Genomic DNA, 64,028 nt, shown 5'->3' on the forward strand with positions numbered 1-64,028 from the left:
TAATGAATAAATCACTCAATTTTTCATTTTCTGAAAATTTATAAAGAAATAAATGGCTAAAGTGAGATAAAGGAATTCTTTAAAGTGAATTTGATTTTATTGTCGCCTACACATGAATGTTAAATGGCAAATGTGGCCAGAGATCGATTTCTGTACTTCAATAGAAAGTATCATGTATGTCATTTATGTTCTTTTCCCATTTTGTCCTTTCTTTCTGTCCATGAAGTGTATGCGGTGAAATCACATTTTAAAATCAGAACTCCAGATAGAATTCTATAATATGTGAATACAATCGAGTTGTTATTTGGAGTCTCAGTTTTACAGAGTAGCACCACATCACTGAAACACACACAGCCTTTCAACATCAATTCTGTATCTTCACTAAAAGACACACAAGAGGATTTACAGCAGGACCGTGTCTTACTACAAGCACTAAAACCACCACATTGTGTTCATTAAGGATGGAAATAAAGCAGAAATATTTCACTGTCATCTGCACTTCAGTGTCATTTGTTCTGCTGAAATATTTTCCTCAGTCTGTCAGTTTGGAATTTAGTGAGGAGTGAAAATGAATCGAAATAAATGACTCTTTATTCCCACAAGGGGAGTCAAAACCTGATTTGATTTATTTTGCATTGTTTATTGCTAATAGAAGTCCCACTTTCTCATGTACAGATTGTTGAGATGGAAATGAAGTTGGTAGATGAATATGTGTGAGATCAGAGATCCTGAGTCGCCTCAATCAGTCATTATATGTGTCTTTGAGAAGTAGGAGAACACTGGAGAACCAGGAGGAAACCCACACTGACACGGGTCATTCTACCTTAGGGTCATTTTAACATTGTTAACAGACTGAAATGAATCTCCTGAAAGGCAGAAGAAAGAAATCTGCGAGTAGTGTTAACACAAGACTTTATCTAATCCCAGTCAGTGCAGGGTTCAAACCCCATCCACCAGAAATATCATTAAAATCAAAGGGAAAGGCAGAAATGAGGCGAGATCATCAACAGGAGATCTATCCAGAACAAACACGGCTCACAACTGAGGAGATTTAATAACACACTGGAAGGGTTCAAGTTACTGTAGGATCATTGTGCATTTTATAACAACAGACAGGAAATGAGCGGAGGAAGTTATGTTATTCAAAAAGTGTAAATGCGCCCTCTGGTGGTATGGAGGAGAAATGTCCAGGTTAAATATTCCAGTGTTCATCCACGTTTCTTTTATTTTTATTTGTGAACACACAGGTCTAAAATAATTTCACTTCAATGAGCTGTTACTATAGAAACAAGGACGTATTAGAGCAAGCCCATTAATATAAACCTGCACTACTGTCAGAGCTGCTGTTATAGAAAATTAATCAACACCTTCTGACCAATCAGAATAGTCAACTGGAACAGATTTTTTTTTTTTTGCTTCATTTGATTGAAAATGAAAAGGATTAAAAAAAAAAAGTTTTTCCAACAATCATGTTCAGGATCTAAATCAGGAGTCAGAGCACAGACAGATCCAGTTCACAGAGACAGATTTATCATCATTATTCACACAATATATGACAACATTAAAAGAGATGTTTTTTGGAGGAAAGTCACTTGTATGTTTACAGTGATTTTCACAAACATATTTAAGACACTGTAGTTATTTCCCACAGATTAAATAATCTAAAAATATCCATCCAAAGTGGAGAAAAACCCCGTTGCGTATCAATCCAGCAGCTTGCTGACATCCTGACCTCAGTATTAAAAGCTTCTGTCTGAAAATGAGTTCAGCACAGAAACTCCATCACTGGGGGAAACTTTATTCTCCTGTGCTCTTATCTTTTATTCTGCAAAGCTTTGATTGTAATATTTGAATAAAAATCCCAAACTCACAGATAAACCTGGATTTATAAGGTTCTATCTGCGGGCCAATCATCATCCAGGCTGAATATGGGATGAACACGACATCGGCATATTTTATAATTTAAATATTAAAATGAGTGTTTTTGTGCAGCTGGATTGTGTTCTAGTGAAACAGACGACTGAGCAACAACGTGGCAACGTGCAGGAATTTTACAGAAAACACTACACACTTTTATTCTGGATCACACAATCTCACTGTAGAACCAGGAGACCAGAACCCAAACCCAGTGTATACCCAGATAGCAGAGGGACGTTGAAACGGCGCCGATTCTTGGTCAGAATGGTCGGTTTCCGTCGTAAGTCAGAAAATCAACACTGAAACGGCGCTGTGAAACGTCGATTTCTCCGCTGTCGGAGAAGGTCGATTTATCACTGTTGAATCACCGTGGGTAAAGGTTGATCTGTCGATCGTCAGAGAAGGTCGAATATACGATGTTGAACCATCGTCACTTTTGCCGGCCAGTTTTCAACATTGGTAGGATGTCCCATAATGCAGTGCGATTACCACTGCTGTTTACTGGATGACGTCATTTTCGTTATATACCTGGGTGCACGTGAAACTCCCACACCACTCGGTTGGATCGCGACTCTCTTGTGGATCGGCCTGCTGTTACGCTTGGACCATTGAAACAACATTGAGAAAAACACTGGACCACGCTACATTTTCATTCATCCCTGGACATCTGGTACGTACCATTATTCAGTCACTATTAATAAAGGGAATTTCGAATACAATTTCAAGCAGTTTAAGAAGTTATGATGAACTTCAGTCATATCATGTGTTGGAGAAATTTCCCTCAACTAGTATCCATTTGAAACAACAACAATGCAGATGCATTATTCAATCGAAAAACGAGTCGAAGTAGTTGTCTTGTTGGAGTGAAAACTTAGCGTTTAAATCGAGCATGTAGGCCTAGGTCGCATGTCGTTTTGAGCTGACCTGTTCTTTTGTGTAGCCATGGGTCGTGCCTCGCGGCCATGAACTTTAAAGATTATCCAGGCTACCAGAAACCCATAGCCTACTGCTGACTTTCTTTATCAATGCTGCATCAAATTAATTTTGGTTATGTTTTTCTGTTTCCATGTACAGGTGTCTGTGCCGCAGGAGGAATAGGCCACAATTATAAATTATAAATAAATCATAAAATGTTTCTAAGAACTTGTTCAAGTGTGTTCTGTTCCTTATAAATGTTAAAAGTTATGCCTCATTAGATAGTTTGACAAACATTAGGAGAGGTGCATTGTTGCATGCATTTTTATATCCTGTTGTACATAAAACAGGACGTAGCCTACGCACATTGATATAAATTAAGTTTCACTTTCATGGTTGAAGTATGCATGTGTGTGTTCATCCTAGGCAAGAGCCCCGATGCTTTATTGTTAGCTAGTTTAATTTAGCCTGTTTTGCTTAATTTGTAGCCTTCCTGTTGTACATAAAACAGGAAGTAAAGTTGGATGAATCATCGCCGAAAATTAAACTATAAATCGACCGAAATCCGTAGTTGAATAAAGGGTGAAAGGGGGTCTATTCTCTGTCAGCCACCATCCACTTTTCAACGTCGTTTCAACGCAAACTCGTATGAGCAAAGCGGTGTTGAATCAACGCCGGTGATCCACGATGATTCGACGGCGTATGGTCGAAGAACATGCCGGTGATTCCCCGTCGAATCAACCTCCCTCTGCTATCTGGGTAGAGTCTGAGTGAATGTGGTGTGGACTCTGTGGAGGAGCTTCATCGTGTCAGAGACGCTGTAGAAGGACAGAGTTCCTGCACTGTGATCCACATACACTCCTATTCTGGAGGGGGATGGAACTCTGAGATCAGTCTCAATGCTGTTGTGATAGAAAGAGAGAGAAGAAGAAGAACACCGCAGACTCCAGGACTGATTGTTGCATCCAAACCCACACTCATAACCCCGTCCTTTCCTGCTGATGTCTTTATATGAGACTGATATGAACACAACACCAGCAGCACCGCTCCGCTCCACCTCCCAGTAACAGCGTCCACACACACTCTCCTTACACAACACCTGATCCCAGTAATCAAATCTCTCTGGATGATCAGAGTAACGCTGCTCTCTCTCACTGCCTCTCACCGCTCTGTTCTTCTCAGACAGAATGAGGCGACGATGTGCCGTGTTGGGATCCAGAGTCAGATAACAGAAATCTAAAATAAAAGAGAAAAACAAACTGAACAATGTGAACATGAATATCCGCGCTGGGGGCGTGGTCACGAAAACAGCAGTTCGGTTGCAGTGAAAACTTTTCTCTGTAGAACCCTGTCACTCCCCCCTCCCCCCACTCTGGGCTCAAGAACACAGCAAAAGGGCAATAATATAACAACCAATCAGAATTCAGATACAACAACCAATCAGAATTCAGATACATTCTGTTGCCAAGTAAAATTGTAACCTGTCAAAGTTCTCGAGCCCTCGTGCTGTTTTACCGTTAGATCAATCACATATCAGCTTAAACTAGCATTCTAAACCTAGTTAAAGATCCCACAGAAGAGAGCGACTCCCCCTGCCAGCCTCATGGAACTGAACAAGTTGACTTAATTAAAAAGTTGACTGTTCTATGAAAGGGTGTATTTGCATGATCATTATTATTTTACTAGTGGCATAAAATTGTCTTGAAAAGACGTCAACAATAATATCGTTTATCGCAATAATTTCTGAGACAATATGTCATCCAACAAAATGTATCATCATGACAAGCCTAGCAGTGTGTGTGTGTGTGTGTGTTTTAGATGTACATTTCAGAAAGTCTTCTCTGCTCTGTGGTTCTGGCTCTGAAATGATCTGAACTGCTGCAGCTGTGGAGAGAAAAATGGAAACATGAGTTTGTGTAAAAGATGGAAAGAGTTTAAAGTGATCCAGTCAGTTTATTCATTTTAAATCAGTGTTTTAGTTCAAAGTGTCGGGTGAATAAAGTGTCTGCAGAAAAGAAAGCAGGAGCATCGCTAAGAAATAACACATCACTGTGTTTCTCCAGCAGGAACAGCTCCTCTTACCATGTGGAGGGATTTTGTTGAATTCCTCCTCACAGAATTCCTCGAGTCTCTTTTTCAGATCTGAGAGAGAATTCCTCACTCCATCAAATGAGAGATGTTGATGGACAGTGACGCTGGATGTGTGAAAATCTGGTCTTTGGAAGAGAGGAGACTGACGTCCAGAAGCTAAAACCTACAGAAAGCAAATGAAATGTAAAACCCACTTGTGATGTCAGACAGGGACATTTATTGTTCCCTTAATGAGAGGTGTTTTAGAGAGTGTGTGAGGAACAGCTGGCTCTGTAGATCAGACAGTGAGTGTTACCTGGAGGAAATGGATGTGATCATGTGTGTGTGAAAGCTGCTCCAGCTCAGTGACTCTCCTCTGAAGATCAGCAATCTCCTGCTCCAGTTGCTCCAGGAGTCGTTCAGCTCGACTCAGTTCAGCCTTCTCCTGATCTCTGATCAGCTCCGTCACCTCCCAGCGCTTTTTCTCCATGGAGCTGATCAGCTCAGTAAAGATCCTCTCACTGTCCTCCACTGCTGTCTGTGCACTGAGCTGTTAGGACACACACACACACACACACACACACACACACACACACACACACAAGATTTAAAGCTCATCTATCATTCCCTCTCTTACTGGGACTGTAAATGACTCGTTGTCCATGTTGTGTGTGTTTCTAGGAGCAGCTCTGTCTCTGCTCACTGCTCACCTTTATAGTGTTCACAGCCTGTTTCAGCTCCTGCACCTTCTTCTGCTTCTCCTGGATTCTCTGCTGGGATTTCATCTGCTCCTCCTTTAACTCACTCTGAGGACAAATAAAATACATTCAGCTTTTTATACAGTACGAGCAAACTGGTTCCATATTAATGTCAGTTCAAAGTACATTCATGTTTCGCTCTGAAGGTTATGTACTCTCTGTGTGTGTGTGTGTGTGTGTGTGTGTGTGTGAGAGAGAGAGAAATGTTCACTAACTGATCTGGGCTGGGTTTCCCGAAAGCCTCTTCAGGCCAAGAGAGTTTTAAATGACCTCTTAAGATCCATCATCAAGCTAACGTGGTTTTCCCGAACAACATCGTAGCACAAGTCGTCCTTTAGTTTGCTCGGAATTTACGAGAGACCCGGAGCACTCGTTCAAAACAAAGAGCGACTCGCTCGCTGCCGAATCCACAGAATGCGCATGCGGCTCTGAGGGACTCTCACAGTCAGCGGGGGAAACTGGGGTTGAATCTGCTGGTGGTGTTCAATTAGTTTTCTTCTACATTGCAAATACATCGAGTTAATTATCAGAGGTGGACAGTAACGAAGTACATTTACTTGAGTTCTGTACTTAAGTACACTTTGAGTATCTGTACTTTACTTGAGTATTTTTTTGGAAACTTATGACTTTAGGGCGGCACGGTGGTGTAGTGGTTAGCGCTGTCGCCTCACAGCAAGAAGGTCCGGGTTCGAGCCCCGGGGCCGGCGAGGGCCTTTCTGTACGGAGTTTGCATGTTCTCCCCGTGTCCGCGTGGGTTTCCTCCGGGTGCTCCGGTTTCCCCCACAGTCCAAAGACATGCAAGTTAGGTTAACTGGTGATTCTAAATTGAGCGTAGGTGTGAATGTGAGTGTGAATGGTTGTCTGTGTCTATGTGTCAGCCCTGTGATGACCTGGCGACTTGTCCAGGGTGTACCCCACCTTTCGCCCGTAGTCAGCTGGGATAGGCTCCAGCTCGCCTGCGACCCTGTAGAACAGGATAAAGCGGCTACAGATAATGAGATGAGATGAGACTTATGACTTTAACTTCACTCCATTTGAAAGACAAATATCGTACTTTTTACTCCACTACATTTCTATCAAGGTCCTCGTTACTCATTACTATGAAGCAGCTTTGAAAGTGGATGTTTTTCTTTTCTAAAACGTGATTGTTTTTTCCGCAGGTGACACTGAGACAGTCTATCAGTAATCACTAGGGTCACGTCACGTCCATAGACTGGATAAAATCAAGATCAATGATTTCTCCGCAGCATTATTTAACACGATCAGTTGATGGCAGAATGGAAGGAGGCGGTTCTTCTGGGGAATGCACACACCCACGGTTCTATAGCTAGAACCCATGATTCAGTTTTCTGAAAGGAATAGAGAGTCATTTTGCTTTAAATGTTTGCTTTGTTTGCCTAAAACGGAGCACATCACAACCTACAAAAACTCGCCATCCCACCTGTGGAAGCATATTGAGGGATATAAATGTTTTATTAGCTTGCAGTGAAGTTGTCTGTGCATTTAGAGTTAGCGATAGTGTTGAAATGGCTACGCAGTCTGATTAGTCAAATGAGTTTCTGTGGATTTGCCTGCCAAGTTGCCATAGTCTTGTCCATGACTAATGTTTACACATAGCTAGTTAACTTGGACACTGTTAGTTATGTCCAATACGATTGCCTTTAGCAGCTACTAATGCCTATATCGGGACGTGAACTGCAAAGACGCTCTTTGTCCTGTTGCTCTTTAGACTCTTCTTACGAGTGAGTTTGGGAAAACCACGTACAGAGACAATGTTCGTTCCTTAAGAGAGTCTCTCAACTCTCTCTTTAGGTCTGAAGGGCAACGTTATCAGGAAACCCACCCCGAACCAGATTACGACCATCACTGAAGATAAATTTAACACTCTGTTCACCAGAACACAGACAATTTTAATCAGCTTTTACAGAATCCTTCTGATTGAGACACACATTGAAATTAAAGTTAAAATCAATCACTGACTAAAGCACCTGTTTCTAGATGGGAAACTATAATTAAGATGATTTAATTCTGGAAAGATTTCTAGTTCTCACCTGTTTCTCAGCTCTTTCTGCTGCGGCTGTGATGGTGTCGTGACCTTTGTGATGATCCATCGTACACAAATAACAAATGCTGGTTTGATCAGTACGACAGTAGATCTCAATCAGCTTGTCATGTTCAGAGCAGATCTTCTCTTGGAGTTTTGCTGAGGCTTCAATTAATGTGTGTTTTTTCAAAGCAGGAACTTCAAGATGAGGTTTCAGATGAATTTCACAAAATGAAGTCAAACAAATCGGACAGGACTTGACGGCTTTATGTTTTCTCCCAGTGCAGAAATCACACTCCACATCTCCAGGTCCAGTGTAACAGTGAGCAGGAGAAGCAGCTTGGACTTCAGTCTTCTTCAGTTTCTCCACCACCTCAGCCAGCATGTTGTTTCTGCGTAGAACAGGCCTTGTCGTGAAAGTGTCTCTGCACTGAGGACAGCTGTAGACGCCCTTCTGATCCTCCTGATCCCAGCAGCCATTAATACACGCCTTACAGAAACTTTGACCACAGGGGATAGTCACCGGATCCTTCAGGAGATCCAGACACACTGGACACATGAACTGGTCCTGAGCTACTGAAATATTGGCCTCGGCCATTTTCCTGAAATCGCAACGAGAGAGAGAGAGAGAGAGAGAGAGAGATCAGTTTTGTTTTCTCTGAAATGACAAGTTACTTCCTGGTTCTGTGTGTGAAAGAGAGAGAGAGAGGAGGAGCACAAACACAGAGAGGTCATGAACACTCCTCTATTAACCATTTCATCTCCCTTCAGTGCAGAAATATAACTCATGTAGCCGCACTGATTAGGATTAATTTCATGAAATACTCACAGAATGGATCTTAATTTTCTGGACTTTTCCACCTACTGACACCTCAAGCACAACTTTCAGCCTTGTTGATAAATTTGTTGATTTGACAATTTATTGATTTCGCATTGTTTATGCAGATTTTGAAATTCACAAGGATTCAGTTCATAGGGGATTTGATCAGCACGAGTTGAATGATTTGGCACGTGGTTTGGGCCAATCAAAAAAAGCTTCAGAAATCCTAGCATCAAGACTGAATGAGAAAAACTTACTTGAACAAGGAGTGAAGGTATCATACTTTTGAACCAAAGAAAGTACATTTCTGCAGTACTTTCGAAGTGATAGCGGCTTTGTGTTTTGCCATAACATTCCTGGTTTACTGAAGGAATTAGGGCTTTCAATCTACAATCCGAATGAATGGCGAATGTTTATTGATAGCTCAAAGCAGAGTTTGAAGTGTGTCCTTCTACACAATGGCAATTTATTCGGTGCAGTCCCTATTGGGCATTCTGTCTGTCTTTGTGAAGAACATGGAGATGTAAAGAGAGTCATTGAGTTATTGCAATATGACAAACACAATTGGATAATCTGTGTTGACCTTAAAATGGTGTGCTTCCTTCTTGGTCAGCAACATGGGTACACAAAGTATCCCTGCTTTCTCTGTATGTGGGATAGCAGAGCTCGAGAGAAGCATTGGGTTGAGACGAATTGGCCTCCAAGATCTGATCTTAAACCTGGAGATCCCAACATTCTACACTTGTTGACAGGAAGAAAATAATATTCCCACCTCGCTTCTACCAGAACTGGACCGTACCACTTCGCAAAAGGGGGAGGGTTAAATGACAATATGTTGAAGAACTCAAGAAATAGACAACCTTGTTCAATTAGCTCATTTTACCAGATGGAATATTGCATTGTTGTTATTTCAAAAGTCTTATTAAAATCATCAAAAGCATATTATCAGCCCCTTTAGGGCCCCATGGCAGTGCTGGGCCCCGAGAATTGTTCTAACCTTTCCCCCCCTGGCGGCGCCCATGAGCAGCACACCTGATTTGGCTTATTCAGTCAACTGACACACCCACCCTTTAATCAAGGGTGGGTGTGGCTGCAAGTATTTGACTGTGTGAAGACAGTTCAGTTGATTGAATGAGCCAAGTCAGGTGTGCTGCTGCATGGCTGGAATGAAAACCTACAGCCACACGGCCCTTTATGGATCAGTTTGGACACCTCTGATGTAGTGCATGCTAGACAAAGAGCATCCTGATTGGGTTACCCAGCAAAATAAGCCAATCAGCTTTCAGTGTGGGCGGGCTTTTATCTCTTTTCTCGAGGACCGAAGTTTTCAGTTCACGTCATGGCAGAGAGAGAGAGCGCATGCCCCAAAAAACGAAAGTACAAAACCCACTTCACCTCAGATTACACAAAAGAATATCCTTGTCAAATAGGGGTCAACAATAATGACAGTTTCACGCGATGTATACTGTTTGCAACAGTGGTTTCAGCATTGCCCATGGTGGCTTAAATGATTTGTAAAAGACATGTTGAGGTGAGGGCGGCACGGTGGTGTAGTGGTTAGCGCTGTCGCCTCACAGCAAGAAGGTCCGGGTTCGAGCCCCGTGGCCGGCGAGGGCCTTTCTGTGTGGAGTTTGCATGTTCTCCCCGTGTCCGCATGGGTTTCCTCCGGGTGCTCCGGTTTCCCCCACAGTCCAAAGACATGCAGGTTAGGTTAACTGGTGACTCTAAATTGAGCGTAGGTGTGAATGTGAGTGTGAATGGTTGTCTGTGTCTATGTGTCAGCCCTGTGATGACCTGGCGACTTGTCCAGGGTGTACCCCGCCTTTCGCCCCTAGTCAGCTGGGATAGGCTCCAGCTTGCCTGCGACCCTGTAGAACAGGATAAAGCGGCTAGAGATAATGAGATGAGATGAGATATTGAGGTGAGGAGTGTCATTTCATGTGCATTATATTTAGGTCTACAACAGGCGGTCATGAAAAGACCAAACTTATTGAAGATTTCCGTAAAGTAACAATGTATGAATATACATCATATATATATATATCAAATACATGGCATATATGTGTGTATCTTTTATAAATGGGGTTAGCTTATCTAATGTAGCATGTTGGGGAGAATCATAGTATCATATCTATATTTCTGATACAATTTTAGGTATGATACCATGTATAAGTCTCCTACTCATTGCTCATTTCATCGGGGGGATTGTTGGCATGTGCCACAAGGGAGCGTCTGCCCATATTTTTTAGGCTGAGATGAACTTATAGTTTTTGATTAAAAAAAAAAATTCCAATATGTAATGTCAATTGTACATGCCTGTTCTGTAATTCAAAATCGCCATCTTGATCTTCAAATTGACTGTATGGTATATGTATTACATTACACAACATCCTGTCCAGATAAAACCTAGTTATTACACACAACAGTTGAAAGGGAAGCGATGAGTGATGTTGAATGTTGCCTGCTTAATATGCAAGACCTCCTGCTACCATGATAACATCAAAAGAAAGCTTAAGAGAATTCTATGATAGAACTTTTTTCTGGTTTGCACTTCATTGTAAAGGATTCGAGTATTCAAAGACATGAATAGCAAAAATGCAGAAATATAATACTGTAGAGCTCGTTTATATTAAAAGGTGCATTGATTTTTTTTTTTAAATCATCAAATGTGAATTGATTAAAAACAAGTTTCTTGTACCATATTAATCATTTTCACCTGGTAGTCCACCAAGAAGGGGAATTTATTTCCAAATGAATTGCAACTTTTTGCTGATAAAATTAATGGTTTTGGGGTAAAAAAAAAAAATAGCCAAAAATCATTAGCTCCCATGCCCTGGGCCCCCACCGGGGCTCTGCCCCCTGAGCACCGCTGGGTGCCTACGGCCCCCAAACCCCCATCTTTTTTCAGACTTTTAAAATATTTTTCATTCTCATCCCTGGAATCAGATGAAAAAGTTTTGGACAACTCAATGGGGAGGCAATTTTTTTTTTTTTCACATGGTAGAACAAGATCAGTAGGCATTGCAATTTTACTCAATATCTCACTGGGGAAAATAATTGCCACCAAAAGTAGTAACAATGGCCATTGGGTAATATGCGTACTCCAATTAGACAATTCTACACTAATTTTAGGAAATGTTTATGGACACTGTAACATAGCACAAAACAGAAACCTTCTTACAGAGATTAGAGAAGTTATTTTGTAGTTTAAAACTAAATATGTAACTGGAAATATATTGGGAGGGGACTGGAATATGGTTAAGGATGAAGGGCTAGACAGACTTCCTAGTAGATTTACAAACCCTCACCCCAATACTATGCTGGTTGACTATTGTGATTCATTAAAACTTGTAGATGTACGGCGAGAGAAAAATCCAGATGTAAAACAATACTCTTGGTTCAAACCAGATGGCTCATCCAAATCAAGACTTGATTATTGGTTAATTACTGATGCTCTATTCAATCACATTTCACTCTGAGAAATAATGCCCGCACCTCTAACTGACCATTGCTGTGTTGAGTTACTGGTCACACCCCTATCACAGTCCCACAGGAGAAAAGGGTACTGGAAATTTAATTCTAGTTTATTAAAATAGGATAACTTTTCTAAAGGTATCGCAAACCTTATACAAGAAACCTTACATGATGAAGCCTTATTATCATACTCTCAGAAATGGGAATTCCTAAAATATAAAATCCGTCAATTCTCCATGTCCTTTAGTAAACAGGTTAGAAGCCAAAATAATATAGAAGAGGAAAGTATTATAAAAGATATACTCTCAATTACTACTCGCTCACTATTGTCAGAGAGTGATCATATAAGGCTTTTACAATTGCAAACTAAACTAGACAAAATGTATGAACCGAAAGCTCGAGGGGCATACATCAGATCACGAACAAATGGAAGAAGGGGAAAAATACAGCCAACTTCTGCAGGTTAGAAAAAACACGACAAGAACGAAACACAATAAAATCTCTGATTAATGGCTCTGAATGCTCCGATTTGTCTGTTATTGCAAAAGAAATTAGTGTTTTTTATCAAAATCTGTATACCTCTTCCTACTCTTCTGAAAAGTGGATATCTTCCTGAACAAAATTTGAAGAATCTATTCCAAAAATTGACAAACTTAAAGATAAATGTGAAAAAGATATAGAACTGATTGAACTTGACAAAGCTGTAATGTGTTTAAAACTAGATAAATCCCCTGGCCCCGATGGGCTAACTGCTAACTTTTACAGACACTTTTGGGAGCTACTTAGGGAACTCCTCTTTCAGGTGTTTAATGAAGCAATAACTAATCTAATTTTACCCACAAGCATGAAACAAGGCATTATAACATTAATACCAAAACCTGGTAAAGATAAAAGAACACTGGAAAATTATCGCCCAATCTCGCTAATAAATCGTGTGTGTGTGTGTGTGTCCTAACAGCTCAGTGCACAGACAGCAGTGGCGGACAGTGAGAGGATCTTTACTGAGCTGATCAGCTCCATGGAGAAAAAGCGCTGGGAGGTGACGGAGCTGATCAGAGATCAGGAGAAGGCTGAACTGAGTCGAGCTGAACGACTCCTGGAGCAACTGGAGCAGGAGATTGCTGATCTTCAGAGGAGAGTCACTGAGCTGGAGCAGCTTTCACACACACACACACACACACACACACACACACACACACACACACACACACACACACACACGATCACATCCATTTCCTCCAGGTAACAATCACTGTCTGATATCACTTGCACTGTGGTCTGAGACCATTCATCTATCTCGTACACCACTCCGATTCCAGTCTCTCGGTGTCTCTTCTGGACGTGGCGACTCATCCATCATTACTGTCCATCAACATGTTTCATTTAATGGAGTGAGGAATTATCTCTTGGAGATGAAAAAGCAATTCAACAAAATCCCTTCATATGGTGAGAGGAAGTAAAATGTTATAAAACCACGCATATACATAAAAAAAGATTTATTGTACTTATCTGAACTTAACATTGCCGCAGCTACCATCTGAAAGATATTGCACTTATACAGTTCATCAGTCATATTAAGATCATTTATTTTGCCAATATCCATAAATTCAAACATCGTGTCTCCTAAAATCACACTCTGATCATTGTATATTATTCCGCCTCCATTTTCTCTCCATCACAGCAATTTGGATGAATTTACCTTCAGAGCTGAAGACTCGAGAAGATTTTCTACAATGTATGTATACATCTCTCTCTCTCTCTCTCTCTCTCTCTCTCTCACTCACACACACACACACACACACAGTGCTGCCAGATCATTAAGAACACATGATGTTCTTGGAGACGTTTCCTTCCACAATAAAGAGAAGTGAAGAATGGAGGTGTCATGTTGAGTGTCGCTGACAGCACAGCACTGGTGAAGTTCGATATGTTTGATCCATGAATGTATATGAAGGTTAATAACATTCTAGTCATTTTCTTTCCTGAAGTTTATACAAGAATCGAGTCAAGTCAAGTTTATTTGTATTGCACTTTTAACAACAGACATTGCCACAAAGCAGCTTTACAGAAAATTAAAGACTTTGACCATGAGCTAATCCATCCATCCATTATCTGTAGCCGCTTATCCTGTGCAGGGTCGTGGGCAAACTGGAGCCTATCCCAGCTGACTATGGGCGAAAGATTGGGTACACCCTGGACAATTCACCAGATCATTGCAGGAAGTTAATAAGCATCCAGTGTCTAATGTCCTTTACACATTCCTCAATTCTATTAAGCTGATGTGTCTCTTCTGGCTTTGCAGAAACATACAACTGTGTGTCATCAGCATTACAGTGGAAACTAATCCCATGCTTACCGTATACCATACCCAGAGGTAACCTATATAAAGAAAAAAGCAGTGGACCTAAGACAGAACCTTGTGGGCCACCAAACTTTACCTCAGCATGCATAGAAAAATCACCATATACATCAAGAAACTTATAGCGATCAGTTAAATAAGAGCTGAGCCAGGAGAGGGCCATTCCCTTAACTCCCACAACATTTTCTAGTCTATCCAGGAAAATGGAATGATCAATAGTGTCAAAGTCTGCTCTAAGGTCAAGCAACACAAGCAGCGAGACACAGTCCAGATCAGATGCCAACAACAGGTCATTTACTACTTTAACCAGTGCTGTCTCTGTGCTATGATGAGATCTAAATCCTGACTGATACATTTCATGGTTGTTATTCCTTTATTCCAATGTAAATATGAGCATAACTGCTGTGCCACAGCTTTTTCTAGGATCTTGGAGATAAAGGGGAGGTTTGAGAATGGCCTTTCATTGGGCTGACAGGGGTCGAGGTCAGGTTTTTTAATCAGGGGGTTGATAACTGCAAGTTTAAAGGATTTACATATGTAGCCAATTCTAAGGGAAGAATTGATTATTTCTAGAAGAGTTTAAATTGCTTCCAGTATTATCTGTTTGAAGAGTCATGTAGGTAAGGGATCTAGTACACAAGAAGATTTTGATGTGGAAATTAATGAAATTAATTTGATTTCTGAAAGGGGAATAAAACATTCTAATTGCTGATCTGATACAGTTATATTGTTAACGACTGGGTTATTTAAGTTGTCTGGGCTTAAATGAGTAGTTTGAATTTTTTTTGTTGGATGTATTCAATTTTGTTATTGAAAGAATTCATGAAGTTGTTGCTGCTGCATATTGCAGGTGCACGTGTGTCTGTAGTGGTCTTTTTCTTGGTTAATTTTGCTACAGTATTAAATAGGAATCTAGGATTATTTTTATCTTCGATTAGGGTGGAGAGATACATTGATCTTGCAGCACGAAGAGCATTTCTATACTTCAGGAAGCTCTCCTTCCATGCTAATTTGAATATTATCAATTCTACAAGGAATATCATCTAATTGTGTAATCTCTTGCTCTCTCTCTCTCTCTCTCTCTCTGATATAATGTGTAAGAAACTGAGGGTGTGAGAGAGTGTCAATATGAGGCACTAATGAATTACTGGTTTAATTATGACCCATTGTACCACAGTGTTTAATATATGATAAACTTTATTGCGCAACATCTCTTTTCTTTCAGATTTCTGTTATCTGACTCTGGATCCCAAAACGGCACATGGTTCCCTCTGTCTGTGTGAGAAGGACAGAGTGGTGAGATACAGTTATAAAGAGAAGCCGTTCCCTTGTCACCCTGAGAGGTTTACCTCCATCGCTCAGGTGTTGTGTAAGGAGAGTGTGTGTGGACGCAGTTACTGGGAGGTGGAAAGGAGCAGTGAGGGATGTGTGTACATCTCAGTCTCATATAAAGGGACCAATAAAAAAGAGCAGCCCAGACAGACCATATTTGGGTACAACGATCAGTCGTGGAGTCTGGTGTATTCTCGGACTCCTCTTCATTTCTATCACAACAACATTAAGACCGAGTTCGGAGTTCCGTCACCTTCCAGAATAGGAATGTATGTAGATCACAGTGCAGGAACTCTGTCCTTCTACAGCATTTCTGACAGGATGAAGCTCCTCCACAGAGTCCACACCACATTCACTCAGCCTCTATACGCTGGGTTTACTCTGTGGGCTCCTGAATCAGTTGTCAGGTTTTCTGATCCACAATAATGGATCATTAATGTATAGTATCCTGTACTGAGTGCTGCGGAGTTCTGGTCTGAAGGTGTTGATTAATTCCCTATAACAGCAGCTCTGACAGTAGTGCAGCTGCAAATCATTAGTGTTTCTATAGTAACAGCTTGTGTGTGTTTCTCACAAGCATTCCACCTAAAATACTCTCTTACTGCCGCTCGACATGAACATGGTGGTCTCTGAAAGACTATTCAGGCATTTGCCCAGGAGGTTGTGCCAGTTTTAGGGCTTGAGCAGTTTTTCGTCTCTTGTGTCTCTCATCCTCTGATTTCTGTCTATTGGATTCAAAGGTCTTAACTCCATTGCAGACCATACACCTCCAGAGCAGTCTATCAGTTGGTGCTGTAGCCCAATCAATAATCCCACACTCTTTAAAAGTTCTTTTTAGGGCATCCTTGTATCTCTTCTTAGGAGCACCAATGCTTCTCATTCCTGTGGGTTGCTGACTGAAGAAAAGCTGTTTTGGAAGTTGTTTTGCATCCATTTTAACAACATGTCCATACCACCTCAGACTATTTTGCTGAAGCATAGCCTCGATGCTTGTTAAGGAGGCTCTATCAAGAATTGCAGCATTGGTAACACGATCATACCATTGGGCGTTCATGATGGATCGTAGGTATCTTCAGTGAAATTTCTCAAGTAGTTTTACTTGATATTGGTACGTAGTCCATGTTTTTGACCCATACAGGAGCGTTGGTATTACAGTGGCTTTATAGACTCTTATTTTAGTTTTCAACTCAAGTTCATGATGATCAAAATCATGCTTATGTAGCTTGCCAAAAGCTGTTGCTCCAGCACTGATGTTGTTATTAATTTCATGGTCAAGGGAAATATCACTTGACACGTAGCTGATGAGATATTTAAAGTGTGGGACTACCTTAAGAACAGTTCCATCCACAGAAATTTCAGGTTGGGTGGTGATTGGGATGGAGGTGTCAGAGGCAGGTCGACACATAACCTCTGTTTTAGTGCAGTTCAGTGATAGCCTGAGTCTTTTGTAGGCTTCTGCAGAGGCATCTGTGATTCTCTGCAAGCCAGCTTCTGAGTATGAACAGAGCGCAGCATCATCAGCATACTGAAGTTCCACAACTGAGGCTGTAGACACCTTAGTTTTATCTTGCAAATAATGTAGGTTGTACCATTGTATTGATAAACTATCTGAATTCCATGATAAGAAGAACAACTTTATTCATCACTTGTACACTTGTGAAATTCCTCTCTGCATTTAACCCATCTGAAGTAGTGAACGCACACATGAGCAATGAGCACAAACACATACTCAGAGCAGTGGGCAGCCATGCTACAGCACCCAGGGAGCAGTTAGGGGTTAGTTGCCTCGCTCAAGAGCACCTCAGCCTAAGGGCACCCCATTGTGGGTGCAATTGGTCTTTAGTGATCAGTCTCATTAAATCAGTCTCATTAAATCAGTCTCATTGATAATACCATTAATTTTGGTGTTTAATAATAAATTACCAAAAAGCCAAATTATGGTATATTCCAAATTACTATGATCACTACCGATGCAGCAATAATGTATCACTTATCGTATTACATAAACACTACAGCCAATAGCACTCATATACACCTTGGAATTCTTTGAGATTGTGTGACTTCAAAATATAGTAGCAACAACAGACACACAGTTTAACAAAATAATTAAATAATTTAATTTATTATAACAACAATACTAAATAAGTAATAGCAGTTGAATACATTCAAATATGATCAGCAGCAATATATGTGGCAGATCACAGAATCCAGGGACACATGTCGGCCCAGGGGCATTTTGAGTTATTGACAGATTCAGAAAGTACAGTTTCTAAGCTTTCCAATGATGCCTTCCATGTGGAGATCTGACAATATTTGAAGAATGTGTGGCCTTTTGAATGTGTATACTTCTTAAAACAGAAAAGGGAGAAAATCGCCCTCAAAGTTTTCCATCTCAGCTACTCTGGGTGTAGGGCGGGCACATAATGGTGCTCATTTGTATGATATTAAGGAAAGTCCTACCCCCTACGAGCTAGCACGATACTACTTTCATGTAAACAAAGATCACCACGTCAATTTTCCTTCCATGCAAAGTATGCCCAACACAATTATGAAGTACAAAAATAAGTCCTAAAGTATACTTTAACGTTTTGTGGTTGAAAAATTACTCACACCGTAAGAAAGAAAGATAGCACGATGATGACACAACTAATACAATGCTAGTTTCATGTAAAGCCTCGGTCACAACCGGCCGTATGTGCTCCTACAGCCGGTCTGCATGCAAAAAACGCAAGAAACACACGGAGAGCGCGCATGAAACGCACGAGAGCATGCGTGTGAAAAGCACAAGAGCCCGCGTGTGATGTGCTGATTTTCGAGCCGCAGACCGGCCGCAGAGGTTCTTTGTCATGTCAAACAAACTCTACAGGCACTTACGTTTTTTTCAGGTTGCAAGACAAACTTACGGCCAACGCTCGTCTTTCTCCGTGAACAAAAAAAAACGCAGCGATTTGGGAAACGCCAAAAATCACACGGCCAAAAAATTGTACGTCCGGTTGTGACCTAGGCTTAACCAAACCACAACACTCTCCGTTACATGCAAAAATAACCACACAGCCTTAGATTAATAAACTTACCCCATCTGAAAGAGAAACGGCGCCTTGCACACACCAAAGCCTCCGATGGAATGTAATCCTAGAAAGGTCCGTGTATCATCCAATCATTCAAGTATTCCATTCAATCTGGAAAACGAGGTTGCGGTTTTTTTTTTGCGAGAAATGGTGATCTGCAATGTAAATACTGAGTGTCTGTTTGCTTCGCGGTGTTTGCTCCTCTGCGCTCTGTTTAGCTTCCTTATTCCATAGTGAAATCACACGCCTGTATGCAGGTTAAGTAGCCATGCGCTCAGCCCGCATCATACAGCTGATTCGCGGAAAAAAAAAACAAATGACTTAAATCTTCATGTGAATGGCCCATATGGTAATTTACCCACACCCCCCAGCAGGCTACAGTCCTGACAAAAACAAGACAATTTGCAACAAAAAATGTATGGTTTTCCAACCAAACAATCTATTATCTGAAATACTGATTGCATTCTTCAAGATCTCAACTTGCACATGATGGAAAAAAACAAAAATCACAAATTTCGAAAAAAAAATGCTTCTTTTGCGATTATCTCGGATTCGTTTCGGCCGACATGTGTCCCTGGATTCGGTGAGCGGTCACATATGTGCAAGGAATTGTGTGTGCGTGTGTGTGTTTGAGAGAGAGAGAGAGGGGGAGTGTGTGGGTGTTTGTGTGTGCATGTGTTTGTGTGTGTTTCAGGGAGAGAGAGAGAGAGAGAGAGAGAGAGAGAGAGAGAAGTTTGAATATGTGCGCGGACAGAATGTGTTTATGCGTGAAGATGCGCTGTAAAGTCTGGAATGTTATCTAAGGTGTGGGGGAAGGTGATAATCGCCTCGTAGTCCCTCGAGACAAAGGGATTAGCCGTGGTAGCTAACCCACTAGCTTATAACATTACTAAATTCACTGAAATCTTGATGAGGTCAAAATATGTGTAATAATGAAATTAAAGGATGTTAGAAAGGATAGAGAAAGAGCATGCAACACCTATCTATTAAACACAACTGAGAGAACAAAAATAGAACAATGATCAACTCAACACTCTGAGTGTCTACAGTGTGCACAATTAAACCGTTCCTGAGTTTAAATTCACACTACTTCATAAAGCTAATTCCTAAGGCTAATTTGCCCAAATGCCAGCCTTACTTCTAGATATCCTGAAGTTTTGCGGAATTTCACAGAGCTCGTGGAGGCTTCTGTAAAAGCGCAGAGGTTTCCTTGGTCCAAACTTCATCGTCCATGAGGAAAAGTCTCCGATCAATAATGTGCACAGCGATTAAGTCAGAAGGAATCCGGTCGCTTCTAACCTTTAACTAACTGCTTGGGTGGCAGTCGTAACATTATTTATAATAAACAAATAAAAACCGGTTGTAACTCAATCTAGAGAGACAGTGCAACTTAAGTATTTTACCGTGGCCAGTAGTAAATGAAAGCACGCTGATTCTTCTTTCTTGCAAAGCAGACGTCTTGATTTTTAGATGTTCTGATGAGCGGGTGTCTCTTTATGTCTGTATGACGAAGTCCACAGTGCCAAAGAGGGAGAACGGAAGTTGACTGAGTCACTTATGGACTCGGGGGGATGTGACGTAGGTGATCCCACCCAGGCGTGACGTAGGTCATCGCGGAAGTTAGTTGATGGGATTTGTAGTTCTAGACGGGACTATGACTGTCCCTACACCATGTTAACCTAACGACATGCCTTTGGACTCTGGTGGAAACCAGAGCACCCGGAGGAAACCCATGCAGACTCCACACAGAAAGGCCCCCGTCAGCCGCTGGGCTCAAACCCAGAACCTTCTTGCTGTGAGGCGACAGTGCTAACCACTACACCACCGTGCTGCCCAGATTATGCAGATTCGGCTTGGCTTCATGCAGGACAGCACCTGTGAAGAGAGCAAACAATGTAGTGGCTACACAGCTTTGTATTACACTAACTTTCACAGGAAAAGTTTCCAGTTCTTCATCTTCACAGAGAACAGAAACAGTCATCCCATCATGGAGAAGACGAATCATTGTGATCAGTTTATCTGGGGACCAGGAATTCTCCAAAGAACCTCTCTATTCACTGAGAGCAAGAGATACTAAGAAATACTGAATAACGTAGAACTCCAGCATCATGAAGCTGAGAAATTTAATGGACTTATTGTCTTTTTTTTTTAACGAGACTAAAAAGCTGGTGTTCCATTAAACACAGTTACAGTATTACACACAGCAGGGACTGAATAAATCATTCATCTCATCATGAATCAATATTATTGATTATATTTATGATAAGACAAGTTTTCAGTCTGTTCTGATGTGAGTTCAGCAAAAATATTGAAAATGGTTCATTTCTTGTAGCGTCACGTGTCCATGAGCATCCTCTAGTGGTCAGTAATGATAAGACAAGTTTAAATTGCAGTCATTTAAATTTCATGAATAAATCACTCAATTTTTCATTTTCTGAAAATTTATAAAGAAATAAATGGCTAAAGTGAGATAAAGGAATTCTTTAAAGTAAATTTGATTTTATTGTCGCCTACACATGAATGCTAAATGGTAAATGTGGCCAGAAATCGAGTTCTGTACTTCAATAGAAAGTATCATGGATGTCATTTATGTTCTTTTCCCATTTTGTCCTTTCTTTCTGTCCATGAAGTGTATGCGGTGAAATCACATTTTAAAATCAGAACTCCAGATAGAATTCTATAATATGTGAATACAATCGAGTTGTTATTTGGAGTCTCAGTTTTACAGAGTAGCACCACATCACTGAAACACACACAGCCTTGAAACATCAATTCTGTATCTTCACTAAAAGACACACAAGAGGATTTACAGCAGGACCGTGTCTTACTACAAGCACTAAAAACTACCACATTGTGTTCATTAAGATGGAAATAAAGCAGAAATATTTCACTGTCATCTGCACTTCAGTGTCATTTGTTCTGCTGAAATATTTTCCTTAGTCTGCCAGTTTGGAATTTAGTGAGGAGTGAAAATGAATCGAAATAAATGACTCTTTATTCCCACAAGGGGAGTCAAAACCTGATTTGATTTATTTTGCATTGTTTATTGCTAATAGAAGTCCCACTTTCTCATGGACAGATTGTTGAGATGGAAATGAAGTTGGTAGATGAATATGTTGGAGATCAGAGATCCTGAGTCACCTCAATCAGTCATTAGATGTGTCTTTGAGAAGTAGGAGAACACTGGAGAACCAGGAGGAAACCCACACTGACACGGGTCATTCTACCTTTGGGTCATTTTAACATTGTTAACAGACTGAAATGAATCTCCTGAAAGGCAGAAGAAAGAAATCTGCGAGTAGTGTTAACACAAGACTTTATCTAATCCCAGTCAGTGCAGGGTTCAAACCCCATCCACCAGAAATATCATTAAAATCAAAGGGAAAGGCAGAGACGAGGCGAGATCATCAACAGGAGATCTATCCAGAATAAACACGGCTCACAACTGAGGAGATTTACTAACACACTGGAAGGGTTCAAGTTACTGTAGGATCATTGTGCATTTTATAACAGACAGGAAATGAGCGGAGGAAGTGAAGTTATTCAAAAAGTGTAAAGGCGCTCTCTGGTGGTCTGGAGGAGAAATGTCCAGGTTAAATATTCCAGTGTTCATCCACGTTTCTTTTATTTTTATTTGTGAACAAACAGGTCTAAAATAATTTCACTTCAATGAGCTGTTACTATAGAAACAAGGACATATTAGTGCAAGCCCATTAATATAAACCTGCACTACTGTCAGAGCTGCTGTTATAGAAAAATAATCAACAACTTCTGACCAATCAGAATAGTCAACTGGAACAGATTTTTTTTTTTTTTTTTTGCTCTATTTGATTGAAAATGAAAAGGATTAAAAAAAAAAAGTTTTTCCAACAATCATGTTCAGAATCTAAATCAGGAGTCAGAGCACAGACAGATCCAGTTCACAGAGACAGATTTATCATCATTATTCACACACACAATATATGACAACATTAAAAGAGATGTTTTTTGGAGGAAAGTCAGTTGTAGGTTTACAGTGATTTTCACAAACACATATTTAAGACACTGTGGTTATTTCCCACAGATTAAATCTAAAAATATCCATCCAAAGTGGAGAAAAACCCCGTTGCGTATCAATACAGCGGCTTGCTGACATCCTGACCTCAGTATTAAAAGCTTCTGTCTGAAAATGAGTTCAGCACAGAAACTCCATCACTGGGGGAAACTTTATTCTCCTGTGCTCTTATCTTTTATTCTGCAAAGCTTTGATTGTAATATTTGAATAAAAATCCCAAACTCACAGATAAACCTGGATTTATAAGGTTCTATCTGCGGGCCAATCATCATCCAGGTTGAATATGGGATGAACACGACATCGGCATATTTTATAATTTAAATATTAAAATGAGTGTTTTTGTGCAGCTGGATTGTGTTCTAGTGAAACAGACGACTGAGCAACAACGTGGCAACGTGCAGGAATTTTACAGAAAACACTCCACACTTTTATTCTGGGTCACACAATCTCACTGTAGAATCCAAGTTGAGCCCAAACCCAGCGTATAGAGTCTGAGTGAATGTGGTGTGGACTCTGTGGAGGAGCTTCATCGTGTCAGAGACGCTGTAGAAGGACAGAGTTCCTGCACTGTGATCCACATACACTCCTATTCTGGAGGCTGATGGAACTCTGAGATCAGTCTCAATGCTGTTGTGATAGAAAGAGAGAGAAGAAGAAGAACACCGCAGACTCCAGGACTGATTGTGGAATCCAAACCGACACTCATCACCCCGTCCTTTCCTGCTGATGTCTCTATATGAGACTGATATGGACACAACACCAGCACCGCTCCGCTCCACCTCCCAGTAACAGCGTCCACACACACTCTCCTTACACAACACCTGAGTCCAGGAATCAAATCTCTCTGGATGATCAGAGTAACGCTGCTCTCTCTCACTCCATCTCACCGCTCTGTTCTTCTCAGACAGAATGAGGCGACGATGTGCCGTGTTGGGATCCAGAGTCAGATAACAGAAATCTAAAATAAAAGAGAAAAACAAACTGAACAATGTGAACATGAATATCCGCGCTGGGGGCGTGGTCACGAAAACAACAGTTCGGTTGCAGTGAAAACTTTTCTCTGTAGAACCCTGTCACTCCCCCCTCCCCCCACTCTGGGCTCAAGAACACAGCAAAAGGGCAATAATATAACAACCAATCAGAATTCAGATACAACAACCAATCAGAATTCAGATACATTCTGTTGCCAAGTAAAATTGTAACCTGTCAAAGTTCTCGAGCCCTCGTGCTGTTTTACCGTTAGATCAATCACATATCAGCTTAAACTAGCATTCTAAACCTAGTTAAAGATCCCACAGAAGAGAGCGACTCCCCCTGCCAGCCTCATGGAACTGAATAAGTTGACTTAATTAAAAAGTTGACTGTTCTATGAAAGGGTGTATTTGCATGATCATTATTATTTTACTCGTGGCATAAAATTGTCTTGAAAAGACGTCAACAATAATATCGTTTATCGCAATAATTTCTGAGACAATATATCGTCCAACAAAATTTATCATCATGACAAGCCTAGCAGTGTGTGTGTGTGTGTGTGTGTGTGTGTGTGTGTGTGTGTGTGTTTTAGATGTACATTTCAGAAAGTCTTCTCTGCTCTGTGGTTCTGGTTCTGAAATGATCTGAACTGCTGCAGCTGTGGAGAGAAAAATGGAAACATGAGTTTGTGTAAAAGATGGAAAGAGTTTAAAGTGATCCAGTCAGTTTATTCATTTTAAATCAGTGTTTTAGTTCAAAGTGTCGGGTGAATAAAGTGTCTGCAGAAAAGAAAGCAGGAGCATCGCTAAGAAATAACACATCACTGTGTTTCTCCAGCAGGAACAGCTCCTCTTACCATGTGGAGGGATTTTGTTGAATTCCTCCTCACAGAATTCCTCGAGTCTCTTTTTCAGATCTGAGAGAGAATTCCTCACTCCATCAAATGAGAGATGTTGATGGACAGTGACGCTGGATGTGTGAAAATCTGGTCTTTGGAAGAGAGGAGACTGACGTCCAGAAGCTAAAACCTACAGAAAGCAAATGAAATGTAAAACCCACTTGTGATGTCAGACAGGGACATTTATTGTTCCCTTAATGAGAGGTGTTTTAGAGAGTGTGTGAGGAACAGCTGGCTCTGTAGATCAGACAGTGAGTGTTACCTGGAGGAAATGGATGTGATCGTGTGTGTGTGAAAGCTGCTCCAGCTCAGTGACTCTCCTCTGAAGATCAGCAATCTCCTGCTCCAGTTGCTCCAGGAGTCGTTCAGCTCGACTCAGTTCAGCCTTCTCCTGATCTCTGATCAGCTCCGTCACCTCCCAGCGCTTTTTCTCCATGGAGCTGATCAGCTCAGTAAAGATCCTCTCACTGTCCTCCACTGCTGTCTGTGCACTGAGCTGTTAGGGGACACACACACACACACACATACACACACACAATATTTAAAGCTCATCTATCATTCCCTCTCTTACTGGGACTGTAAATGACTCGTTGTCCATGTTGTGTGTGTTTCTAGGAGCAGCTCTGTCTCTGCTCACTGCTCACCTTTATAGTGTTCACAGCCTGTTTCAGCTCCTGCACCTTCTTCTGCTTCTCCTGAATTCTTTGCTGGGATTTCATCTGCTCCTCCTTTAACTCACTCTGAGGACAAGTAAAATACATTCAGCTTTTTATACAGTACGAGCGAACTGCTTCCATATTAATGTCAGTTCAAAGTACATTCATGTTTCGCTCTGAAGGTTATGTACTCTGTGTGTGTGTGTGTGTGTGTGTGTGTGTGTGTGTGTGTGTGTGAGAGAGAGAGAGAGAAATGTTCACTAACTGATCTGGGCTGGGTTTCCCGAAAGCCTCTTAAGGCCAAGAGAGTTTTAAATGACCTCTTAAGATCCATCATCAAGCTAACGTGGTTTTCCCGAACAACATCGTAGCACAAGTCGTCCTTTAGTTTGCTCGGAATTTACGAGAGACCCGGAGCACTCGTTCAAAACAAAGAGCGACTCGCTCGCTGCCGAATCCACAGAATGCGCATGCGGCTCTGAGGGACTCTCACAGTCAGCGGGGGAAACTGGGGTTGAATCTGCTGGTGGTGTTCAATTAGTTTTCTTCTACATTGCAAATACATCGAGTTAATTATCAGAGGTGGACAGTAACGAAGTACATTTACTTGAGTTCTGTTCTGAAGTACACTTTTTGAGTATCTGTACTTTACTTGAGTATTTTTTTGGGGGAACTTATGACTTTAACTTCACTCCATTTGAAAGACAAATACTGTATCGTACTTTTTACTCCACTACATTTCTATCAAGGTCCTCGTTACTCGTTACTATGAAGCAGCTTTGAAAATGGATGTTTTTTTTCTTTTCTAAAACGTGATTGGTTTTTCCGCAGGTGACACTGAGACAGTCTATCAGTAATCACTAGGGTCACGTCACGTCCATAGACTGGATAAAATCAAGATCAATGATTTCTCCGCAGCATTATTTAACACGATCAGTTGATGGCAGAATGGAAGGAGGCGGTTCTTCTGGGGAATGCACACACCCACGGTTCTATAGCTAGAACCCATGGTTCAGTTTTCTGAAAGGAATAAAGAGTCGTTTCATTTTAAATGTTTGCTTTGTTTGCCTAAAACGGAGCACATCACAGCCTACAAAAACTCACCATCCAACCTGTGGAAGCATTTTGAGGGATATAAGCGTTTTATTAGCTTGCGGTGAAGTTGTCTGTGCTTTTAGAGTTAGTGATAATGTTGAAATAACTATGTAGTCTGATTAGTCAAATGAGTTTCTGTGGATTTGCCCGCCAAGTTGCCACAGTCTTGTCCATGGCTAATGTTTACACACAGCTAGTTAACTTGGACACTGTTAGTTATGTCCAATATGATTGCCTTTAGCAGCTACTAATGCCTATATCGGGGACGCGAACTGCAAAGACCCACTTTGTCCTGTTGCTCTTTAGACTCCTTCTTTTGAGTGAATTCCGGAAAACCACACACAGAGACAACGTTCATTCTTTAAGAGAATCTCTCAACTCTCTCTTTAGGTCTGAAGGGCAACGTTATCAGGAAACCCACCCGGAACCAGATTACGACCATCACTGAAGATAAATTTAACACTCTGTTCACCAGAACACAGACAATTTTAATCAGCTTTTACAGAATCCTTCTGATTGAGACACACATTGAAATTAAAGTTCAAATCTGACTAAAGCACCTGTTTCTAGATGGGAAACTATAATTAAGATGATTTAATTCTGGAAAGATTTCTAGTTCTCACCTGTTTTTCAGCTCTTTCTGTTGCAACTGAAACAGCGTCATGGTCTTTATGTTTCTCCAACATGCACAGATAACAGATCCAGGCTTGATCAGTACGACAGTAGATCTCAATCAGCTTGTTATGTTCAGAGCAGATCTTCTCTTGGAGTTTTGCTGAGGCTTCAATTAATGTGTGTTTTTTCAAAGCAGGAACTTCAAGATGAGGTTTCAGATGAATTTCACAAAATGAAGTCAAACAAATCGGACAGGACTTGACGGCTTTGTGTTTTCTCCTGGTGCAGAAATCACACTCCACATCTCCAGGTCCAGCGTAACAGTGAGCAGGAGAAGCAGCTTGGACTTCAGTCTTCTTCAGTTTCTCCACCACTTCATCCAGCATGTTGTTTCTGCGTAGAACAGGCCTTGTCGTGAAAGTGTCTCTGCACTGAGGACAGCTGTAGACGCCCTTCTGTTCCTCCTGATCCCAGCAGCCATTAATACACACCTTACAGAAACTGTGACCACAGGGGATAGCCACCGGATCCTTCAGGAGATCCAGACACACTGGACACATGAACTGGTCTTGAGCTACTGAAATACTGGCCTCGGCCATTTTCCTGAAATCGCAACGAGAGAGAGAGAGAGAGAGATCAGTTTTGTTTTCTCTGAAATGACAAGTTACTTCCTGGTTCTGTGTGTGAAAGAGAGAGAGAGAGAGAGGAGGAGCACAAACACAGAGAGGTCATGAACGCTCCTCTATTAACCATTTCATCTCCCTTCAGTGCAGAAATTTAACCCATGTAGCTGGACTGATTAGGATTAATTTCATGAAATACTCACAGAATGGATCTTAATTTTCTGGACTTTTCCACCTACTGACACCTCAAGCACAACTTTCAGCCTTGTTGATAAATTACACTTGAACAGCTTTTTCCTCGTGACATCTTTAAACTGATCTTCATCCCTAAAGAATGTTGCAGCCATTTTAAAAGTGAGGAGGACGGAGCTGTCAGGAAGTCCTTCCCACGCCTTACAGAACCTGGTATTCCTAGGCAGTCTCCCACTCAAGTACTAACCAGGCCCAACCTGTATGTGGCGCATCGGGCGGCACCGATCTCCGTTTCCATAGCCCTCGGCCTCTCGCCTATTACATAGCTAGGGTTACAGTGGGGGGCTAGTCCTCTGGTAACCACGAGAGTTTAACTCCCCATGCACATCTGTATTGCAGCGTGCCTTGCCAGATGGTAGTAGGTACCATTTTTATGATGGTCTTTGGTATGACCCAACCGTGAATAGAACTCACGATCTCCCGATCAAGAGACGGACACGCTACCACTAGGCCACTAATCGGTCAGCTGTCAGGAAGGAAAACCATATTTTATTGATTTCGCATTGTTTATTACGAAACGAAATCACAAAAGTGGACCTTTTTTTCAACATAATCTCCATTTCACTCAGTATGAGCGCTCCAGGCTTAACAAGAGCCTGAACTCTTCATGACCTGCTGTTTGTGGAAACTAATCCACTTTGTGTTGGGTCACATCCCACCACCTCATCACAGATTAGTTTCCTGGAGCAGCATGCCTCATCCTGTTTTATTCCTTACCTCATGATTTATCAAGAACATTATTCCTGGTCGATGAAGAATTCTTTCGCATGAACAGATTGTTGAGATGGAAATGAAGTTGTTAGGTGAATATGTTTGAGATCAGAGATCCTGAGTCACTTCAATCAGTCACTTCAGTGTGTCTTTGAGAAGTAGGAGAACACTGGAGAACCAGGAGGAAACCCACACTGACACGGGTCATTTTACCTTTGGGTCATTTTAACATTGTTAACAGACTGAAATGAATCTCCTGAAAGGCAGAAGAAAGAAATCTGCTAGTAGTGTTAACACAAGACTTTATCTAATCCCAGTCAGTGCAGGGTTCAAACCCCATCCACCAGAAATATCATTAAAATCAAAGGGAAAGGCAGAGACGAGGCGAGATCATAAACAGGAGATCTATCCAGAATAAACACGGCTCACAACTGAGGAGATTTACGAACACACTGGAAGGGTTCACAGTAACTTCTCCTTCTTTCTTGTGTTGAAAGGCAGTCAGCGTCCTTATTGTTGCATTGCTGCCACCTTCTGGATCAATTCCATGCACCATTATACAGTGTCTTGCAAAAGTATTCATCCCCCTTGATGTTTGTCCTGTTTTGTCGCATTACAAGCTGGAATTAAAATGGATGTTTTGGAGGGTTAGCACCATTTGATTTACAAACCATGCCGACCACTTAAAAGGTGAAAATTGTTGTTTTATTGTGACACAAACAATATTTAAGATAAAAAAGACAGAAATCTGGAGTGTGCATAAGAATTCACCCCCAAAGTCAATACTTTGTAGAGACACCTTTTGCTGCAATTACAGCTGCAAGTCTCTTGGGGTATGTCTCTATTAGCTTAGCACATCTAGCTCCTGGGATTTTTGCCCATTCCTCAAGGCAAAACTGCTCCAACTCCTTCAAGCTAGATGGGTTGCATTGGTGTACAGCAATCTTCAAGTTATGCCACAGATTCTCAGTTGGATTGAGGTCTAGGCTTTGATGAGGCCATTCCAAGATATTTAAATGTTTCCCTTTAAACCACTCCAGTGTAGCTTTAGCAGTATGTTTAGGGTCGTTGTCCTGCTGGAATGTGAACTTTTGTCTCAGTCTCAAACCTCTGGCTGACTCAAACAGGTTTTCCTCCAGAATTGCCCTGTATTTAGTGCCATCCATCTTTCCTTCAGTCCTGACCAGCTTTCCTGTCCCTGCAGATGAAAAAGATCCCCACAGCATGATGCTGCCACCACCATGCTTCACTGTAAGAATGGTGTTCTCAGGGTGATGGGTTTGCACCACACAGGGTGATGGGTTTGTGTTTCCCATGATGGCCAAAAAGATCAATTTTGGTCTCATCTGACCAGAGAATCTTCTTCCATGTGTTTGGGGAGTCTGCCACATGCTGTTGGGCAAACTCCAAACATGTTTTTTATCATTATTATTATTTTCTGTAAGTAATGGCTTTTTTTTCCTCGCCACTCTTCCATAAAGCCCCGCCCACTCTGTGAAGTGTACGACTTAAAGTGGTCCTATGGACAGATACTTCCATCTCCGCTGTGGATCTTTGCAGCTCCTTCAGTGTTATCGTTGGTGTCTTTGTTGCATCTCTGATTAATGCCCTCCTTCCCCGGTCTGTGAGTTTTGGTGGGCAGGGCCTTCTCTTGTCAGGTTTGTAGTGGTGCCATATTCTTTCCATTTTGCTATAATGAATTTAATGGCACGCCATGGGATATTCAATATTTGGGATATTTTTTATAACCCAACCCTGATCTATACTTCTCCATAACTTTGTCTCTGACCTGTTTGGAGGCTCCTTGGTTTTCATGTTGTTTGTTTTGTCATGTTACAGAGTCAGGGTCCTTCCAGAATAGGTTGATTTATATAGACACCATGTGACAGATCATGTGACACTGTGATTGCACACAGGTGGCTCTTAATCAACTAATTATGTGACTTATGAAGTGAATTGGTTGGACCAGCTCTTATTTAGGGGTTTCATATGAAAGGGGTGAATACATATGCACACTCCAGATTTCTGGGTTTTTTTCATCTTAATTATTGTATGTGTTACAATAAAACAACAATTTTCACCTTTAAAGTGGTCGGCATGTTGTGTAAATCAAATGGTGCTAACCCTCCAAACATCCATTTTAATTCCAGCTTGTAAGGCGACAAAACAGGACAAACACCAAGGGGGATGAATACTTTTGCAAGACGCTGTCCAGCAGCTTGCGGACATCCTGACCTCAGTATTAAAAGCTTCTGTCTGAAAATGAGTTCAGCACAGAAACTTCATCGCTGGGGGAAACTTTATTCTCCTGTGCTCTTATCTTTTATTCTGCAAAGCTTTGATTGTAATATTTGAATAAAAATCCCAAACTCACAGATAAACCTGGATTTATAAGGTTCTAAAAAAAAGTAAATTTTATTCAATGAAACACAACATGCATTTAATACAATTCAATACAACCTCTCTGTCTGTCTCTTTCTCTCTCTCTTTTCTCTCCAAGTCTTCATAATGGATCACCACCAGAACATTAGTGCATCGATGTTAACTGGACTTCCTGCATGTTTGCACCACCTTGATAACTGAAGCTTGATTATGCATTTTCTGAATCATTTAATGAAACAATGTCAGCTGTATGTAATTCGGCTAAAAAGGAGCAACAAACAAACAAACGAACAGTGACGAGCCATTTGGGAGCTGAACAAGTCGATTCTGACTGTAAATAGATGTTCAGTCCACATTATGTAGAACATTTTGGAATCATTGTTCAATTCACTGCTTATTCATGCAGTGTGACATCCTCACGATACACAACAAGATCTGTTTTTTGTCTTGTTAACTTCAAGAGAGAGAAAAAAGGAGGCTGGTGAGGGAACAACTCACTTATAGCTGTTATAGAGAGCGTGCACGTGACGTCACGAGGTCACGTGATATTTGTTTATCCGCCATTTTGGACGGCAAGGTCGCGCATAGAACTTAGACGAACCCGTTCTAATTATCAAGTGTGTGGGAGTAGATCTTTCGAGAATGGTTATATCTTGTTCAGCATTTGGTTCTACCAATAGACAGGGCCAAAAGGAGGGCCTGTCATTTTATAGATTCCCCGCAGATGAGGAGAGACGCGCAAAATGGGTGTCCGCTGTGCAAAGAGAAAACTGGAACCCCAGTTCTACCAGCCGAATTTGTAGTGAACACTTCATATCAGGTAGGTGTAATCTTCTAATTCAATACTCCTAGTACATCTGTTAAGTTGATTTTCGGATTGAATGATAACTGCATACTTAGAAACTAGACAGTCTCTAACGTTTAAAATGGCTATGCCTAGCCCTACTACCCTGGCCTAGTCTATGACAATGTTTTATCTTTTTGGCTCATATATGCCTTTGAAAGGCCAATCCATAGTAGGGATGGCGAAAACTAAAAAAAATCTTGACCGACCACCGAGCCTCATTAGCCGGTTAAAGTAGGTTAACCTTTGAGTTTAAACAGGGATGCAAACGGCGGATGCGCCTTTTGCACGGCTGAATCGCGCAGATCCGATTTGGGGGGGGGGGGCGTTGGAGTCTCATCTCATCTCATTATCTCTAGCCACTTTATCCTTCTACAGGGTCGCAGGCAAGCTGGAGCTGACTACGGGCGAAAGGCGGGGTACACCCTGGACAAGTCGCCAGGTCATCACAGGGCTGACACATAGACACAGACAACCATTCACACTCACATTCACACCTACGGTCAATTTAGAGTCACCAGTTAACCTAACCTGCATGTCTTTGGACTGTGGGGGAAACCGGAGCACCCGGAGGAAACCCACGCGGACACGGGGAGAACATGCAAACTCCACACAGAAAGGCCCTCGCCGGACCCGGGGTTCGAACCCAGGACCTTCTTGCTGTGAGGCGACAGCGCTAACCACTACACCACCGTGCCGCCAGGGGCGTTGGAGTGTCTGAATAATTTCATCAAAGTAAATTATGTATTAAAATTACTAAATGAGCAAATGCTGTTACAGTCCATGAAACATAGGAAGTATTAGTAATGAGAAGAAGGCAGTTGGTTAGAAAGCTGCGCACATTTGCACAGCTTCCGCGCAGGCGTGCGCAACTGTTTTTCAGACAAAAACATACATATTTACAACCCTGTCATTATCTGGAACTGAGTTTAGATTACGAACATTCTTAAGATAAAACGTCCTGCATAGTCTCTTTATGATAAACATCTTAATGCCACTTACCCGTGAGGTTATCAAGTAGACTTCTTTCTTCGGAACCTTCCAGAGGTATAGTTGGGATACCCATCCCGCAACAAAATATTTATAAGCTTCCAGGCTCTTGTAAGCTTTGAGGGCTTTGCCAGTGTAACATGATTAATGAGAAAATTGTAAATGTCATGGTAGGCCAGATCGGGCAAATCGCCGGCACCGCAGCTCCGAATTTCCCTGAACAAGGATTGCGGCAAGTTGTACGGATCTGCAATCCCCAACCTGGAACACTTTTCCACGTAACGCTGCCTCACGTCACCTTCAAGATGCTGAACAAACTTAGACAAGTAATCGCGCGATGTAGATGGGGTATTTTCCGAATTTTCTTGGGGATTACTCCCTGGATCCATTACGCTCGCGCAAGGTAAACTATCGTGATGCCGTCCAATGTGGCGGAGTACACACGTGCGGGTCACGTGACTGCACATCCTCTATAACGATAGTGACGACAGGCTCTAACTCGTTTCATGGACGTTCCACAACATTAAATGTAGATATAAATGGATAAAGAGTATGATGTGTCATTTTGTACACTGAAAAATACAACGGCAATTCCAAAAAAGTTGGGACGCTGTGTAAACTGGAAATAAAAAGAGAATGCGATAATTTGCAAATCATGGAAACCGACATTTCATTGAAAATAGTACAAAGACAACATTTCAAATGTTGAAACTGAGAAATTTTTATTGTTTTTTGAAAAATATACACTCATTTTGAATTTGATGTCAGCAAAATGGTTCAAGAAAGTTCAAGAAAGAACGGGGTGTGTTTACTACTGTGTTGCATCACCTCTACTTTTAACAATTCTCTGTTAACATTTGGGAACTGAGGAGACCAATTGCTGTAGTTTTGAAAGAGAAATGTTGTCCCATTCTTGCCTGATATACACTTTAAGCTGCTCAAAAGTTTGCGCTCTCCTTTGTCATATTTTGTGCTTCATAATGCACCAAATGTTTTCAATGGGAGACAGGTCTGGACTGCAGCAGGTCAGTTCAGCACCCAGACACTTTTACTACAGAGCCATGCAGTTTTAATATGCGCAGAAAGCGGTTTGGCGTTGTCTCGCTGAAAGAAGGAAGGCCTTCCCTGAAAAAGATTTTGTCTGGATGGCAGCATATTGCTCTGAAACGTGTTTATAGAGGAGCTTTCGCATGGGCCGAAAATCTGGAAACCCATTGAGTTGATTTTTCATGGACACACAGGGATCCCAGCCGTGTTCGTCCAAAATAAGTAAACAACTTGTATATATGTGCAAATGCAATGAAGGAACAGTAATGGTATGAGTGTCAAATTAATGAAAATTATTTAACATGAGAACAAACGAAGAATACATTTTAACATTTTGAGTCATATGATTAGCATTGTAGTGCTGCCTGTTTTTAGTCTACAATGCTCGTTGTCAAATCTCACATCAGTCAATATAAATCTTTTTTTTTGTTATAAAATCAGTAAAAATAACAAACAGTGGTGCTTGAAAGTTTGTGTACCCTTTAGAATTTTCTATATTTCTGCATAAATATGACTGAAAACATCATCAGAGTTTCACACAAGTCCTAAAAGTAGATAAAGAGAACCCAGTCAAACAATGAGGTAAAAATATTATACTTGGTCATTTATTTATTGAGGAAAATGATCCAATATTACATATCTGTGAGTGGCAAAAGTATGTGAACCTTTGCTTTCAGTATCTGGTGTGACCCCCTTGTGCAGCAATAACTGCAACTAAACGTTTCCGATAACTGTTGATCAGTCCTGCACACCGGCTTGGAGGAATTTTAGCCCGTTCCTCCGTACAGAACAGCTTCAACTCTGGGATGTTGGTGGGTTTCCTCACATGAACTGCTCGCTTCAGGTCCTTCCACAATATTTTGATTGGATTAAGGTCAGGACTTTGACTTGGCCATTCCAAAACATTAACTTTATTCTTCTTTAACCATTCTTTGGTAGAACGACTTATGTGCTTAGGGTCGTTGTCTTGCTGCATGACCCACCTTCTTTTGAGATTCAGTTCATGGACAGATATCCTGACATTTTCCTTTAGAATTCGCTGGTATAATTCAGAATTCATTGTTCCATCAATGATGGCAAGCCGTCCTGGCCCAGATGCAGCAAAACAGCCCCAAATCATGATAATTCTACGACCATGTTTCACAGATGGGATAAGGTTCTTATGCTGGAATTCAGTGTTTTCCTTTCTGCAAACATAACGCTTCTCATTTAAACCAAAAAGTTCTATTTTGGTCTCATCTGTCCACAAAACATATTTCCAATAGCCTTCTGGCTTGTCCACGTGATCTTTAGCAAACTGCAGACGAGCAGCAATGTTCTTTTTGGAGAGCAGTGACTTTCTCCTTGCAACCTTGCCATGCACACCATTGTTGTTCAGTGTTCTCCTGATGGTGGACTCATGAACATGTAGGTGTATTATGTTTATGTGTATGTAGATTGGTGTTAAGTGATCAATCTTTAATAATTAAATTGAATCAATCCCATTGAATCATTTAATTTGAATCATTTGAATTGAATCATACCATTGAAACAGTCTCATTGAATCAGTCTCATTGAATTGTTTAAATTGAATCATTTAAATTGAATCATTTAAATTGAATTATTTAAATTGAATCATTTAGTGAATCATTTAGTGAATCATACCATTATCGGGTATATTCAGAATTATTATGGTCACTTACCAAGCTGCAGCTAATAGTATTCATATACACCTTAAGAGTTCTTTTGAGATATGGGCGACTTCAAGAAGTATCGGAACAGCAGACAAACACACACAGTTTCAATAATAATGGAATTTATTATAACAAAGATAAAAATTGAATAGTAGCAGATGAAATCTTCTGTAAACAGTGTGTGTGTGTGTGTGTGTGTGTGTGTAGACAAAAGATTAGCTTTGTAGGCTAATTAGACAAAGGAAGGCTAGCTAGCATGTGTTTGTGTGTAAACAAATGATTGGCTTTCTCAGATATCAATGCGCTGCCGAAGCGCGCAGAAGGTGTTAGTACGCCTGTCATTATAGTGCGGACTTTCCATAGCATAGAAAATCGCTACATTTCAATTTGTGTAACTGAACTTGTTTCATATCACTGGTCATATAAACCTATCTAAACAGGAAAAATGTGGAAGAGTTTGGTCGCATCTAACTACAGCCCCAAAAAATACCGTTGGCTATACTGAGCCTAGCTACATTGCTAACAGGAGTGACAGCGCGTCTGACTGCGTCTGACTGACTGGGAGGTCGCGCAAAGCTCGGATAGGTACGGAGCAGCTCGTCTCAATTCAGATAAGAGCATATTTCATTATGGAAATACGGTGGACTGTTCCTTTAAGGCAAGACGTCCATATTTCTGAAGCTCAGTCTGCTCAGTCCTTTCCAAAGGCAATCCGAACATCGGCATCCTGAAGCACAGGGAGAAATATTACAGCTTCAGCTCCAAGCAGGCTGCGTATCAGTTCGCTTCAAACGCAGACGAGTACATCGAACTGATCGCGGAAAGAGCGAAGAGATCTCCGGAGCTGATCCAGCTGCTCGAGCTTCATCAGCAGTTTGCCAGCATAACTCCGTACTCTCAGGTATCATGGACGTGTGACTTACTTGTGTCTTCTCCTTCGCATCCTTGACCTACTCGCTGATCTCCAACACAAACTCCATTCTCCAGGAACACTCTTAGCCTACAAATATGGCTGATCCAGCACCTACATACTGATCCAACACAATCAGTCGCTGCGAATGAAGACTCCACACACACTCTGCACATTAAAACTGCTCAACTGCAATCCCATCCTTGTCCATCTCATCTGTGAGCCTGAGAGTAACAGGAAAATAATCAACAACAATGCGGTGAGCCAGTGCAAAGCAGCGTTTCTTAGAAAGTTTGTCTTCACAGATGCAGTCAGGTGAGAAATTGTTGGTGAAACCCATCAGCAAAAGTGAAAGCAGTACACAGACGGACACACACCTGCTGGAGAGCAACATCGTCAGATCTTACGAGTGGAACGAGTGGGAGCTGAGACGGAAAGGCATCAAACTGGTAAGCAGCTCCACCTGAAATACACTGGCATGATTAGATTACGCTCAAGCTGTCCGAAAAGCCCTGAAATAAGTTTAACACGTTATTTTGTTGAATGCACTCCAAGGCGAACCTGCGCCATAAGGTAACCCACTCAACGCAGACTGACCTGAGCCACATGAGGAGACACAACACCACGCAGACGTTCCTTCCAAAAGAAGCCGCCTGCCAGACGAAGAGAGACGGACAGAGTAACGTACCGAGACCTCAAGTCTACCTGGCTGGGCTGAGAGGAGGACCAACCACTCCCATGACCAAACTCGATTTAACTCCAGATGTGCATGAATAGTTAATTTGTTCGTTTGTTTGTTAGTTAGACCTAGTATTGAATGTTTGTATTGAATTGTTGCATTCTGGTTTCTGATTGGCCAGAAAATACTGATTAATTTTCTCTGAAAGTTTTGCAGGCGTATATTAATGCACTCGTTCGAATTTATGGTTTTCATCGTACCAGCTCGTTCCCAGGGATTTCTACGATGGACGCTAGACATAAACCGATTTTAAAAATCATTTATACGGTGATGTTTTCGTAACTGAAGGGAGATGTTCATTTAGCATTTCTGGAAGGAGTCTCCAGTGTAACAGTCAGAGGTAAAGTTTTGTGACACCTTCAGGACAGAGGAGTTTATGCTTCGCAGTTTCTTGGTTACAATATGATTTTTTTTTGTCTTATTAACTTTAAGAGAAGGATAATAGGCAGGCTGGTGAGGGAACGACTGTTAATGTAACTATAAATGGATAAAAAAAAACTATGATGTGAAATTTGTAATTGTTGGCAAAATGCTGTGGTACAAGAGGAATTGTGGGAGATGCTACTTTGGTACCGAATATCAGTCAAAGCAGCGCGCACACAATTATGAAAATGATCTTATTGGCTCTAATAATATTAAATATTATTATACATACAGGAGACTTTTTCAATGGAATAAAAATGTGTTCTATTCCCTTCTAGTGGGTTTCATTCATTCGGTTTGGTAGCATGCAATATTGTTAGCGTATCGCTTATCCTACGTGTATTACGTCAGTCTACCCACTAGAGAATGAGCGTTGAATATTATTTACGATATTGCATGGTTGTCAAGGCAACATTACGTCACATGTCGTAGACGTAAAACTTCCGCGTGAGTGAGCGAGCAACTGTGACAATTTGTGAACAAACATAACTTCTACGATTGCTTCGTTAAATACAGAAGATTTTGAGAGAATTTTGAAAGAGAAAGACGCGTTGAACACTCGGAAGGAATGTATAATAATAATAATAATAATAATAATAATAATATTGACTGGCTTTTTTTGTGGTCTATCAGATATATTCCATTCAGCTACTCGTCTTTGACTCATTCATTATCATGCTAGCTGAATGGAATATATGTGATATACCACTCAACGCCAGACAATATTTATTTAATTATCCTGAGGAATAACACAGCAGACTGTGAGGTTACACAAAAATAATCCACGCCAGCATGGATTTACCACTTTACCATCTTTGATTTATTAAAAAGTAGCAGGTGTATAAAATGAGATTGAAGCTTCTGCACACACACACACACACACACACACTGTCACACAGCCACACCCCTTTGACAGTCTGCACTCCTACTCTTTTTAAAGCCCCACCCACTCTGGCTCTGTGATATCGTATCTCACAGTGCAGCAGGACGCTCATTTCAAAGCACGCAATTCCGATCTCTACTGTATGTGTCGCTCTCTGGAAAAATGGCTGAGGCCAGTATTTCAGTAGCTCAGGACCAGTTCATGTGTCCAGTGTGTCTGGATCTCCTGAAGGATCCGGTGACTATCCCCTGTGGTCACAGTTTCTGTAAGGTGTGTATTAATGGCTGCTGGGATCAGGAGGATCAGAAGGGTGTCTACAGCTGTCCTCAGTGCAGAGACACTTTCACTACAAGGCCTGTTCTACGCAGAAACAACATGCTGGATGAAGTGGTGGAGAAACTGAAGAAGAAGACTGAAGTCTCATCCTGTTTTTGTGAACACAACACCGAGTCAGGTGCATCAGACAAAGAACAGGTGAGAAGGAGAAATGGTTTCAGACTGAATCCTTCGACATTTTGTTTCTAATCCTGCTTTACTCAGGCTATATGGTGTAAAAATGTCATGACTTCTATTGATTATAAATAATAAATATGTTCCATGTATCCTGTAGATGTGAACAGTTTTACAAGCACATACTGAGTACCTTTGACCTCACTCAGAGAGAGCCAGGATATGGATGATCTTTAACTTGAATTGCAGTTAATAATCTCCCACCTTCGAGCTGTCTTTGAGTGAACACTTTACAGTTAGTAAAGTTAGTATTTAACTCAGGATGTAACATCATTTCATTCATTCTTGTCAGAGTGAGTTAAAGTTGAAGGAGGAGCAGATAAAATCCCAGCAGAGAATCCAGGAGAAGCAGAAGAAGGTGCAGGAGCTGAAACAGGCTGTGAACACTATAAAGGTGAGCAGTGAGCAGAGACAGAGCTGCTCCTAGAAACACACACAACATGGACAACGAGTCATTTACAGTCCCAGTAAGAGAGGGAATGATAGATGAGCTTTAAATCTTGTGTGTGTCCTAACAGCTCAGTGCACAGACAGCAGTGGAGGACAGTGAGAGGATCTTTACTGAGCTGATCAGCTCCATGGAGAAAAAGCGCTGGGAGGTGACGGAGCTGATCAGAGATCAGGAGAAGGCTGAACTGAGTCGAGCTGAAAGTACACTGCTCCGTTTCCAGTCTCTTGGTGTCTCTTCTGGACGTGGCGACTCATCCATCATTACTGTCCATCAACATGTTTCATTTGATGGAGTGAGGAATTATCTCTCAGAGATGAAAAAGCAATTCAACAAAATCCCTTCATATGGTGAGAGGAAGTAAAATGTTATAAATCCGCGCATATACATAAAAAAAGATTCATTGTACTTATCTGAACTTAACATTGTCGCAGCTACCATCTGAAAGATATTTCACTTATACAGTTCATCAGTCATATTAAGATCATTTATTTTGCCAATATTCATAAATTCAAACATCGTGTTTCCTAAAATCACACTCTGATCATTGTATATTATTCCACCTCCATTTTCTCTCCTTCACAGCAGTTTGGATGAATTTACCTTCAGAGCTGAAGACTCGAGAAGATTTTCTACAATGTATGTATGCATCTCTCTCTCTCTCTCTCTCTCTCTCTCTCTCACACACACACACACACACACACACACACACACACACACACAGTGCTGCCAGATCATTAAGAACATATGTTGTTCTTGGAGACGTTTCCTTCCACAATAAAGAGAAGTGAAGAATGGAGGTGTCATGTTGAGTGTCGCTGACAGCACAGCGCTGGTGAAGTTCGATATGTTTGATCCATGAATGTATATGAAGGTTAATAACATTCTAGTCATTTTCTTTCCTGAAGTTTATACAAGAATCAAGTCAAGTTTATTTGTATCGCACTTTTAACAAGAGACATTGCCACAAAGGGCGGCACGGTGGTGTAGTGGTTAGCGCTGTCGCCTCACAGCAAGAAGGTCCTGGGTTTGAGCCCCGGGGCTGGCGAGGGCCTTTCTGTGTGGAGTTTGCATGTTCTCCCCGTGTCCGCGTGGGTTTCCTCCGGGTGCTCCGGTTTCCCCCACAGTCCAAAGACATGCAGGTTAGGTTAACTGGTGACTCTAAATTGACCGTAGGTGTGAGTGTGAATGGTTGTTTGTGTCTATGTGTTGCCCTGTGATGACCTGGCGACTTGTCCAGGGAGTACCCCGCCTTTCGCCCGTAGTCAGCTGGGATAGGCTCCAGCTTGCCTGCGACCCTGTAGAAGGATAAAGCGGCTAGAGATAATGAGATGAGATGAGACATTGCCACAAAGCAGCTTTACAGAAAATTAAAGACTTTGACCATGAGCTAATCCATCCGTCCATTATCTGTAGCCGCTTATCCTGTGCAGGGTCGTGGGCAAGCTGGGGCCTGGCTGGGTACACCCTGGACAATTCGCCAGATCATTGCAGGGCTGACACATAGAGACAAACAACTATTCACACTCACACCTACGGTCAATTTAGGGCCACCAATTAGCCTAACCTGCATGGAGCACCAAGAGAACATGTAAGCTCCACACATAAAGGCCCCCATCGGCCACTGGGCTTGAACCCAGAACCTTCTTACTGTGAGGCGACAGTGCTGTACCACTGTGCCACCACATGAGCTAATTTTATCCCTAATTTATCCCCTATGAGCAAGCCTATGGCGATGTTTGCAAGGAAAAACTCCCTCAGGCGACATGAGGAAGAAACCTTTTGAGGAACCAGACTCAAAAGGGAACCCATCCTCATTTGGGTGATAACTGATAGCATGATTATAAATAACTCTCTTCCATAACTGTGTCCTACAGAACCACAAATTATAACTGTGTAACCAGGAACTTCATTATAGTTTTAACACGGTCTGTTTTGTTGAAGTTATAAACTGTTCATTGATGGAAACTTGAGCGCAAAACTGTTCAAGACAACTGCAGTCCTAAAGTTAGCAAGTCAGCTGTAGTTCTCAGACATAAATATATTACTGTAAGTGTCCAGAGCGTCTTCTAAGTATGACTTTCAACTGTCCATATGGGACCATCCTCCACAGGAGTGATGTGATGAGACTCCAGCCAGAAGTAGGGCATCAGGATGGATCAGGCAGGTCCGAGGAGCAGAAGAGGTCAGCATCACTGGTTTCTCAGGATTGACATGTAACTCAACAGAGACAGACAGAAGGAAGATATGAGAGAGAGAGAGAGAGAGAGAGAGAACAAAGGTTGTGAGGTATGCCCAGTGTCACCTTATGAATAAGAACAGTATATATTTTACGCTGAGTGCAAGCAGGGACTCTGGCAACACTAACTATGACAGCATATTTAAAAGGGAGAGCCAGAAGGTAACACAGGCATGAGGGAGCCCCGGGACATAAAGCAGCAGCCATTCCACCATCAACAAACCTGAGTGAGTGAGAGTGGGGGACTGACAACATCCATATATCCCAGTTTACCAAAACACTCTATGCCTGAGGACTCACCAGAGTTACTCCTTTACCGAATAAAAAACTATCTTGACTGAAAAGACATATTTTCAGCCTAGACTTAAACACTGAGACTGTGTCTGAGTCCTGAACACTACTTGGAAGGTTGTTCTATAACTGTGGGGCTTTGTAAGAAAAGGCTCTGCCCCCTGATATTGCCTTCACTATATGAGGTACCAACAAATAACCTGCACCTTTTGATCTAAGTAGGCATGGTGGGTCATAAAGGACCAGAAGTTTGTTCAAGTACTGTGGTGCAAGACCATTCAGTGCTTTAAAGGTCAATAGTAGTATTGTATAATCAATACGAAATTTGATTGGGAGCCAGCGCAGTGTGGATAAGACAGGGGTGATGTGGTCATATCTTCTAGTTCTAGTAAGGACCGTTGTTGCTGCATTTTGAACTAACTGGAGCACTTATTGGAACATCCAGACAGTAAGGCATTACAGTCATCCAACCTGGAGGTAAGAAAAGCATGAACTAGTTTTTCTGCATCTTAGTGACATTAAATTTCTTATCTTGGCAATATTTCTGAGATGAAAGAAAGCTATCTGGGTAATGTTATCATTATGAGTTTCAAATGAAAGACTGGAGTCGATGATCACACTGAGGTCTTTTACTGCTGCACATGAAGAAAAAAGCAGTGGACCGAAGACAGAACCTTGTGGAACACCAAACTTTACCTCAGCATGCATAGAAAAATCACCATATACATCAAGAAACTGATAGTGATCAGTTAAATAAGAGCTGAGTCAGGAGAGGGCCGTTCTCTTAACTCCCACAACATTTTCTAGTCTATCCAGGAAAATGGAATGATCAATAGTGTCAGAGTCTGCACTAAGGTCAAGCAACACAAGCAGCGAGACACAGTCCAGATCAGATGCCAACAACAGGTCATTTACTACTTTAACCAGTGCTGTCTCTGTGCTATGATGAGTCTAAATCCTGACTGATACATTTCATGGTTGTTATTCCAATGTAAATATGAGCATAACTGCTGTGCCACAGCTTTTTCTAGGATCTTGGAGATAAAGGGGAGGTTTGATAATGGCCTTTCATTGGGCTGACAGGGGTCGAGGTCAGGTTTTTTAATCAGGGGGTTGATAACTGCAAGTTTAAAGGATTTGCGTATGTAGCCAATTCTAAGGGAAGAATTGATTATTTCTAGAAGAGCTTAAATTGCTTCTGGTATTATCTGTTTGAAGAGACATGTAGGTAAGAGATTAGTACACAAGAAGAAGATTTTGATGTGGAAATTAATGAAATTAATTTGATTTCTCGAAGAGGAGTAAAACATTCTAATTGCTGAGCTTATACAGTTATATTGTTAACGACTGGGCTATTTAAGTTGTCTGGGCTTAAATGAGTAGTTTGAATTTTTTTGTTGGATATTTTCAATTTTGTGATTGAAAAAAATTATGAAGTTGTTGCTGCTGCATATTGCAGGTGCATGTGTGTCTGTAGTGGTCTTTTTCTTAGTTAATTTTGCTACAGTTTTAAAAAGGAATCCAGGATTATTTTGTTATCTTTGATTAGGGTGGAGAGATACATTGATCTTGCAGCACTAGGAGCTTTTCTATACTTCAGGAAGCTCTCCTTCCATGCTAATTTGAATACGACCAATTCTACAAGGAATATCATCTAACTGTGTAATCTCTCCTGCTCTCTCTCTCTCTCTGATATAATGTGTAAGAAACTGAGGGTGTGAGAGAGTGTCAATATGAGGCACTAATGAATTACTGGTTTAATTATGACTCATTGTACCCCAGTGTTTAATACACGATAAACTTTATTGCGCAACATCTCTTTTCTTTCAGATTTCTGTTATCTGACTCTGGATCCCAACACGGCACATGGTTCCCTCCATCTGTGTGAGAAGGACAGAGCGGTGAGACGCAGTTATAAAGAGAAGCTGTTCCCTTGTCACCCTGAGAGGTTTACCTCCATCGCTCAGGTGTTGTGTAAGGAGAGTGTGTGTGGACGCAGTTACTGGGAGGTGGAAAGGAGCAGTGAGGGATGTGTGTACATCTCAGTCTCATATAAAGGGACCAATAAAAAAGAGCAGCCCAGACGGACCATATTTGGGTACAACGATCAGTCGTGGAGTCTGGTGTGTTCTCGGACTCCTCTTCATTTCTATCACAACAACATTAAGACCGAGTTCGGAGTTCCGTCACCTTCCAGAATAGGAGTGTATGTGGATCACAGTGCAGGAACTCTGTCCTTCTACAGCGTCTCTGACAGGATGAAGCTCCTCCACAGAGTCCACACCACATTCACTCAGCCTCTATACGCTGGGTTTACTCTGTGGGCTCCTGAATCAGTTGTCAGGTTTTCTGATCCACAATAATGGATCATTAATGTATAGTATCCTGTACTGAGTGCTGCGGAGTTCTGGTCTGAAGGTGTTGATTAATTCCCTATAACAGCAGCTCTGACAGTAGTGCAGCTGCAAATCATTAGTGTTTCTATAGTAACAGCTCGTGTATGTTTCTCACAAGCATTTCACCTAAAATACTCTCTCTTACTGCCACTCGACATGAACATGGTGGTCTCTGAAAGACTATACAGGCATCTGCCCAGGAGGTTGTGCCAGTTTTAGGGCTTGAGCAGTTTTTCGTCTCTTGTGTCTCTCATCCTTTGATTTCCGTCGATTGGATTCAAAGGTCTCAACTCCATTGCAGACCACACGCCTCCAGAGCAGTCTATCAGTTGATGCTGTAGCCCAATCAATAATCCCACACTCTTTAAAAGTTCTTTTTAGGGCATCCTTGTATCTCTTCTTAGGAGCACCAATGCTTCTCATTCCTGTGGATCGCTGACTGAAGAAAAGCTGTTTTGGAAGTTGTTTTGCATCCATTTTAACAACATGTCCATACCACCTCAGCCAATTTTGCTGAAGCATAGCCTCGATGCTTGTTAAGGAGGCTCTATCAAGAATTGCAGCATTGGTAACACGATCATACCATTGGGCATTCATGATGGATCGTACCATAGGCATCTTCAGTGAAATTTCTCAAGTTGTTTTACTTGATATTGGTACGTAGTCCATGTTTTTGACCCATACAGGAGCGTTGGTATTATAGTGGCATTATAGACTCTTATTTTAGTTTTCAACTCAAGTTTGTGATGATCAAAATCATGCTTACGTAGCTTGCCAAAAGCTGTTGCTCCAGCACTGATGTTGTTATTAATTTCATGGTCAAGGGAAATATCACCTGACACATAGCTGATGAGATATTTAAAGTGTGGGACTACCTTAAGAACAGTTCCATCCACAGAAATTTCAGGTTGGGTGGTGATTGGGATGGAGGTGTCAGAGGCAGGTCGACACACAACCTCTGTTTTCGTGCAGTTCAGTGATAACCTGAGTCTTTTGTAGGCTTCTGCAAAGGCATCTGTGATTCTCTGCAAGCCAGCTTCTGAGTATGAACAGAGCGCAGCATCATCACTATACTGAAGTTCCACAACTGAGGCTGTAGACACCTTACTTTTAGCTTGCAAACGATGTAGGTTGTACGATTGTATTGATAAACTATCTGTATTCCATGATAAGAAGAAGAACAACAACAACTTTATTCATCACATGTACACTTGTGAAATTCCTCTCTGCATTTAACTCATCTGAAGTAGTGAACGCACATGTGAGCAATGAGCACAAACACGTGCTCAGAGCAGTGGGCAGCCGTGCTACAGCAACCAGGGAGCAGTTAGGGGTTAGGTGCCTCGCTCAAGAGCACCTCAGCCTAAGGGCACCCCATGTTAACCTAACGACATGCCTTCATGTCGAAACCCACGCAGACTCCACACAGAAAGGCCCCCGTCAGCTGCTGGGCTGAAACCCAGAACCTTCTTGCTGTGAGGCGACAGTCAAGTCAAGTCAAGTTTATTTGTATAGCGTTTTTAACAAACATTGTCGCAAAGCAGCTTTACAGAATTTCAACAACTTAAAACATGAGCTAATTGTATCCCTAATCTATCCCCAATGAGCAAGCCTGTGGCGACGGTGGCAAGGAAAAACTCCCTCAGACTACATGAGGAAGAAACCTCGAGAGGAACCAGACTCAAAAGGGAACCCATCCTCATTTGGGCAACAACAGACAGCATGACTATAATATTAACAGTTTTATCATGAGGACAGTTTCGTTGATGTTATAATTCTTCATTGATGGAAACTTGAGTGCAAAACTGTTCATGATAACTGCAGTCCTAAAGTTAGCAAGTCAACTTTAGTCCTCAGCCATAAAAGCATTACTGTAAGAGTCCAGAGCATCCTCCAGGTATAGTCCAGTAACAGTGCTAACCACTACACCACCGTGCTGCCCAGATTATGCAGATTCGGCTTGGCTACATGCAGGACAGCACCTGTGAAGAGAGCAAACAATGTAGTGGCTACACAGCTTTGTATTACACTAACTTTCACAGGAAAAGGTTCCAGTTCTTCATCTTCACAGAGAACAGAAACAGTCATCCCATCATGGAGAAGACGAATCAGTGTGATCAGTTTATCTGGGCACAAGGAATTCTCCAAAGAACCTCTCTATTCACTGAGAGCAAGAGATACTAAGAAATACTGAATAACGTAGCACTCCAGCATCATGAAGCTGAGAAATTTACTGGACTTATTGTCTTTTTTTTTTTAACGAGACTAAAAAGCTGCTGTTCCATTACAGTATGACACACAGCAGGGACTGAATAAACCATTCATCTCATCATGAATCAATATTATTGATTATATTTATGATAAGACAAGTTTTCAGTCTGTTCTGATGTGAGTTCAGCAAAAATATTGAAAATGGTTCATTTCTTGCAGGGTCACGTGTCCATGAGCATCCTCTAATGGTCAGAAATGATAAGACAAGTTTAAATTGCAGTCATTTAAATTTAATGAATAAATCACTCAATTTTTCATTTTCTGAAAATTTATAAAGAAATAAATGGCTAAAGTGAGATAAAGGAATTCTTTAAAGTAAATTTGATTTTATTGTCGCCTACACATGAATGCTAAATGGTAAATGTGGCCAGAGATCGATTTCTGTACTTCAATAGAAAGTATCATGCATGTCATTTATGTTCTTTTCCCATTTTGTCCTTTCTTTCTGTCCATGAAGTGTATGCGGTGAAATCACATTTTAAAATCAGAACTCCAGATATAATTCTATAATATGTGAATACAATCAAGTTGTTATTTGGAGTCTCAGTTTTACAGAGTAGCACCACATCACTGAAACACACACAGCCTTTCAACATCAATTCTGTATCTTCACTAAAAGACACACAAGAGGATTTACAGCAGGACCGTGTCTTACTACAAGCACTAAAAACTACAGAGACGCTGTAGAAGGACAGAGTTCCTGCACTGTGATCCACATACACTCCTATTCTGGAGGGGGATGGAACTCCGAGATCAGTCTTAATGCTGTTGTGATAGAAAGAGAGAGAAGAAGAAGAACACCACAGACTCCAGGACTGACTGTTGTATCCAAACCCACACTCATTACCCTCTCCTTTCCTGCTGATGTCTTTATATGAGACTGATATGGACACATCACCAGCAGCACCGCTCCACTCCACCTCCCAGTAACAGCGTCCACACACTCTCTCCTTACACAACACCTGCCTGCAGTAATCAAATCTCTCTGGATGATCAGAGTAACGCTGCTCTCTCTCACTGACTCTCAGCGCTCTGTTCTTCTCAGACAGAATGAGGAGACGATGTGCCGTGTTGGGATCCAGAGTCAGATAACAGAAATCTAAAATAAAAGAGAAAAACAAACTGAACAATGTGAACATGAATATCCGCGCTGGGGGCGTGGTCACGAAAACAGCAGTTCGGTTGCAGTGAAAACTTTTCTCTGTAGAACCCTGTCACTCCCCCCTCCCCCCACTCTGGGCTCAAGAACACAGCAAAAGGGCAATAATATAACAAGAACCAATCAGAATTCAGATACAACAACCAATCAGAATCCAGATACATTCAGTTGCCAAGTAAAATTGTAACCTGTCAAAGTTCTCGAGCCCTCGTGCTGTTTTACCGTTAGATCAATCACATATCAGCTTAAACTAGCATTCTAAACCTAGTTAAAGATCCCACAGAAGAGAGCCGACTCCCCCTGCCAGCCTCATGGAACTGAATAAGTTGACTTAATTAAAAAGTTGACTGTTCTATGAAAGGGTGTATTTGCATGATCATTATTATTTTACTAGTGGCATAAAATTGTCTTGAAAAGACGTCAACAATAATATCGTTTATCGCAATAATTTCTGAGACAATATATCATCCAACAAAATTTGTTATCGTGACAGGCCCAGAAGCGTGTGTATGTGTGTGTGTTTTAGATTTACATTTCAGAAACTCTTCTCTGCTCTGTGGTTCTGGTTCTGAAATGATCTGAACTGCTGCAGCTGTGGAGAGAAAAATAGAAACATGAGTTTGTGTAAAAGATGGAAAGAGTTTAAAGTGATCCAGTCAGTTTATTCATTTTAAATCAGTGTTTTAGTTCAAAGTGTCGGGTGAATAAAGTGTCTGCAGAAAAGAAAGCAGGAGCATCGCTAAGAAATAACACATCACTGTGTTTCTCCAGCAGGAACAGCTCCTCTTACCATGTGGAGGGATTTTGTTGAATTCCTCCTCACAGAATTCCTCGAGTCTCTTTTTCAGATCTGAGAGAGAATTCCTCACTCCATCAAATGAGAGATGTTGATGGACAGTGACGCTGGATGTGTGAAAATTTGGTCTGTCCCGTGGAGGAGAGCGACGTCCAGAAGCTAAAACCTACAGAAAGCAAATGAAATGTAAAACCCACTTGTGATGTCAGACAGGGACATTTATTGTTCCCTTAATGAGAGGTGTTTTAGAGAGTGTGTGAGGAACAGCTGGCTCTGTAGATCAGACAGTGAGTGTTACCTGGAGGAAATGGATGTGATCGTGTGTGTGTGAAAGCTGCTCCAGCTCAGTGACTCTCCTCTGAAGATCAGCAATCTCCTGCTCCAGTTGCTCCAGGAGTCGTTCAGCTCGACTCAGTTCAGCCTTCTCCTGATCTCTGATCAGCTCCGTCACCTCCCAGCGCTTTTTCTCCATGGAGCTGATCAGCTCAGTAAAGATCCTCTCACTGTCCTCCACTGCTGTCTGTGCACTGAGCTGTTAGGACACACACACACACACACACACACACACACACACACACACACACAAGATTTAAAGCTCATCTATCATTCCCTCTCTTACTGGGACTGTAAATGACTCGTTGTCCATGTTGTGTGTGTTTCTAGGAGCAGCTCTGTCTCTGCTCACTGCTCACCTTTATAGTGTTCACAGCCTGTTTCAGCTCCTGCACCTTCTTCTGCTTCTCCTGGATTCTCTGCTGGGATTTCATCTGCTCCTCCTTTAACTCACTCTGAGGACAAATAAAATACATTCAGCTTTTTATACAGTACGAGCGAACTGGTTCCATATTAATGTCAGTTCAAAGTACATTCATGTTTCGCTCTGAAGGTTATGTACTCTGTGTGTGTGTGTGTGTGTGTGTGTGTGTGTGTGTGTGTGTGTGTGTGTGTGTGTGTGTGTGTGTGAGAGAGAGAGAAATGTTCACTAACTGGTCTGGGCTGGGTTTCCCGAAAGCCTCTTAAGGCCAAGAGAGTTTTAAATGACCTCTTAAGATCCATCATCAAGCTAACGTGGTTTTCCCGAACAACATCGTAGCACAAGTCGTCCTTTAGTTTGCTCGGAATTTACGAGAGACCCGGAGCACTCGTTCAAAACAAAGAGCGACTCGCTCGCTGCCGAATCCACAGAATGTGCATGCGGCTCTGAGGGACTCTCACAGTCAGCGGGGGAAACTGGGGTTGAATCTGCTGGTGGGGTTCAATTAGTTTTCTTCTACATTGTAAGTACATTGAGTTAATTATCAGAGGTGGACAGTAACGAAGTACATTTACTTGAGTTCTGTACTTAAGTACACTTTTTGAGTATCTGAACTTTACTTGAGTATTTTTTTTGGAAACTTATGACTTTAACTTCACTCCATTTGAAAGACAAATATCGTCCTTTTTACTCCACTACATTTCTATCAAGGTCCTCGTTACTCGTTACTATGAAGCAGCTTTGAAAGTGGATGTTTTTTCTTTTCTAAAACGTGATTGGTTTTTTTCGCAGGTGACACTGAGACAGTCTATCAGTAATCACTAGGGTCACGTCACGTCCATAGACTGGATAAAATCAAGATCAATGATTTCTCCGCAGCATTATTTAACACGATCAGTTGATGGCAGAATGGAAGGAGACGGTTCTTCTGGGGAATGCACACACCCACGGTTCTATAGCTAGAACCCATGGTTCAGTTTTCTGAAAGGAATAAAGAGTCATTTTGCTTTAAATGTTTGCTTTGTTTGCCTAAAACGGAGCACATCACAGCCTACAAAAACTCGCCATCCCACCTGTGGAAGCATATTGAGGGATATAAACGTTTTATTAGCTTGTAGTGAAGTTGTCTGTGCTTTTAGAGTTAGTGATAATGTTGAAATAACTATGTAGTCTGATTAGTCAAATGATTTTCTGTGGATTTGCCCGCCAAGTTGCCATAGTCTTGTCCATGGCTAATGTTTACACACAGCTAGTTAACTTGGACACTGTTAGTTATGTCCAATATGATTGCCTTTAGCAGCTACTAATGCCTATATCGGGGACGCGAACTGCAAAGACCCACTTTGTCCTGTTGCTCTTTAGACTCCTTCTTATGAGTGAATTCCGGAAAACCACACACAGAGACAACGTTCATTCTTTAAGAGAGTCTCTCAACTCTCTCTTTAGGTCTAAAGGGCAACGTTATCAGGAAACCCACCCGGAACCAGATTACGACCATCACTGAAGATAAATTTAACACTCTGTTCACCAGAACACAGACAATTTTAATCAGCTTTTACAGAATCCTTCTGATTGAGACACACATTGAAATTAAAGTTCAAATCATATCACTGACTAAAGCACCTGTTTCTAGATGGGAAACTGTAATTAAGATGATTTAATTCTGGAAAGATTTCTAGTTCTCACCTGTTTCTCAGCTCTTTCTGTTGCAACTGAAACAGCGTCATGGTCTTTGTGTTTCTCCAACGTGCACAAATAACAGACGCAGGTTTGATCAGTACGACAGTAGATCTTCAGCACTTCACCATGTTCAGAGCAGATCTTCTCTTGGAGTTTTGCTGAGGCTTCAATTAATGTGTGTTTTTTCAAAGCAGGACGTTCAAGATGAGGTTTCAGATGAATTTCACAAAATGAAGTCAAACACATCAGACAGGACTTGACGGCTTTGTGTTTTCTTCCGGTGCAGAAATCACACTCCACATCTCCAGGTCCAGCGTAACAGTGAGCAGGAGAAGCAGCTTGGACTTCAGTCTTCTTCAGTTTCTCCACCACTTCATCCAGCATGTTGTTTCTGCGTAGAACAGGCCTTGTCGTGAAAGTGTCTCTGCACTGAGGACAGCTGTAGACGCCCTTCTGATCCTCCTGATCCCAGCAGCCATTAATACACACCTTACAGAAACTGTGACCACAGGGGATAGTCACCGGATCCTTCAGGAGATCCAGACACACTGGACACATAAACTGGTCCTGAGCTACTGAAATACTGGCCTCGGCCATTTTCCTGAAATCGCAACGAGAGAGAGAGAGAGAGATCAGTTTTGTTTTCTCTGAAATGACAAGTTACTTCCTGGTTCTGTGTGTGAAAGAGAGAGAGAGAGAGAGAGAGAGGAGGAGCACAAACACAGAGAGATCATGAACACTCCTCTATTAACCATTTCATCTCCCTTCAGTGCAGAAATTTAACCCATGTCGCCGGACTGATTAGGATTAATTTCATGAAATACTCACAGAATGGATCTTAATTTTCTGGACTTTTCCACCTACTGACACCTCAAGCACAACTTTCAGCCTTGTTGATAAATTACACTTGAACAGCTTTTTCCTCGTGACATCTTTAAACTGATCTTCATCCCTAAAGAATGTTGCAGCCATTTTAAAAGTGAGGAGGACGGAGCTGTCAGGAAGTCCTTCCCACACCTTACAGAACCTGGTATTCCTAGGCAGTCTCCCACTCAAGTACTAACCAGGCCCAACCTGTATGTGGCGCATCGGGCGGTGCCGATCTCCGTTTCCATAGCCCTCGGCCTCTCGCCTATTACATAGCTAGGGTTACAGTGGGGGGCTAGTCCTCTGGTAACCACGAGAGTTTAACTCCCCATGCACATCTGTATTGCAGCGTGCCTTGCCAGATGGTAGTAGGTACCATTTTTATAATGGTCTTTGGTATGACCCGACCATGAATAGAACTCACGATCTCTCGATCAAGAGACGGACACGCTACCACTAGGCCACTAATCGGTCAGCTGTCAGGAAGGAAAACCATATTTTATTGATTTCGCATTGTTTATTACGAAAAGAAATCACAAAAGTGGACCTTTTTTTCAACATAATCTCCATTTCACTCAGTATGAGCGCTCCAGGCTTAACAAGAGCCTGAACTCTTCATGACCTGCTGTTTGTGGAAACTAATCCACTTTGTGTTGGGTCACATCCCACCACCTCATCACAGATTAGTTTCCTGGAGCAGCATGCCTCATCCTGTTTTATTCCTTACCTCATGATTTATCAAGAACATTATTCCTGGTCGATGAAGAATTCTTTCGCATGAACAGATTGTTGAGATGGAAATGAAGTTGTTAGGTGAATATGTTTGAGATCAGAGATCCTGAGTCACTTCAATCAGTCACTTCAGTGTGTCTTTGAGAAGTAGGAGAACACTGGAGAACCAGGAGGAAACCCACACTGACACGGGTCATTTTACCTTTGGGTCATTTTAACATTGTTAACAGACTGAAATGAATCTCCTGAAAGGCAGAAGAAAGAAATCTGCTAGTAGTGTTAACACAAGACTTTATCTAATCCCAGTCAGTGCAGGGTTCAAACCCCATCCACCAGAAATATCATTAAAATCAAAGGGAAAGGCAGAGACGAGGTGAGATCATCAACAGGAGATCTATCCAGAATAAACACGGCTCACAACTGAGGAGATTTACGAACACACTGGAAGGGTTCACAGTAACTTCTCCTTCTTTCTTGTGTTGAAAGGCAGTCAGCGTCCTTATTGTTGCATTGCTGCCACCTTCTGGATCAATTCCATGCACCATTATACAGTGTCTTGCAAAAGTATTCATCCCCCTTGATGTTTGTCCTGTTTTGTCGCATTACAAGCTGGAATTAAAATGGATGTTTTGGAGGGTTAGTACCATTTGATTTACAAACCATGCCGACCACTTAAAAGGTGAAAATTGTTGTTTTATTGTGACACAAACAATATTTAAGATAAAAAAGACAGAAATCTGGAGTGTGCATAAGAATTCACCCCCAAAGTCAATACTTTGTAGAGACACCTTTTGCTGCAATTACAGCTGCAAGTCTCTTGGGGTATGTCTCTATTAGCTTAGCACATCTAGCTCCTGGGATTTTTGCCCATTCCTCAAGGCAAAACTGCTCCAACTCCTTCAAGCTAGATGGGTTGCATTGGTGTACAGCAATCTTCAAGTTATGCCACAGATTCTCAGTTGGATTGAGGTCTAGGCTTTGATGAGGCCATTCCAAGATATTTAAATGTTTCCCTTTAAACCACTCCAGTGTAGCTTTAGCAGTATGTTTAGGGTCGTTGTCCTGCTGGAATGTGAACTTTTGTCTCAGTCTCAAACCTCTGGCTGACTTAAACAGGTTTTCCTCCAGAATTGCCCTGTATTTAGTGCCATCCATCTTTCCTTCAGTCCTGACCAGCTTTCCTGTCCCTGCAGACAAAAAAGATCCCCACAGCATGATGCTGCCACCACCATGCTTCACTGTAAGAATGGTGTTCTCAGGGTGATGGGTTTGCACCACACAGGGTGATGGGTTTGTGTTTCCCATGATGGCCAAAAAGATCAATTTTGGTCTCATCTGACCAGAGAATCTTCTTCCATGTGTTTGGGGAGTCTGCCACATGCTGTTGGGCAAACTCCAAACATGTTTTTTATTATTATTATTATTATTTTCTGTAAGTAATGGCTTTTTTTTCCTGGCCACTCTTCCATAAAGCCCCGCCCACTCTGTGAAGTGTACGACTTAAAGTGGTCCTATGGACAGATACTTCCATCTCCGCTGTGGATCTTTGCAGCTTCTTCAGTGTTATCGTTGGTGTCTTTGTTGCATCTCTGATTAATGCCCTCCTTCCCCGGTCTGTGAGTTTTGGTGGGCGGGGCCTTCTCTTGTCAGGTTTGTAGTGGTGCCATATTCTTTCCATTTTGCTATAATGAATTTAATGGCACGCCATGGGATATTCAATATTTGGGATATTTTTTATAACCCAACCCTGATCTATACTTCTCCATAACTTTGTCTCTGACCTGTTTGGAGGCTCCTTGGTTTTCATGTTGTTTGTTTTGTCATGTTACAGAGTCAGGGTCCTTCCAGAATAGGTTGATTTATATAGACACCATGTGACAGATCATGTGACACTGTGATTGCACACAGGTGGCTCTTAATCAACTAATTATGTGACTTATGAAGTGAATTGGTTGGACCAGCTCTTATTTAGGGGTTTCATATGAAAGGGGTGAATACATATGCACACTCCAGATTTCTGGGTTTTTTTCATCTTAATTATTGTATGTGTTACAATAAAACAACAATTTTTACCTTTAAAGTGGTTGGCATGTTGTGTAAATCAAATGGTGCTAACTCTCCAAACATCCATTTTAATTCCAGCTTGTAAGGCGACAAAACAGGACAAACACCTAGGGGGATGAATACTTTTGCAAGACACTGTCCAGCAACTTGCGGACATCCTGACCTCAGTATTAAAAGCTTCTGTCTGAAAATGAGTTCAGCACAGAAACTCCATCACTGGGGGAAACTTTATTCTCCTGTGCTCTTATCTTTTATTCTGCAAAGCTTTGATTGTAATATTTGAATAAAAATCCCAAACTCACAGATAAACCTGGATTTATAAGGTTCTAAAAAAAGTAAATTTTATTCAATGAAACACAACATGCATTTAATACAATTCAATACAACCTCTCTCTGTCTCTTTCTCTCTCTCTTTTCTCTCCAAGTCTTCATAATGGATCAGCACCAGAACATTAGTGCATCGATGTTAACTGAACTTCCTGCATGTTTGCACCACCTTCATAACTGAAGCTTGATTATGCATTTTCTGAATCATTTAATGAAACAATGTCAGCTGTATGTAATTCGGCTAAAAAGGAGCAAGAAACAAACAAACAGTGACGAGCCATTTGGGAGCTGAACAAGTCGATTCTGACTGTAAATACCTGTTCAGTCCACATTATGTAGAACATTTTGGAATCATCGTTCAATTCACTGCTTATTCATGCAGTGTGACATCCTCACGATACACAACAAGATCTGTTTTTTGTCTTGTTAACTTCAAGAGAGAGAAAAAAGGAGGCTGGTGAGGGAACAACTCACTTATAGCTGCTATAGAGAGCGTGCACGTGACGTCACGAGGTCACGTGATATTTTTTTATCCGCCATTTTGGACGGCAAGGTCGCGCATAGAACTTAGACGAACCCGTTCTAATTATCAAGTGTGTGGGAGTAGATCTTTCGAGAATGGTTATATCTTGTTCAGCATTTGATTGTACCAATAGACAGGGCCAAAAGGAGGGCCTGTCATTTTATAGATTCCCCGCAGACGAGGAGAGACGCGCAAAATGATTTTATCTTTTTGGCTCATATATGCCTTTGAAAGACCAATCCCTAGTAGGGATGGCGAAAACTAAAAAAATCTTGACCGACCACCGAGCCTCATTAGCCGGTTAAAGTAGGTTAACCTTTGAGTTTAAACTGGGATGCAAACGGCGGATGCGCCTTTTGCACGGCTGAATCGCGCAGATCCGATTTGGGGGGGCGCATTGGAGTGTCTGAATAATTTCATCAAAGTAAATTATGTATTAAAATTACTAAATGAGCAAATGCTGTTACAGTCCATGAAACATAGGAAGTATTAGTATGAGAAGAAGGCAGTTGGTTAGAAAGCTGCGCACATTTGCGCAGCTTCCGCGCAGGCGTGCGCAACTGTTTTTCAGACAAAAACATACATATTTACAACCCTGTCATTATCTGGAACTGAGTTTAGATTACGAACATTCTTAAGATAAAACGTCCTGCATAGTCTCTTTATGATAAACGTCTTAATGCCACTTACCCGTGAGGTTATCAAGTAGACTTCTTTCTTCGGAACCTTCCAGAGGTATAGTTGGGATACCCATCCCGCAACAAAATATTTATAAGCTTCCAGGCTCTTGTAAGCTTTGAGGGCTTTGCCAGTGTAACACGATTAACGAGAAAATTGTAAATGTCATGGTAGGCCAGATCGGGCAAATCGCCGGCACCGCAGCTCCGAATTTCCCTGAACAAGGATTGCGGCAAGTTGTACGGATCTGCAATCCCCAACCTGGAACACTTTTCCACGTAATGCTGCCTCACGTCACCTTCAAGATGCTGATCAAACTTAGACAAGTAATCACGCGATGTAGATGGGGTATTTTCCGAATTTTCTTGGGGATTACTCCCTGGATCCATTACGCTCGCGCAAGGTAAACTATCCTGATGCCGTCCAATGTGGCGGAGTGCACACGTGCGGGTCACGTGACTGCACATCCTCTATAACGATAGTGACGACAGGCTCTAACTCGTTTCATGGACGTTCCACAACATTAAATGTAGATATAAATGGATAAAGAGTATGATGTGTCATTTTGTACACTGAAAAATACAACGGCAATTCCAAAAAAGTTGGGACGCTGTGTAAACTGGAAATAAAAAGAGAATGCGATAATTTGCAAATCATGGAAACCGATTTTTCATTGAAAATAGTACAAAGACAACATTTCAAATGTTGAAACTGAGAAATTTTATTGTTTTTTGGAAAATATACACTCATTTTGAATTTGATGTCAGCAAAATGGTTCAAGAAAGGACAAGGGTGTGTTCACTACTGTGTTGCATCACCTCTACTTTTAACAATTCTCTGTTAACATTTGGGAACTGAGGAGACCAATTGCTGTAGTTTTGAAAGAGAAATGTTGTCCCATTCTTGCCTGATATACACTTTCAGCTGCTCAAAAGCTTGCGGTCTCCTTTGTCATATTTTGTGCTTCATAATGCACCAAATGCTTTCAATGGGAGACAGGTCTGGACTGCAGCAGGCCAGTTTAGCACCCAGACTTTTTTACTACAGAGCCATGCAGTTTTAATATGCGCAGAAAGTGGTTTGGCGTTGTCTCGCTGAAAGAAGGAAGGCCTTCCCTGAAAAAGATTTTGTCTGGATGGCAGCATATTGCTCTGAAACATGTTTATAGCGGAGCTTTCGCACGGGCCGAAAATCTGGAAACCCATCGAGTTGATTTTTCATGGACACACAGGGATCCCAGCCGTGTTCGTCCATCCCCGCCCCTCGCTATTCTGATTGGCTGTTTGATTTTGGCCGTAACTAGAAGCGCGAGCACCTACATAACTTATTTTTGTCTCCGGATAATTTCATATTTATCGGGGTTTTCCATCGAGAACAACTCAAACAGCGCAACACAATAATCATTTTTAGTTGACTCAGTTGATATATATACAGTGGCATGCAAAAGTTTGGGCACCCTTGCTGAAAATGTCTGTTACTGTGAATAGTTAAGTGAGCAGAAGATGAACTGATCACCAAAAGGCATAAAGGTAAAGACGAGACATTTCTTTTCAGCGTTTTATGCAGGATTTGTGTATTATTTTTGTTTTGTACAATTGGAGAATGAAAAAAGAAAAGGAATGCCATGCGAAAGTTTGGGCACCCCAATACATTTGAGTTCTCAGGTTACTTTTACCAAGGTTCCAGACCTTAATTAGCTTATTGAGCTGTGGCTTGTTCAAATTCTTTGTTAGGAAAGGTCAGATGATGCAGAATTCAAAGCTGTATAAATTCTCTGACTCCTCAAACTTGTCTCTAAAATCAACAGCCATGGGCTCCTCTAAGCAACTTCCTCACATTCTGAATAATAAAATAATTGATGCTCACAAAGCAGGAGAAGGCTACAAGAACATAGCAAAGTGTTTTCAGGTAGCTGTTTCCTCAGATTGTAATGTTATTAAGAAATGGCAGTTAACAGAAACAGTCAGCTACAGCATACTCAGGTGTACAGTGGTGTGATGGTTAGCACAGTCACCTCACAGCAAGAAGGTTCTGGGTTCGAACCCAGCGGCTGGCAAGGGCCTTTCTGTGTGGAGTTTGCATGTTCTCCCTGTGGGTTTCCTCTGGGTGCTCTGGTTTTTCCCCACAGTTCAAAGACATGTGGTTAGGTTAATATGGGATGGCCTTGGCTGGGTGCCCTTGAGCGGGGCACCTAACTCCCGATTGCTCCCCGGGTGCTGTTAGCATGGCTGCCCACTGCTCTGGGTATGTGTGTGTTCATTGCTTCAGATGGGTTAAATGCAGAGAGGAAATTTCACAAGTGTGTGATGAATAAAGTTGTGCTTCCTTTGTTTACTAATTACTGTTAGTATCGAGTATCTGTAGCCTACATCATATGAGTTTGCTTGTCTATCATGAAGAGTAATGGAAATTATGTAACTATGTTGGATCTAAAATCCCTGAAAAAATTGTGGAAATCGATCAATCGAGTCCAAAGTTATGACTAATTATGTGATCCAAATTTATCATAAATTTGATATAATGATGTTGCACTTGCTATTTATTGATATTTTAAATGTAAAAAATGTTTAAATGAATTGAAAATATTAGTAAAATTCATGTTTTTTTCTTTTATCACTTATTTATTTATTTTTTCATGTTCATTGAGTAAATGTCACACAGTATTATATAAAAAAATTAAAAATGAAATCATGTGTCGAGCGTCATTTTGCATGATTATATATTTTCTGACAAAAACTACTCTTTCCAAAAGACTAAAGTGTAAGATATATCATCAAAATGTAGTTTATAAGCAAGCATATGATGTCTCTGTTGTGTGTGAATCAGTAGTTATCCGATTGTTTACAAATACTATGTCTTGTCACCAGGGGCCTCATGTACAAAGACCTGCGTGGATTTCCCACTAAATATGTGTGCACATCAAAATCGGGAAATTTGCGTACGACCAAAAAAATCCGGATGTATCAATCAGTGCGTACGAAGGTTTCCACGCACTCTCCTGTTGTACATCCCAATCAACGTGGAATTCGGCGCACATGCACGAGCCCCGTTCCCCGCCCCGTCTCCTCCCTCAGTTATTCCACACTGAATATGTTAATTAGTATAAATAGATCTGCAGTAAGGCCCGCGTTAGGTAAAAGACATGGCGAAATCTCGAAAAAGAAATTTCACAAATTACGAGGTGGAGGCGCTGATTTCGGAGGGAGAGGCAAGACACAAGATCTTGTTCGGAAGCCTGTCCTCCGGAATCAGCACCAAAACCAAACGTCTGAATAGGGAGCAAATAACTAATGTCATCAATCAAGTCGGGGCCAACAATCAATCCACAGCCGACATTAAAAAAAAAAAATGGTCGGACATCAAAGTAGATGTGAAAAGGAGGATGGCTGCGCAGCACAGGAGCGCAATGAAGACGGGTGGCGGGCCGGGGGTCGAGGCCCTCTCCCCTTTTGACCAGAGGGTGACCGCGGTCCTCGGTGACCATGCATTAGTCGGCGTGGTTCCGCCCGAAGAGGGGGACTCTGACTTGGCCCAGCAGGATCTCACAGGTGCTGTAATCATTTTCATACAGGGCGTCCCGAAAAATGTAGCCTATACTCTAAATCACCATAAAGTATGTATGAACTGAAATCCCTGCCTTTAGCACAGTGTAATAGAATTCACATACATGACTTAATTGTTCTGTCACCTCCAATTAAAGTGATGTTCAAAGTGTATGCTATGAGACATGCAACGGTCACTGATTGTATGCCACTGAATGTGAATGTAGCCTATACCAAGATAACGGTATGATTCGCATCGTCCGCAGTGCCTGCGCCACAATGAGTGCCTATTTGAGTTACATGGGTTTTGAAAACAAACAAACACCTTTAGTGCTCTAATGTGTACATTTTTTCGGGGACACCCTGTATTTGAGGAAATGTCTTCCTCTCTTAGTAGGCCCAATATTCCTAGCCACATGTAACCAGAAATAAAACATGTGCACATATTTTCCACAATAGGATTTTAATGACAAATGTATTCTAGCAGGGTGCCAGGGAACAACAGGAGGCCCCCAGTCCATCCCACCCGAGCAGGAAGAGGACCCCCAGCCGAGCGGATCCAGCGTCACTGTCACCTGCCCCCCTTCTCCACCGCCTGCCCCTGTCGCTGGGTCCACAGGCCGGGTGCTGACTTGCGCGGTCCTTGAGTCGCAGGGGGAAATTTTAAAGGGGATAGAGGCGATTAACGACAACCTCGAGGGAATCCGCGAGGAATTGAAGGAACTGAATAACACATTAAAAGAATATCTTAAAAAATGAATGATGTCCCGTGTGTCCTTACCTTTTCACATTGTGGCTATTAAGCGCTGCCGGGTTTGTATGCCATGTCGCTGTGGCACCTCGTTGTGAGGCCCAGGGTCTGGGTCCTCCGGCAGGTCTCGCTCCATTATTGGCACACCGTGCCGCTGCGCCACATTGTGTAACACGCCACACACCGCAGTTGTGTCTGATTTGTACGCACTTGGAAATCGTTTCATATATTGATCTTGGTAATTATGTGATAAGGCTACCCCACGCAACATCAACTAATAATATTTCAGTCTGACACCTCACAGCAAATGCGCGAGGAAGATCTATTAAGCTAGCTGCAATGCATGGTCCTGCATGTGCATTCTTTAATTTAATTAATTAACCAATAGTCACTGGGAATAATATCGAAATGATATTGCTGGGGTTTCTCATTTCCCGTAATTACAATATGGAAGGGATGGTTGATGGATCTGTTGGCATTTACCCAACAGTCTCGCATTATGTGTCTCGACAATGTCGTATGACTGACATACATTTCAATTCACGCATCCTGATGTTCCGATGCATTTTTGGATGCCTCTTATCGCCATGTCATGACTCTTGACCGAGTAGGCCTAAATGTAGTTGTGTTGCTCTGCCTCTAAGTGTCGCCAAGTACCAAGATGCACCAGAAATGTGCGTACGCCAGCCATGAGGTTTGCGTAGAGTACCGCACTTTTCCATGCCAAGTCAATCTTTGTACATACGAATGTTTGCGCAGAAAGTGACGTACGTAGCTTTTTTGTGCGTACGCAAGCTTTGTACATGAGGCCCCTGATCCTGAACCCATGTAATTTTGCCTAAAAAATCTGGAGTGTCTGTAGGCCTGGTACTAAATCATAGAATGGATGCCATGTTTGATAATTCTTGGTATGTTGCTATTTGTTGTTGGATACTTTTATCAAACATAAGCACTCAACATAAATTGGATTAATACATACAGTGATAAAACTTGAATACTTGCATGTAGTGTCCGTAGGCCCCTTGTAGTGTCCGTAGGCCCCAAGCATTCTTGTTCCAATTATTCAGTGATTTACCCATATTTCTCCCATAAAATTCACCAATTTTGTTACAAATAAGTAAAACAATTTTATATATGAGCAAATGATTATACAATGAAAGGACAGTAATGGTATGAGTGTCAATTTAATGAAAATTATTTAACATGAGAGCAAACAAAGAGGGGCGGCATGGTGGTGTAGTGGTTACCCTTAGCAAAAAGTAGTATACTTAAAGTTCATTTTATTAAGTATGCTTCAGTATAAGTATAGCAAGTATACTACAGACTTTTAGTGTACTAGAAAGTATACAAATTTAATATTTTTTTCGGACTAAATTGGAACATTTCAAGTTTATAAAAGTATACTTTAAAGTTCATTTTAAGTTTGCAAAAGTACACTTTAAAGTATACAACAAGTACACTCATCTATATACTATCAATGTACTTGGTATATCCCTCTCGTATGCTTAAAGTATACCACAAGTACACTTATCAATTTCCTGCCATTGTACTAGTTATATACTTCGAGTCCCTATTTTTAGTTTATTATTGCATACTTTAAGTATACTGTTATAAACATTGGTAATTTCATTAGTTTACACAGTATATTACTTTTTTTTCCACCTTTATTGGATAGGACAGTATAGAGACAGGAAATGAGCGGGAGAGATCGGGAAACGACCTCGGGCCAGAATCGAACCCGGGTCCCCGATTTATGGTATGGCGCCTTAGCCAGCTGAGCCATAGCCCTTAAAGTTTACTCATACTGTATGTACACAAGAGTGTGATGCATTTACAAAATCACAAGACAATGTTGAAAACAAGTTTGATATATTTTCAAACATTTCAAAAACAAAGACCTATGAAATCAAGTCCTTCCTTACTGGAGAAAATGAAAGGAAAAAGTGCACATTTGCATGTAAAAATGTAAACATAATGGTCTCTTGATCAATAAAGTCAAGTCAAAGGTTTTTCTGCTTTTGTGTATGATTTTAAGGTACATAAAGATAATGCAATTGAGCACACATACTATATACTGTAAAGTTTTAAACTCCAGCATTATATTATATTAATATCTAAATTAAATGTTAAGCATGAGTCAATGACTTGACCTTATTATGCACTCGGAGCAAGATATACTAAGTATTAGTACTTTGTGGCAGAAAAACGTAAAAAGTATATTAAAGTATAAGTTTTAGTATTAAAGTATAAGTGTAAGTCTTCGTATTAATGTACTTCGTCTTAGACTTTTGTTTATACTTTTCAGTATAAGCCAAGTATACTTCACTATACTATTCTTAAGGATATAAAATATAGTTTATAAAAAGTCAACTTCAAGTATACTTCCTCAGTTTTAGTAAAAAATAAGTATACTCATAGTACACTTGAATAAACTTCTTTTTGCTAAGGGTAGCGCTGTTGCCTCACAGCAAGAAGGTCCGGGTTTGAGCCCCGTGGCCTGCGAGGGCCTTTCTGTGCGGAGTTTGCATGTCCTCCCCGTGTCCGCGTGGGTTTCCTCCGGGTGCTCCGGTTTCCCCCACAGTCCAAAGACATGCAGGTTAGGTTAACTGGTGACTCTAAATTGACCGTAGGTGTGAATGTGAGTGTGAATGGTTGTCTGTGTCTATGTGTCAGCCCTGCGATGACCTGGCGACTTGTCCAGGGTGTACCCCGCCTTTCGCCCGTAGTCAGCTGGGATAGGCTCCAGCTTGCCTGCGACCCTGAAATCCTACCATACTATCACAATATACTCCACAAAGAAATTCACTCAAATGCAAAATTTTAGTCCGACCAAAATACACTCACTAATAATCTTTCACTTAAAACCTCAAAACTCGATCAAAATCAATCACTTTCCAGATAATTCACTTGTAAACTTTCACTTAAAACTTTCAAACATAAATTCAAAATAGCACTAAGACACTACCACACTATTCAAATACACTCATCAAAAAAATTGTGCAGAGTGCAGAGCCTATCCCGCTGGAATGTGTGCATTTCCCTCTGCACTCGACTTTTACAGACTTTCCCCTGAAGATGGCATCTGGAGAAGAACAACTTCAGGTAAGGTCACTGGCTTTGTGAGCTAGGGACACTTCGTTTTGTTTGTAGGAACCCTCTACTCACTTCCACAGAACTGTCATGTTGTTTTGAGCTTTGCAATGGTTTTAAAATTAACGTTTTGTATCGGCAAAAAGGCATGCCCCGGCCACTGCCGTGTTAGCACTTTCCGGTTGAAATCGCAAAAAACGAATTTCCTCAAAACACATCCGATTGACGTGACTGTGGTAGCAACTCAACGTATGCACTCCCAATCGTGCAAAAATAGACCTAGAAAGCATTTCACTCTGGAGTATTCCTTGAAGGATGGAAATAAAGCAGAAATATTTCACTGTCGTCTGCACTTCAGTTCTGCTGAAATATTTTCCTCAGTCTGT

The 64,028-nt window shown here is 41.4% G+C and overlaps 4 protein-coding genes across 4 annotated transcripts; all 4 read right to left on the reverse strand.

Moving 5' to 3' along the window:
* Positions 1-7,190: 7,190 nt before the first annotated feature.
* LOC132868721 (E3 ubiquitin/ISG15 ligase TRIM25-like) lies at positions 7,191-8,579 on the reverse strand. The gene is made up of 2 exons (XM_060901838.1): positions 7,712-8,579; positions 7,191-7,199 (listed from the first exon to the last, which is right to left on the reverse strand). Exons 1-2 carry the CDS (start codon positions 8,300-8,302, stop codon positions 7,191-7,193), a joined length of 600 nt encoding a protein of 199 aa, XP_060757821.1. The 5' UTR covers positions 8,303-8,579.
* Positions 8,580-22,431: 13,852 nt separating this feature from the next.
* Positions 22,432-24,814, reverse strand: LOC132879957 (tripartite motif-containing protein 16-like). The gene has a single exon (XM_060913756.1). It carries the CDS (start codon positions 23,807-23,809, stop codon positions 23,240-23,242), a length of 570 nt encoding a protein of 189 aa, XP_060769739.1. The 5' UTR covers positions 23,810-24,814; the 3' UTR covers positions 22,432-23,239.
* Positions 24,805-27,720, reverse strand: LOC132868729 (E3 ubiquitin/ISG15 ligase TRIM25-like). Its single transcript, XM_060901851.1, has 3 exons — positions 27,056-27,720; positions 25,327-25,421; positions 24,805-24,811 (listed from the first exon to the last, which is right to left on the reverse strand). The coding sequence occupies exons 1-3, from the start codon at positions 27,644-27,646 to the stop codon at positions 24,805-24,807; spliced, it is 693 nt and encodes a 230-aa protein (XP_060757834.1). The 5' UTR covers positions 27,647-27,720.
* A 19,272-nt stretch (positions 27,721-46,992) lies between these two features.
* LOC132868735 (tripartite motif-containing protein 16-like) lies at positions 46,993-51,740 on the reverse strand. The gene is made up of 4 exons (XM_060901862.1): positions 51,075-51,740; positions 48,785-48,800; positions 48,371-48,481; positions 46,993-47,778 (listed from the first exon to the last, which is right to left on the reverse strand). The coding sequence occupies exons 1-4, from the start codon at positions 51,663-51,665 to the stop codon at positions 47,090-47,092; spliced, it is 1,407 nt and encodes a 468-aa protein (XP_060757845.1). The 5' UTR covers positions 51,666-51,740; the 3' UTR covers positions 46,993-47,089.
* Between the last annotated feature and the right edge of the window lie 12,288 nt (positions 51,741-64,028).

Source organism: Neoarius graeffei, chromosome 2 (genome assembly GCF_027579695.1).
Source record: "Neoarius graeffei isolate fNeoGra1 chromosome 2, fNeoGra1.pri, whole genome shotgun sequence".
In the NCBI taxonomy this organism is placed as follows: domain Eukaryota; kingdom Metazoa; phylum Chordata; class Actinopteri; order Siluriformes; family Ariidae; genus Neoarius; species Neoarius graeffei.

Bases quoted from the DNA above. Each gene is read 5' to 3' on its own strand.
- LOC132868721 (XM_060901838.1), bottom strand. From the start codon at position 8,302: ATGGCCGAGGCCAATATTTCAGTAGCTCAGGACCAGTTCATGTGTCCA.
- LOC132879957 (XM_060913756.1), bottom strand. From the start codon at position 23,809: ATGTTCACATTGTTCAGTTTGTTTTTCTCTTTTATTTTAGATTTCTGT.
- LOC132868729 (XM_060901851.1), bottom strand. From the start codon at position 27,646: ATGGCCGAGGCCAGTATTTCAGTAGCTCAAGACCAGTTCATGTGTCCA. The intron at 25,422-27,055 runs GTGAGAACTAGA...ACTTGTCCTCAG, and splicing joins CAGAAAGAGCTGAAAAACAG to AGTGAGTTAAAGGAGGAGCA.
- LOC132868735 (XM_060901862.1), bottom strand. From the start codon at position 51,665: ATGGCCGAGGCCAGTATTTCAGTAGCTCAGGACCAGTTTATGTGTCCA. The intron at 47,779-48,370 runs GTAAATCTAAAA...CTTTTATTTTAG, and splicing joins CAGAGAAGAGTTTCTGAAAT to ATTTCTGTTATCTGACTCTG.